Genomic DNA, 64800 nt, shown 5'->3' with positions numbered 1-64800 from the left:
TTGCCTACATGACAGGTCTATGCCTATTGAAATTTTAACAAAATAACATTTTACCCTTAATTTTCAGATACTAGTTGCTTTTTCTCTGCCTATAGTTCTGAAAAATGCAATTCCTGTTATTTGAGTAGAATTTTGAGTTATATCAATGTTTTTTTTTTTTTAATTTAGGAAATGTATTTGCATATCTTTAAAACCTTATAAAATGGAATTGAGCAAAGTTATGAAGCTGAAAACAATTTTGTAGTACTTCATTCAAATAAAAGATCTATCTTGCAAGGTTTCACTTTCATAACACACATATTTTTAAAGGTCGTCAAAGGTCAGGGCCCTCTAGAGGGAGAAGGAGTGGAGGTAGGTACTTCAAAATACCTTCCCGGGACATACTTTAGCCTCTAAACCCATCCCTGAAAGTTTCATTTTCCTAACCTAAGCCCTTTCCAAGATAGCAAGAAGTCAGGATCAAAATTCTACTCAAATAACAGGAATTGCAATTTTAGAACTAAAGGCAGAGAAAATGCAACTAGTAACTGAAAATTAAGGTAAAATGTTGTTTTGTCAAAATTTCAATAGGTATAGCCTAGACCTGTCATGTAGGCAAATTTCAGGGCCTTCTAGAGGGAGAAGGAGTGGATATGGGTACTTTAAAATACCTTCCCGGGACATACTTTAGTCTGCTGATTCATCCCTGAAAGTTTCATTTTCCTAACCTAAACCCTTTCCGAGATAGCAAGAAGTCAATTAACTAGAATTTTACCGACAAAATAATACTATGTTTTGTCTCAGTGCTGTTTTGTGGGTTGTATATACCCTAGAGCAGTGGTTTCCTACCAATTTTGGGTCATGCACCACCTAAGCCTTTCTAAAACACTGATGTTCGGTAATGTTTTTATTCAAAATCCATCTGAAGGAAGCTTTAAAGGTCATAAACTTGGTGATCTTTTTATGGGGGGGGGGGGTAATCCTCTTGGGCAGGCATGTACGCAGCAATTGGTTGGGGGGCAATCCTTCAAAATCTCTTATTCTATGAGAAGTATCAGAAAGTAATGGGAAAACAAAAAAATCATTGGGATTCGGGTGGCCAAGCCTGGAGCCCCCTCCCCCTCCTGCTACTTGACAGCTCTGGGCATATTTTGTACTAATGAAAAATATTGTCAAAATACAAAACATTTTATACAATTTAAAACGTCATTGTAATGCTATCGTGTATCTTTTTTGCTCATTTAATGCATTTGAATGTGACGTCATTCACATAATTTTTTTTTCAAAATTAAGGCTCTAAAGTAAAGTCAGCTGAAGGGTGCAACTCCTGCCCATTACCCACCAAAAATTGCATTGGCCCAGCAGTGGAGCCTGCGCACCACGCTGGGAATCACGACCCTACATAAATAGAGAAAAATTTTAGACAAAACCAAAACTCAAATTTATCAGTGAAAACATTTAGGGATCAAACAGTTCGTGAAAACGAAGCGTAGCAAGGAGCGACCCGGCTCAATAGTAACCGAAACTCTAAAAAATGGCATTTTGATACGAATAGCTACATAAAAAAATTTATTGTAATGCTGATTTTAAATATATAAGTTTCATCAAGATTAGTCTTACGCATCAAAAGTTACGAGCCTGAGAAAATTTGCGTCATTTTAGAAAATACGGGTAAACACCCCCTAAAAGTCATACAATCATAACGAAAATCGCACCGTCAGATTCAGCGTAAGAGAGAACCCTTTTTTAAAAGTTTCAGACTTCTATCTACAAAAATGTGGAATTCCACATTTTTTTCCAGAAGACATCACGGATGCGTGTTTATTTGTTGTTGTTTTTTCCAGGGTTGTTCGCATCGACCCAGCAGTCATAGAATGTTACGAGATGGCTCATTCTAACGGAAATGAAAAGTTCTTGTGCCCTTTTTAAGTGACTAAAAAATTGGGGGGCAACTAGGCCCCTTCCCACGGTCATTTTTCCCCAAAGTCACCGGATCAAAATTCTAAGATAGCCATTTTATTCACCATAGTCGAAAAACCTAATAACTACGTCTTTGAAGATATCATACTCCCCCACAGTTCCCGTGGGAGGGGCTGCAAGTTACAAACTTTTACCTGTGTTTATATATAGTAATGGTTATTGGGGATTTTTCTGGTTTTGGGGGAGGGAGAAGTTGAGTGGGGGTATGTGGAGGATCTTTTCATGGAGAAATTTCTCATGGGAGAAGAGAATTTCGATGAAGGCGGCGCAGGGTTTCCTAGCATTATCTAAAAAAAATGACAAAATAAATATAAAAAGTTTTTTCAACTGAAAGTAAGGATCAGCATTAAAACTTAAATCGAACAGAAATTATTACGCATATGAGGAGTTTACCTGCTCGTAATGCCTCGCTCTTTATGCTAAAGTGTTTTTAGCAATTTCAACTATTTATTCTACGGCCCTTGTGAGTCAGGGGTCATTCTTAAGGGATTGGGACAAAATTTAAGCTTTAGTGTAAAGAGCGAGGTATTGACGACAGGGTGAGCCCCCTCATATACGCAATAAAAACATACGAATATAGAAGTTCGTTATGTAAGTTAATTCGTAAGTTACGTATTTTTTTACTAATGAAAACGTTCGCAAAAAATTAGAACTTTTTAAGTAATCAAAAAGTTGGAGGGCAACTAGGCCTCCTCCCCCGCTCCTTTTTTCTCAAAATATTCCGATTAAAACTATGAGAAAGCCATTCAGCCAAAAAAAATTAATACACGAATTTCGTTTTAATTATTTATGTGCGGAGAGCCAAGATCAAAACATGCATTAATTCTAAACATCCAGAAATTAATTGAAAAAAAGTTTTTTTTAACTGAGAGTAAGGAGTGACATTAAAACTTAAAAAGAACAGAAATTACTCCGTATATGAAAGAGGCTTTTCCTCCTCAATGCCCCGCTCTTCATGCTATAGTACTTACTGCTTTAAAAAGTAGAGTTAAAAGAGTCAAACTTTAGCGTAAAGAACGGGGCGTTGAGGAGGAAAGCCCTTTTATATACGGAGTAATTTCTGTTCGTTTTAAGTTTTAATGTCGCTCCTTACTTTCAGTTAAAAAAGCTTGTTTTTTTTAATTTAATTTTTGATGAAGAGTGAATTAAACACGATGTACATTTGATAATCTTAGTCGCCTACACCTTTTTTTTCTGTAGAAGCTAAGGTAAGGAGATAAGAGCAAAACCATTCGATTCCCAAGTCAACTCTTTTCAAAATATTAATTGGTGCTACCACGACATGTCTCCCCCCTAATGCTTGGCTTTAGTTTTGGTCATAGTAGATAGATAGATATATACAGTAGCATTATTCCCTATCTCAACCATTATACAAAGCCGGACCGAGATGCAAGTACTCCGTAGAACGTTAAAACATAAGCGACATTAGATTTTTTCACGGGTAGACAAGTCAGATTTCTCTTGAACGCGAAACTTGGCTTCACCCTTGTAGTACTAACTTTCAAAGAATTTCTTTTTACAATAATTTATTGCAATACATATACAAAAATCGGTAATTAGAAGTGCAATGTTATTATTCGATTTTTTTAGAAATTACAAGCAGGTTGCAAAGTCTCAAGTTGGTTTCAAAGGTATTTTGAGAAACCTTCGGAGAAAATGTGTTTTTCAGGATAATGGGTAATATACACTAAATTGTTGATGGGCGAGGACGTACGAGGATATGGGCGGAGCTTTTATACCTATTAAATAAAAAAAAAACAAGTTTTTTCAACTGAAAGTAAGGAGCGACATTAAAACTTAAAGCGAACATGAATTACTTCGTATATGAAAGGGGCTGCTTCCTCATTAACGCCCCGCTCTTCACGCTAAAGACTGACTCTGTCTCTCAACTCTTCTTTTTAAAACAGTAAAAAACTTTAGCGTAAAGACCGGGGCGTTGATGAGGAAGCAGCCCCTTTCATATACGAAGTAATTTCTGTTCGTTTTAAGTTTTAATGTCGCTCCTTACTTTCAGTTGAAAGAACTTGTTTTTTTATTTAATTTCTGAACGTTTTTGAATCAATGCATGTTTTGATTTTGGCTCTCCGCTGAGGAATAATTAAAACGAAATTTGCATATTTTTTTTTTGGCTTTCTCATAATTTTGATCGAATGATTTTGAAAAAAAGAGCGGGGGAGGAAGCCTAGTTGCCCTCCAATTTTTTGGTTAATTAAAAAGGCAACTAGAACTTTAAATTTTTTACGAATATTTTTATTAGTAAAAAATATACGTAACTTATAAATTAGCTTACGTAAAGAATTTTTTATTCTCATGTGTTTATTACACGTATGACAGGGTTCGCCCCCTCGTCAGTACCTCGCTCTTTACACTAAATCTTAAATTTTGTCCCAATTCATTAAGAATGACCCCCGAATCACAAAAGCCGTAGAATAAATAGTTGACATTACTAAAAATACTTTAGCGTAAAGAGCGAGGTATTAGGAGGAGGTGAGCCCCTCATATGGGTAATAATCTCTGTTCGTTTTAAGTTTTAATGCTGCTCCTTACTTCCAGCTGAAAAGACTTTTTTCATATTTATTTTTTCATTGTTTTTTTTTTAATAATACTAGTAAATCCTGCGCTCCTTTCATGGAAAATTTCTTCCCCCATGACAAATTCCTCGATGGAAAGTTCCCCCAGTATATCCCCCTCTTCTCGACCCCTCCCCTAACCAAAAAATCTTCCTGAAAACGCCTGTACACTTCCAAATAACCATTACTATATGTAAGTACTGGTCAAAGTTTGTAACTTGTAGCTCCTCCCACAGGGACTTTGGAGGAGCAAGTCGTCTCCAAAGACATAGTTATAAGGTTTTTCGACTACGCTGAATAAAATGGCCATCTCAGAATTTTGATCCATTGACTTTGGGAAAATAATTAGCGTGAGAGGGGGCCTGGGTGCCTTCCAATTTTTTTGGTCACTTAAAAAGGGCACTAGAACATTTCATTTCCGTTAGAATGAGCCCTCTCGCAACATTCTAGGACAACTGGGTCGATACAATCACCCCTGAGGGAAAAACAACAAAAAACAAACAAACAAATAAACACGCATCCGTGATCTGCCTTCAGGCAAAAAAAAACAAAATTCCGCATTTTTGTAGATAGGGACCTAAAACTTCTATAGTACGGCTCTCTGACACGCTGAATCTGATGGTGTAATTTCTGTTAAGACTTTTAGGGAGTGTTTCCCCCTATTTTCTAAAATAACGCCAATTTTCTCAGGCTCGTAACTTTTGATGCGTAAAACTAAACTTGATGAAACTTATAAATTTAAGATCAGCATTAAAATGCGATTCTTTTATTGTAGCTATTGGTATCAAAATTTCATTTTTTAGAGTTTTGGTTTCTATTGAGCCGGGTCGCTCCTTACTACAGTTCGTTACCACGAACTGTTTGATCAAGACTGTCGTAGCCGAATATTCCTGAGTCGTGATTCTACTGGAGTATAGATTTCACAATTATTTAAAAAATTCGTCAATAGTGTAAGCTAACCTGTAAAGTTTAAAGCTCAGCCAAGACAAGATTTCATGCAGTCTAAAATGGGCAACTATGAAATTATACCTTACACTACCACTCTCGGCAGTATTCAGGTCCGTGGGGGGGGGGGGGGTACCGGTTTTAACCCTCCCCCTCTTCCTGCAAGCAAAAAAAATAAATCGTATGACTCATGCAAAAGTAACTAAAATTTATATAAACAAAGTCTCGATGTGATTTGTAAAGTTCTCCCCCCTCGCGAAAAAACTCTGGATTCGCCTTTTCTACCACTAATCAACATTTAAAGTATATAGCTTACCTACTAGGGTACTCTCTGAGTAGTCGAGATGTTTAAGTATTTGTTTTAATTAATATATTATCTTTATTTTTTATTTCATTGATTACTTTGATCAACTATTGTTTTTCTTGATTTTAATTTGACTTGATAAATACATCAATTGATTTATGTATATATGCACATACATATACATATATATAAGTAAGTTAATAGTTATGTATAACTAATTATAATTCTTGTGTACTTTAACTATAATTATTTTATTTATCATAAATTCATTTAATTAATCGATTTGATCAATTAATTAGTTTTATTAATTTTAGGTGAAGCAGTAAGGATGTGAACATGTTTAAGTCAAAACTGCTTTTGATCAGTTGTCTGTTGTTTAATTATCTGCTCTGCGATGAAATAATCAAGATGAAACTCTGCAGAAGGAAAACAATCATTAACAACAAATATTGTTGTTATAACAAACTGAATCAAATTGAATGCGAACATGAATCATATATTGATGAAAGCATTGCTGGTGTCCATGACGAATTAATTGTAATCAACAGTAATTTAACGATTGGTCCTTATTTAATTACAAATGTCAACTTCTTAAAAGTCGTGAATAGTAACATAACTATTGGAAATAGCTTCAATGATGGGTGTTATAACACACAAACAGAAATATTCAGTGTACCACTGAATATTGATCATTTTGAGATAGTAAATTCGACGTTAATCTACAACGGTGAGATTAAACTGCCTAATTTAGTGAATATTACAATTGTTAAATCATCAATCAGTGCCAATTTCCTTGACCTTACATGGACAATGCAGTCAAAAGACATTCGTAGCGTGATGCTTGTTGACTGCATTGTTGTAACAGAGCCTTGTAAAATGAAGTGTGTAAGTAAAGAGCATAAGGAATTTATTCGACCCTTGAATCTTCGCCATGTGAGTCTAAGAGGTAATTTTTAAATCTACTTTGACATAACTTTCTCTACTACTGGAAAGTAGGAGTAACACTATAAAGTTAGGTGTCCTCTGAAGGGAATACGATATAAAATATAAGTAACACAATTAAATTCCTCACAGTATGCTGTTTGCATGTATTAAAGTTGCTGTTTCGACAATCCCCCCCCTCCTAATAGTCCTATATATAGTCCCAATGATATATTTCTTCTCAATGTTTCATATTGTGATGCTTTGTATAATGGAAGTCATACAACACATCATTCTTGGCTTGATGAAGTCCAGTTTTGTCTGAATAATTACAAAAGAACTGTGAATAAAAATATTGTTTGGAATGATTTAAAGATATAGGCTACATTATTAAATTCTTGTCTCTCCAGTTTACTATTCAACTATTCCTGGCTCAATAATTATTCTCAAATAAAACAGTTCGTGGTAACGAACTACAAGTAAGGAGCATAATTGAGCATTGAGAGATGGCTCAATAATAACCAAAACTCTAAAAATATAGAATTTCGATGCTAACAGAAATATCAAACTATTTTGCTCATTATGCTGATTTCAAATATGTAAGTTTCATTAAGTTTAGTCTTACCCACTAAAAGCTACGAGCCTGAAAAAATCCGCCTGATTTTCTGAAAAAGGGAGAACCGCCCAATAAAAGTCATGAAATGCTAATGAAAATCAATCCATCAGATTCAGCGTACCAGAAAAGCCAACTTTGGAGGTTTCAAGCTCCTATCTGCGAAAATATAATTTTTTTGTTAAAAATATGATTTTTATTCATTTGTTTTTTCCCCCAGGGTTGATTATAGCGACCCAATGGTCCTAGAATATCGTGAAAGGGATCATTCAAATGGAAATTAAAAGTTCTAGTGCTCTTCATAAGTGACCAAAAAGATTAGAGGGCAACTAGGCCCTCTCCACCACCCCTTTTACCCCAAATTTGTCTGATCAAAATTTTGATGTAGCCATTTTGTTCATCATAGATGAATGGCTCAATAACTATGCCTTTGGATATAACATGACCCCACCATTCACAGCCGCAAGAGAAGTTATAAAATTTGCCTATTGTTTGCGCTTAGTATTTGTCATTAGTAGCGATGCCGCTATGGATCCCATGAGGCCAATAGGGGTGTACAAATGGATATACCAGCCCTTCAAGACGTTGTTACGCACACCTGGGCTTGAAGCAATAATCTAGTGCACCTGTAACAGCATAATAAGCTACATCATAGGGTTTGGATGTTACATAATAGGCTTTGATTGTTACCTACTAGCCAGTGTTTTTTCTTTAAAAAACCCAAGAGACCCCAACAAATCCTGCTTTCTTTGGTTTTTATGGTTGAATTCCTGCGAGGGTTTGCTAGTGGGGAACCTTCAAGATACCGGACCCTAGCGAACAATTCTGTCGGCTCCTAGCTACCAATTTCACTGGAAGAACCCAGCATCCAAGCTCACTGGGGGCCTAGCAGTCAATTTTAACGGGGGTCCTAGCATCCATTTCCATTTGGGTCCCCTGGAATCCAATCTCAACGGGCCCCTAACCTAACCACCGGGGACCACTAGAATCCAATTTCACTGGGAGGACCCTAGCATACAATTCCAACAAGGGCCCTAGCGAGCAATAAGCGAGCACCGGGGCCTTAACATCCGATTTCACCGAGCCATAGCATCCAATCCCAATAATTGGGGGGGGGGCTGGCAAGCAATTTCAGGGGAGCTAGCAGACAATGCCAACGGAGGTCCTAAAAACCAGTCCCAACGGGAACCTAGCAACCAATGCCAAAGTAACCCTAACAACCAATTCCAACGGGACCGTAGCATCCAATTCCGTTTGGGGCCCTCTTAGCACCCAGTCTCACCGACAAGACGTTTTTCCAGATTTTTAAAGATTCCTTTGGATATTGTGTAAAGAGACTTGTAAGAGTCCTCTAGTCAAGGGTTGAATCCTAGTTGTAACTGAGGGGAACTCACATGTGGGTTCACATAATACTTTCAGAGATTTCATTTTATTTCATAACATTTTTCTCAGGGAACCATTGTAATGAAAAGATTTTTGTCCACATTAAGATTCGAATATAACACCAGCGATTTTCCCAATGACCAGAAATGAGTCTTGACCATAATGACTATGAAAGTCTTTCCAGTATTTTGGTTTTATGAATACTTTCTTCATGATAACCCATTACACGCAATGAGAATCCCCTGTTCCCGCATACTAGAATTATTTAATGGATTGCGTGTCCCAATATTGCTGCAATAGACCTAATTGACCTGCAGGGTGGAAAACCGATCTCTAGGAATCGCTTACATTTGAAGTACACCTGCTTGTTAAGTAATGTTTTAGATGATGTTATCAGATAATATTGGGGGTTGTTCGTAGCATATTTTTTAGTATAAGTCTTTTACTCTGTTGGAACTTGAATATGTTATCGAAAATGAAATAAAAGCGAGAGTATCAATATTGCTAGAATATGGAACATCTATATATGATCAAAAGTCTTTCTTTTTGGTTTTTACTACTCAGGTTTACCAATTTATATTAGAGGCAATCTTGAATGAGCGTATCTATGTACATAGTCAACAAGATGCTTAAATTTAGAAAACGATTACATATTGAAAATTCTTACTAGAACAAGAAAATTTAAAGATACAAATTTTTTGTGCCTATAGTTTTATTAATAAAAACAAGTTTACAAGAATTATTAATACATATAAAAAACAATTAAAACTCAACAAATGGTAACAATGAAACGTAAAAAAAGCTTATAACTGATAAAACATAAGCAAAAAGAACCATGAATTAAAGAAACAGGGGGACCCCCGCAATCAATTCAAGAGGGGAGACGTGTTATTAAAGATAAATTTTAGTCATATTAAGAATTATTTCTGAGAGGTCCTTATGACAATTCCTTATTTCTATTGCTGCATTAAGCAAAGAAAAATACATTTTAGGGTGGGGGTGAATTTTCTGCTGGGGTTTTTTCTATGGGGAGGGTAGTTCCCAGGAGTGAAGTTGTCAGGGGAAATTATGCGCTGGTGGAATTTTCAAGAACTCCTACACAAATTTTTTTTTTATGTCTTGCTTTCTCTTCTCTGTCTTAGTTTTACGCATTGTTAAGGGTAATTGTCTTGAGTGAATTTTCACCGGGATTAAATTGTTTAGAGGATATTTCTGTTGGGAGGGGCATTTTTCCGAGGAGTTAGGACCGGGTTTCCTGCAATTATCAGAGGCAACGCTATAGTAAAGGCCTTTTTTTATTAAAACAATTTCCAGAGGCACTTCGTCTGGGAGGGGTATTCGTGTCAACTTTGTAGGGGCTCATTCGATTGGAAATCGAAAGTTCTAGTGCCCTTTTTAAGAGTCAAAAGTGATCGGAGGGCAACTAGCCCCACCACGCTCTTTTCCCCCAAATGTATCCGAAAAAGATTTTGAGATTGCAATTTTGTTGATAATAGTTCAAAGATCAGACAACAAAAACTCCGGTGTTGACACAACCCTCCAGGGTCCGGAGGTGGGCGTTCGTCTTATGGTGTTATGCTCTGGTGGCACATGTGGTACTTATGGAAGGGATGCTCGTATAAACTGCAGAGAGGGTTGTTTGACTGAAAATTGAAAGTGATAGTTCACGTTTTAAGAATCAAAAGCAATTGGTGGGTAATTAGCCGCCCCAAGCCCTTCCCTTCCCAAAGCACATCCAATAAAAATATTGAGATAGCTATTTTGTTAAAAATAGTTCAAAAAATTAGATAACAAATCTCCGGGGGTGAAACAAACACCCAGAGCCCGGGGTTTTTATGTAACGGTTGGTCGTTTAATCTTCAGAGGTGGTTCATTTGATTAGAAATTGAAATTTCTTGTTGTCTTTTGTGAGTCGAAAGGAATCAGAGGCATATAACCCCCTCCCTCCCACACACACACCTTTGTTTCTACAAATGAATCTGATCAGAATTTTGAGATTTGCAGTTAAAAATAATCCAACAATTAGATGAAAACAAATTCATGGTCAAAATACCCCCCCCCCTCCTCTCAGAGCCCGGGGGAAGGGTATTAACTTATGTATTTGGGGCATATAAACTTTTATGGAAGAAGTGGTCGTAGAAACTCTGGGGATAATACAGCCCCCCAAAAACTGGGGCCAAGCGTTGTAAATTACTACTGCACACCAACAAAAACGTATTTTTTTTCCATCAGTGCTGTAGATGTGTAATTGTAGATGTGCAGTAGAATGTAAAAAGTTATAATTGAGTTATTAATAAAGTATCGTATCATATCTTAGAAACCTCAGGGACTCAAATGATTAGAAATTTAAAGTTCTAATTCTCTTTTTAAGAGGCAAAAGTGATTCGATGGCAACTATCCCCTTCCCCCCAAGCCTTCTTTTACTCAAATGTGTCTGGTCAATTTTTTATATAGCCATTTTGTTCAAAATAGACCAAAGATCATGTAACGAAAATTACAGCGATAATACAGCCCTCCCCCAAAAAAAAAACCTGGGGCCAAGTGTTGTAAATTATACTCTGAGGGCATATACATTTTTTATAGAAGGAATGGACAGGGGATAATTTGATTGTAAATCAGAATTTATAGAGACCTTTTTAAGAGGCAAGAGTGATCAGAGGGCAGCTAGCTCCCCCCTGGCCCTTTATTCCTCAAATGCATCCTATCAAAATTTTGAGATGTTTATTTTGTTCAAAATACAGAAATGAATAATGATCAGATAACAGAAACTAGTCGGGTAAACAATATCTCCTAGTGCCCGGGGGGAAGTGTTGTAATAAACATCGTATAAATATCGGAGATGTCTCGTTTTATTGGAGATTGAAAATTCTACTTACCTTTTCAACAGTCATCGAAAGTAATCGGTGGGCATATTCCCTCTCCCACACTCTCTTTTCCCAAAATGTATTAGATCAAAATTTTGAGATATCCATTTTATTTTAAATAGTCCAGGGATCAGATGACAAAAACTTCAGGGTCTAAATAACCTCTCCGAGACCTGGGGAAGGGTTGTAATTTATGCCCCGGGGCAAATAAAGTTTTTATGGTAGAGGATGTCGTATTAACTTAAAAGTTCTATTTTTAGAACTATACACAGAGGGCAACTATATTTAGAAAGGATAGAGATAAATTGATAGTTCTATTCTTTATAAGAGTCAAAAGCGATCCGATGGCAAATAGCCTCCCCCTACCAATCCTAGCGCCACAAGCCTCCGATCGGAAGGTGCTCATTGGATCGGAAATCAGCAATTGGCCTGTAACTCCTCCCTCCTTTAAAAATATCAATGATTGATAAATCATGGGATCTTGCCCCTGGCCCTACCTCCCTCCCTGCATGGCCCAACACCTCTTCCTCCCAAAAAAACAAACTTATTAACAATATTTTATTCCGAAAATCATGGGAGCTAACCCCTGGCTCTCCCTATATGGCCTGACCCCCTCCTTTCCCCCAAAAATTATTACCTATATTCTATTCCCAAAATACGGGAAATCAGTTTATTAGCTCTTTCCAAAACTGTTCAAGACCCCTATATTTTTCACGACGAACAAGAGTTTGGCTACTGCCCGTTTTTCTAACACTAAAATCATAATGCCTACTGCGTATTTGGCGCTTTACTAAAACGAATGATAGTACAGATATGTTCTTTTGTACTTATTACAGCATTGAAAATAAAAGGAAAATTGCAGTGAAACCAGAATAGGATTTACCAATAGGATAACCAGGCCCTGTGGCTTTCACTATTCCTGAAGTTTTGGGGATTTCCCCAAAAATCTTGCAAAATTAGAGGGGCAAAAACGCTTAGGCCTAGAAGTGTCAAAGCTGTAAATTCGGCCCTGAGTAAAATTTTTTTTAAGCTAGTGAGCTTTCAGCAATAAATGTCGTTATATATCGAAAATTCAGTTTTATTTTATTAGTTCTTTCTAAGACTGCTAATTTATTTTGGCCCAAAAAAATACTTTGAAATAAGGAATTTTGAAAAACTTGAAACTCTGGCCATAAAAAAACGAACAGAAATTAATTAAAAAAACTCCAAAAAAGAAGTTTTTAAAGAAAAGTAAAGGCCAAACTAAACTTAAGATTAGAAGAAATAGAAACCTACAATAAATTAAACTCGAAACCACAAAAATTATTATTAAAGAATTAATGAAAACCAAAACGAACAGAAAATAAATAAACAATCTTAGCAAAAAACATACAACTGGCAGTAATATAAAGCAATATATAAATGTTAAAACAAGTAGATTCTAAATTGAATATACAAATCAAGTTTAAAACCAACAAAAATATTTTGCCATTGAAGTATAAATGAAACCAAACCAAAACGAACAGAAATTATATAAGTAATCATAGCGAACAAAATACAATAGGTACTAATATAAATGAACAAATAATTCTTAAATCCAGTGAAACTTAAATTGAATATTGAAATCAAGCTTGAAACAAACAAAATCACTATAAACAAAAGTTTGGGTTTTGCCTCCTTCTCTCACTGTTAGTCTACAATCTTCTGCATAATCGGCGCCTTACTGAAAACTATATGTGTCTTAAATAGTGTTGGAAAGTACAAATAAAATCAAACTGATTGTTTGATATAATGCTATTAATTATTGAAAGATCATCAGCTCAAGGTTTTTATTTCATTTTAATTTAATTTTAATTTTTAATGCTGAGATAACTGGAAAAGCAAATTACACTACAGTCGGTGATGACTTTTACAGTCAGTTTTACTGTAAAAGTCACTTAAACTTTTTCAGTCAGTGATGGGGGCAGTATCCAACTCTTGTTTGTATTGAAGATATATTTGTCTTGAGCTGTCTCGGGAAGAACTATTAAAATTAAATTGAATTTTTGATATATAATGATATTAATTGCAAAAAGCTCATCAATCCAAAATTTAATTTACTGTAATATTGATGTTTTATTTTCAATGTTGTAATAAATACGAAAGAAAACTATGTAATATAATGCGTTTTATAATTCGTAATATATTTTGCTCCTCCTCAACACCTCGCTCTTTACGTTAGTGTTTTAGTCCTTTTAAAAAAAGTTTTTTGTTTTTCTAATTAAACGAATATAGTGTTTCAGGAGTCTGTCTTAAATAAACAATTCGAACGTCAGCTTAAAAAGCGAGGTGCTGAAGAGGAGGCAACCCCCTTCAAATATGTAATAATTTCTGTTCCTTTTAAGTTTAAATGATGCTCCTTCCTTTCAGTTGAAAAAAAGACTTTTTTTTAATTATAATTCTCTCCTGGAGTCAATCAAGATCATAGTTTTCTGGAATATAGTTAGTTACTTTTCGAGCACTTGTCTATTAAGCGAAACACACCAAGCAAATGAAGTTATGTTAATCCTAGTAAGATTACTAAAACATGATGGTGATATAATACTATAGAATCAAAATTATGGAGACTACGACAAAGAATTATGGAAAGCAGGTTGCGCGGAAACCACTATATTAAATACTTAACATAACCTAAGTTTACCCCTACCCACCTCTACATATTGAATATTTAAAAATATACATACTTCGCAGTTTTTCTCACTCACAAAAAGCAAATCTAAACCGATCCCAGAGAGGCATACCGGTTTCTGTCAGATCTTACTAGCCTACGTAATTCTTGAACCTGTTTCTTGAATCTTGAAACTGTTAAGCACCACCCTTCCTAACAATTAAAGCTTGCTGTCGGCCCATTTTGGCCCCAGACCATCTAACCGGTGTCAAACGAAAAACAGGCTGTCCACATATGGGATCGGAGAGGTCATAAGGAAAGATTTAAAGATTTAAAAATTCAATGGGTGGGATAAAGGCTAAAACTTTGACTCGATTGGGGCAAAGGAGGAGCATGTGGAGCATTGTTGGCTTTAGGCGATTTGGTGCTGCGTTGAGTTGTAAGCAGTAGTAGTTGTTAATAATATAATTAACAAATACACGTTTAAAGGGGAAGATCGCATGGATGTAGGATGGTTGATGCTCTGGGGGAGGGGCGTCGAAACGTTTTTTTTTTTTTTTGGGGGGGGGGGGTAAACACAAAATTACTTCTATTGACCCAAGATTCTCAATTTTTCAAAGCACATTGTTCCGACCAGTCTGAGGAAAATCTAGAGTACAAATACGGGAAGCCAATCCTTCCCCTCAATCTTGCTCGTATAATCTTGAATTCAACTCCTGTTCCTCCTTGTGCCATAGCCATGTGCCATGTGCCCTTCAATCTTGCTCTTATAATCTTGATTTCAACTCCTGTTGCCCTTTGTGCCTAAGCTAGTTTGGCAAACGCTCTATTTTTCTTAAAATCGGCAGTTTACCTTCAAATCAGTTGATTTCGTTTACAGAATTGAAAGAGAAATGTATACATATTTCGTACGATAGACACATCCAACTTTCCTTCTAACATTTCTTAGAGTCAATCTCTAACAGGTGAGGAAACTTTACGCCTTTTTATGACTGAGTTTTCTTGATAGTCGCCAAGTCCCTATGACAATAATACAAACATTCGAGGTCAATAGCCTGATTTTTGGCTGTACTCAAACATGAATTCTTTAAACGAGTTTAAATTCCAGAAACCTTTGGAAATCGATTTCTCCTGTGCTAATGATCTTATAATTTAAAATGCTGATAAAATAAAAATCAATAAAATGGGCTTCACCAACATTTAGATTTTTTTGGAGAATTTAAGCTAAAAATCACAACCACGGTAACTTAAGAACCCGTGTAGAAATGCAATGAAAAATTGATTAAAATATACACGTTTTGTAAATCCTGGTCAAATATTGAAGTTTAAAATAACCCTAGATCCTAGATGACCAGAAATGCGAAGAAAATCATTCACGGGCCTAACTTTGCTGTGGTCGTCAGGTGATATCTATTATTCTGGAGGTTGCAAATTTTCTAATCTGGTAAAATTAGGTTCTTTGTAGTCATCCCCCTCTCCCACCAGGGAAAATTCAGGTTGTTTTCCCAATTGGAATACTGGTTATAGGATTCGGCTTATTCCTCGCGGAGGATTCACCCTGCTTAGAATTTTCCGTGAAAAATTCACCCTGCAAAAAATCCCTCCTCCCCACGGACGATAATTTATCGCCGGAGAATCCCCCCCATTCCTCAACGCAGAAAAATTATCTCTGGGGAAATTCTCCTGCATGCAAAATTAAGCAGCTACAAAGAAAGTGGCCATAATGCAAAAAAAATCGAGTCATCTGCCTATTTTCCAAGCATAGGAAGAATATGCAATAGTAGGCTATCTATTTTTACATTTTTACTTTATTTCTTTTTTAATATTTCTGTAAAACTTATTTTCCCAGGCCAATTTGAAAATAACACTCACATGACCCTCAAAAGCCGTATGTCCTTTGGCTAGGGGCACTAATGTTCAAAAATTATTCAAAGTATTGGTCCCTTTGAAGTGAGTCCTTCCCCTAACAAGTGGGGCTCCAAAAGAGGGCCAATTTTCTTCGACTGGCCTGAAAATTATATGAAACCTTGGGCTAAGGGGACCTCATGCTCAGAGCATGAAGGCAAGTGAGTATTTCTCATTGCAGATAGTGTATAGGAAGTTCGGTAAGTACACACTGTTTTGTATGACGGCTGGGGGATCGATTTTAAATTATAGGGTTTTTTAGGAGAAGTTGTGCGGGGGCTTATAAATTTATGTTAGGGAGAATGCTGGTTCTTACCCCAAAGAATATGCTTCTGAGTTTTTTTATTTAATCGTTTTGAGCCTATTGTCTGACAGGCATACGGCCAGTTTTCTCGTAATTCGTGAAATTCGTGTAAAATTCCAAATTTTATCGGATAAAAATGCCCCAAGTACGAAAGACAAACAAGCCACTACAATAGGGTTTAAGTAAAAACAACATTCTTGAATTCGAAGAAAGACGACTTTGTTTAGGCGAACTGTTAAAATTCGGGCTATTTTAAATCATATCACGCAGGCCGACGAAACTTGATAGCTTTATGGGCAATGTGTTCATAATTGGTATGTCGTAAAAAACGCAAATTGGATACTGTACAGTGGAGACTAATTTATTTTCTTAAATTGTAAGCAGGGTTAATGACCACCATTAAAAAAGAGGAAAAATAGCATTAGCACGAGGGGCTGTTTACTTAGTTGGTAATACTGTTTGAAGGATCAGTTATATGTACAAGGATGTATTTTTAGGGATTCAAGATGCACCAAAACAGTTTTTAAATCAAAAGTGAAGGGTCTCCACTTTCAAAAGTCGTTTACATTCATGCGGTACGCGTGAGGTGTCGCAGACATATGACATCAGGGTTGCCACCCGGTGAAAAAAATAATTAGATGTTAGTAATTTTTTGGTTGATTTATTGATTTTCTTCTGTAATCTAGTGATTTATTTGGAGATTTAGTGTTTTTTGGCAATTTAAAAAATCACTAAAAATAGTGATAAATCACTAGGGGTGACAACCCTGTATGACATGCTTGACGCAATGAATAGTGCTATGGCTTGGGATTAGAGACCTTTGGATTTATTCCATGCGGTGGGTGGGAAACTCCTGTACCATAAGCTCCTTTTACCAACTATGTTTTTGGGTAACAAAAGAGGATAAAGGCCAAACATAACGAAAAAATCAAAGTCTGATAAATATCTTTAGAAATAAACAAGCTTGTTTAAAATGCAGAAGGGTTGTTAACTATCAGAAATCATGTAGGCTTTCATCGGGTAGCACGTGCTACGAGTGGCGAAACTGGGCAGCACGCATGGTGCTCCGGGATTTGCGCAAAATGGCGGACAGTTGACAAACCCTTTATTTAAATAATTGATTAATATTCTTTTTTGTGAGGACAAATTGTTAATCAAACAGTTCGTGGTAACGAACTGTAGTAAGGAGCGACCCGGCTCAATAGTAACCAAAACTCAAAAAAATGGAATTTTGATACCAATAGCTACATCAAAAGAATCGCATTTTAATGCTGGTTTTAAATATATAAGTTTCATCAAGTTTAGTCTTACCCATCAAAAGTTACTAGCCTGAGAAAATTTGCGTTATTTTAGAAAATAGGGGGAAACGCCTCCTAAAAGTTATAGAATCTTAACGAAAATCACACCATCAGATTCAGCGTATCAGAGAACCCTACTGTAGAAGTTTCGAGTTCCTATCTACAAAAATGTGGAATTTTGCATTTTTTGCCAGAAGGCAGATCACGGATGCGTGTTTATTTGTTTTTTTGTTTTTTTTGTTTTTTTGTTGTTTTTTTTCCAGGGGTGATCGTATCGACCCAGTTGTCCTAGAATGTTGCAAGAGGGCTCATTCTAACGGAAATGAAAAGTTCTAGTGCCCTTTTTAAGTGACCAAAAAAATTGGAGGGCACCTAGGCCCCCTCCCACGCTAATTATTTTCCCAAAGTCAACAGATCAAAATTCTGAGATAGCCATTTTATTCAGCTTAGTCGAAAAACCTTATAACTATGTCTTTGGGGACGACTTACTCCCCCACAGTCCCCGTGGGAGGGGCAACAAGTTACAAACTTTGACCTGTGCTTACATATAGTAATGGTTATTGGGAAGTATACAGGCGTTTTCAGGAGGATTTTTTTTGGTTTGGGGGAGGGGTTGAGAAGAGGGGGATATGCTGGGGGAACTTTCCTTCGAGAATTTGTAATGGGAGAAGAAAATTTCCATGAAGGGAGAGCAGGATTTACTAGCATTATTAAAAAAAAAACAATTAAAAAATAAAAGTGAAAAAGCTTTTTCAGCTGGAAGTAAGGAACAGCAATAAAACTTAAAACAAACAGAAATTATTACCCATATGAGGGGCTCACCTCTTTTTAATACCTCGCTCTTTACGCTAAAGTATTTTCGGTAATTTCAACTACTTATTCTACGGCTTTTGTGATTCAGGGGGGGATGAATTGGGATAAAATTTAAGCTTTAGTGTAAAGAGCGAGGTACTGACGATGGGGCGAATCCCCTCATATATGTAATAAAAACATGAGAATACAAAAGTTCTTTACGTAAGCTAATTTATAAGCTACGTAAATCTTTTACAAATAAAAAGATTCGTAAAAAATTAAAAGTTCTAGTTGCCTTTTTAATTAACCAAAAAATCGGGGGGCAACTAGGCTTCGTCCCCCGCTCTTTTTTTCTCAAAATCATTCGATCAAAGTTATGAGAAAGCCATTGAGCCAAAAAAAAAAAAAAAAAAATGCAAATTTCGTTTTTGATTATTCCTCTGCGGAGAGCCAAAATCAAAACATGCATTGATTCAAAAACGTTCAGAAATTAAATAAAAAAACAAGTTTTTTCAACTGAAAGTAAGGAGTGACATCAAAACTTAAAACGCACAGAAATTACTTCGTATATGAAAGAGGCTGCTTCCTCATAAACGCCCCGCTCTTTACGCTAAAGTTTTTTACTGTTTTAAAAGGAAGAATTGAGAGAAAGAGTCAAACTTTAGCGTAAAGAGCGGGGCGTTGATGAGGAAGCAGCCTCTTTCATATACGAAGTAATTTCTGTGCGTTTTAAGTTTTGATGTCACTCCTTACTTTCAGTTGAAAAAACTTGTTTTTTTATTTTATTTAAGTTTACTTAAACGACGGACGGTTAATTCCGAAAAATTAGATAGAATAAGATATTTAAACTTACGAAAGGGTGATCGGATCTTAATGAAATTTAATATTTAGAAGGATATCGTGTCTCAGAGCTATTATTTTAAACTCCGACTGGGTTCGGTGACATGGGGAGGGAGTTGGAGGGGAAAACCTAAAATCTTAGAAAACGCTTAGAGTGGAGGGATCAGAATGAGTCTTGGTGGGAAAAATAACCACAAATCCTAAATACGTCATTGACATAACTGCAACGGATCTGCTCCCATTGGGGAGTAGGGGGAGGGTTAATTCTGAAAATTAGAAAAAATGAGGTATTTTTAACTTACGAAGGAGTGATTGAATCTTAATGAAATTGCATATTTAGAAGGACCTTGTAACTCAAATCTCTTATTTTAATTCTCAACTGGATCCAGTGTCATTGGGGGAGTGGGGGACCGGATATCTTGGAAAACGCTTAGAGTGGAGAGATCAGGATGAAACTTGGTGGGAAGAATAAGCAAAAGTCCAAGATACGTGACTCACCCAACCGGACTGAATCAGCTCTCTTTGGGGGAGTTGGGGAGGGGGGTAATTGAAATTTTTTTTAGAAAATATGAGGCATTTGTAACTTCGAACGGTTGATCAGATCTTAATGAAATTTGATACTTAGAAGGATCTTGTGCTTCAGAGCTCTTGTTTTAAATCACGACCAGATCCGGTGACGTTGGGGGGGGAGACTGGAAATCTTGGAAAACGTGAAAATTGAGGTTTCTTTATCTTATGAATAGGTGATCGGATCTTAATGAAACTTGATATGTAGAAAAATCTTATATGTCAGATGCTCCATTTTCATTTCGAATTGGATCCGGGGACATAGGGGGTTGGAAGGGGGAAACAGAAATCTTGGAAACCGGAAATCTTGGAAAACACTTAGAGTACAGAGATCGGGATGAAACTTGATGGGAAGAATAAATATAAGTTCTAGATATGAGATTGATATAATTGGCTCGGATCTGCTCTCTTTGGGGGAGTTGAGGGGGATGTTAATTCGGAAAAATTAGAAAAGTTGAGGTATTTTTAACGTAAGACCGGGTGACCAGATCTTAATGAAATTTGAAATTTAGAAGGATCGCATGTCTCAGAGCTCTTATTTTAAATCCTGACCAGATATGGTGACTTTGGGGGGGGGGGGGTTATGGGGGAAACCAGAAATCTTGGAAAACGCTTAGAGTGGAGGTATCGGGATGAAACTTGGAGGGTAGGGTAAGCAAATATCGTAGATACGTGATTGACGTAACTGAACTGGATCCGCTCTCTTTAGGGGAGTTAGGGGGTTCCATTGCTTAGGTGAGTTTGGTGCTTCGGGATGTCTAGGACGATGAAAATTGGTAGACGTGTCAGGGACCTGCACAAATTGACTTGACAAAGTTTTTCCCCGATTCGACCATCTGGGAGGGGGGTTGAAAGGAGAGGAAAAAAATGAGTTATTTTTAACTTACGAATGGGTCATCGGATCTTAATGAATTTTGATAATTAGAAGAACCTTGTGTCTCAGAGCTCTTATTTTAAATCCCGAGCTTAATCTTATTTAAATCCCTTATTTAAATCCCATTAAGTCTCTAATTTTCCTTGTAAAACAATTTATTGATTCTTAGAATTTTGCTAGAGCTCATGCCAAATGAGCTCTTGGCTCTTGGCTCTTCCAACCTCGTCACAAGTACCATATGAGCTCTTGGTTCTTGATGAATTAATGCATGTTTTAATTTTGGCTCACCACGCATGAATAAATAAAACCAAAATTGCATATTAATTTTTTTTTTGCTAAATGGCATTATATAGTTGTGTGTTATATACTTTATATATGTTTTTTCATAGTTGTGGTCGGACATAGTGTGTGATAAAAAAAGGGAATAGGCGAGGAAGCCTAGTTGCCTTCAATTTTTGTTTGCTTAAAAATGCAACTAGATTTTTTATTTTTCTTACAAACCTTTTTGTTAGTAATAAACATACGTACCTTACGAATTAACTTACGTAACGAACTTCTATATTTGTGTATTTTTATTACGCATATGAGGGGGATCGGCGCCTCGTCAATACCTCATTCTTTACACTAAAGCTTGAATTTTGTCCCAAATCTTTAAGAATGATCCCTCATTCACAAAGACCGTAGAATAAATAGTTGAAATTACTAAAAATACTTTAGTGTAAAGAGCAAGGTATTGTGGAGGAGACGAACCCCCTTACATACGTAATATTTTATGTTCGTTTTAAGTTATAATACTGCTTACTACTTGAAGTTGAATTTTTTTCTCATTTTTTTATGTAATGCTAGAAAATCCTGCCCCCCCCCTTCATGGATATTCTCTTCCCTCATGAAAAATTTCTCCATGGAAAGATCCTCCCAAGTAACCCCCCCTCTGACTCACCCCAGCCCCAACGCAAAACTGTTCACTATATGTGAACAATGATCGAAGTTTGTAACTTGCAGCCCCTCCCCCGGGGGGTCTGTGGGGTATTAAGTCGTCCCCAAAGACATGTTTATCAGGTTTTTGACTAAGTTGAACAGAATGGTTATATAAAAATTTTGATCCAGTGAACTTGGGAAAAAAACGTGTGGGGGAGGGGTTTTAGGTGCCCTCCAATTTTCGTTCACTTAAAAAGGGCAGTATAACTTTTAATCTCCGTTAGATTGAGCCCTCTCGCGACATTCTAGGACCACAGGGTCAATATGATCACCCCTAGGAAAAAACAACAACAAACAAACAAACAAATAAACACGCATCCGTGATCTGTCTTCTGAGAAAAAATACAAAATTCCACATTTTTGTAGATAGGAGTTTGAAACCTCTACAGTAGGGTTCTCTGATACGCTGAATCTGATGGTGTTAATATCGTTAAGATTCTGTGATTTTTTTTTAAGATTCTACGTTTCCCCCTATTGTCTAAAATAAGGGAAATTTTCCCAGGCTCGCAACTGTTTATGGGTAAAACTAAACTTGATGAAACTTATATACTTAACATCAGCATTAAACTGCGGTTCTTTTGATGTAACTGTTGGTATTAAAATTTTATTTTTTAGTGTTTCGATTGCTATTGAGCCGGGTCACTCCTTACTACAGTTCGTTACCACGAACTATTTGATTGGACATGTCTTGCCAATTCATTATTTGCAAATAGTACTTGTAAAAGTGGTACTTTGCGGCAGCCAAAGTTGGCGGAAGCCACTCTGTCTAAACGAAAACATTTGAACTTGCAACCCACATAGTAAATAACAGCACCCAGACATCCTTCAGGGTATTCTAATTACTTTCCTCTTTGTATATTCGGAGCAAAGCTTTCTCTCCAGCTTTGGTTATCTCCTTTTGGTTGAATCCTGGTGTCATGAAGATCTTGCAAGAATTCTTAAAAATACGATCTTTAAGTGACAAGGAACTACACGGTAAGTAGTGACGCATCACTGGTTTTCATGAAAGTCATAGGCGCTACTCTTTTCTTTCTTTAATGACGAAGAAGTTTAACGGTGATTCCCCTCATGACACAGGTGCACGTTACGTCATAGGGAATGTTTAGTTATGCTTATTTTACGTAATAGAACGTGTTACAGTCGACAAATCAAGCCAGGAAATTTTGTTATGACACTAGACGTTTTGCAAGACGTTTCAAGACATTTCAGGCCATTTTTAAGACGTTTCTCTTCAAGATATTTTTCAAAATGTTTCAAGACATTTTTAAGACATTTTTCTCCAAGACGTTTTTCAAGACATTCCAAGACATTTTTTTAGACGCTTTTCTTCAAGACGTTTCGAGACATTTCAAGACGTTTTTAAGACATTTTTCTTTAAGACGTTTCAAGATGTTTCAAGGCACTTTTTATGACATTTTTCTTAAAGAGTGTTTTCCTTATGATTATTTATTCCTCACGCAATAGGGGAATGTTTACTTGTGTTAAAAATGACGCATTCTTGTATGACTTGTTTCTTCAGGGTCCGTGGGGAATCCTGTCTTGTAACTGAAGTGGACACACGCGTAGGGTGTTACATAATACTTTTAAGATATTTTTTCTTTCAAGGTGTTTTTTTTTCATATAACCTTCATATTTCAAATATTTTATGTCCACATTAGGATTCGCAAGGAAATCCCCCTCAATAGAATGGAGCGCGAAACAGTTGGATTATGAAATCTTTTCTAAAATTTTAGTTCAGATGATGATAAACCATTGCGCGCAAGGAGTATCCCCTGTTCGCGCATACTCGAATGATTAAGTGGATTGCGTGTTCCCATGTGGCTGCAATAATTGACATGCAGAGGGGAAAATCGATTACTAGAAATTGCTTACATTTGGTGAGCACCTGCTTATTGAGTAATGTTTTAGAGTGTTATTAGATAATTCTGCGGGTTTCTCTCAGCGCATTTTTTACTAATAGGGTCTTTTACTCTATTCGAACTTTAATGTCCTATCAGAGATGGAATAAAAGCGAGAGTATCATTATGGCTAAAATATGGTACACCTTCATATAGGTTCGAAAGTCTTTCTTTTCCTCTTCGCTACACAGAATTTAGGGGGTGGGTTGCTATTAGAGTAAAATCCAAGCCATTTTAAGAGTTATTTCTGAGAGGCTTTAATGAAAATATCTCTTGTCAATTGATCTATTGAATGCACCTGCCTGTTACATTCTATAGATTTAAATCTTGATACTAGAAAAATCACGTTTTGAAAATTAGACATGCAAACGAACAAAAAGACATATTTTTGTATTAGGTTATTGCTGAGATAGTTTAATGAGAATGCCACGTTTCTTGAGCCAAGACAATGTATATTAACGCCACCGTGCCAATATGTGGCTAGCCCATCGTAGCAAGCAATTCTAGAGAGGATTTGTTGTTATTAGAGGTTTACGCCATATTAAAACGTATTTCTGAGAAATCCTAAGGAAAATACCTTGTTTCTTTGACTGGGTGTTAGGTGTCACCACCATGCTACGAAAGAGTTCTTAAACACCTCCCACCTTAACTTTAAGGTGTAGAACATGTTAGTCCAAGCAATTCAAAAAAAAGAAAATAAAGTGAGACGTGAATGTCGCAGTGAGTTCCGTCTATTTTTTCGTTTTTTTCCTTGTTTACTAATCGTCAGATGATAATAATATGAACGATGCAGTGATTAACATGGCTTTTAAGAAATTGTCAGCACATATTGACCTTTTAAAGTAAGATTAAATAATAAAAAATAAGTTTTTTTTAAACTGGAAATAAGGATTATTCAATTTCTTAACGTTTTTGAATTAATGTATGTTTTGAAATTGGCTCTCCGCACATGAATAATCTAAACGAAATTTCCATATTAATTTATTTTTTGGCTAAATAGCTTTCTCATAGTTTTGATCAAATGATTTTGCGAAAAAAGGAGCGGGAGAAGGGGAATAGTTACCCTCCAAGTTCTTGGTTACTTAAAAAGGCAACTAGAACTTTTAATTTTTTTCGAACGTTTTTATTAGTAAAAATATATGTAACTTACGAATTAACTTACGTAACAAACTTCTTTATTCGTATGTCTTTACTACGTATATGAGGAGGTTTGCCCCCCTCGTCAATACTTCGCTCTTTACACTAAAGCTTAAATTTTATCCCAATTCCTTAAGAATGACCCCTGAATCACAATGGCCTTGGAAAAAATAGTTGAAATTACTAAAAATATTTTAGCGTAAAGAGCGAAGTATTAGGAGATGAACCCCTCATATACGCAATGATTTATGTTCGTTTTAAGTTTTAATACTGCTCCTTGCTTTCAGTTGAAAAAACTTCTTCATTTTTTTTCATTTTTTTTAAATGCTTGAAAATCCTGCGCCACCTTCATGGAAATTTTCTTCTTTCATGACAAATTCCTCCACGGAATGTTCAACCCACGTAACCCTCTCCCCTCAACCCCTCCCCCCAACCAAAAAAAAAATCACCCTGAAAATGTCTATACACTTCCCAATAACCATTACTATATGTAAACGCTGGTCAAAGTTTGTAACTTGCAGCTCCTCCCAAGGGGACTTTGGGGGCATAAGTCGTCCCCAAAAACATAGTTATAAGGTTTTCCAACTATGCTGAATAAAATGGCTATTTCAAAATTTTGATCCGGTGGCTTTGGGGGAAAAGGAGCGTGGGAGGGGGCCTAGGTGCCCTCTGATTTGTGTGGTCACGTAAAAAAGGCACTAGAACTTTTATGTTCCGTCAGAATGAGCCCTCTCACGACATTCTAGGACCGCTGGTTCGATAGGATGCCCCATGGGTAAAATATAAAAAAAAACATGCATCCGTGATCTTGTAGCAAATAATACAAAATTCCACTTTTTAGTAGATAGGAGCTAGAACCTTCTATTGTATGGCTCTGATACGCTGAATCTGATGGTGCAAATCTGATTTTCGTTAAGATTCTATCACTTTTAAGGAGTGTTTCCCCCTATTTTCTGAAATAATGCAAATTTTCTCAGGCTCGTAACTTTTGGTGGGTAAGTCTAAACTTAATGAAACTTATCAAACAGTTCGTGGTAACGAACTGTAGTAAGGAGCGACCCGGCTCAACAGTAACTGAAACTCTAAAAAATGAAATTTTGATACCAATAGATACATCAAAAGAATCACATTACAATGCTGAGTTTAAATATATAAGTTTCATCAGGATTAGTCTTACCAATCAAAAGTTACGAGCCTGAGAAAATTTGCCTTGTTTTAGAACATAGGGGGAAACACCCCCTAAAAGTCATACGATCTTGACGAAAATCACACCATCAAATTCAGCGTATCAGAGAACCCTACTGTAGAAGTTTCGAGTTCCTATCTACAAAAATGTGGAATTTTGCATTTTTTGCCAGAAGGCAGATCACGGATGCGTGTTTATTTGTTTTTTTGTTTTTTTTTGTTTTTTTGTTGTTTTTTTTCCAGGGGTGATCGTATCGACCCAGTTGTCCTAGAATGTTGCAAGAGGGCTCATTCTAACGGAAATGAAAAGTTCTAGTGCCCTTTTTAAGTGACCAAAAAAATTGGAGGGCACCTAGGCCCCCTCCCACGCTAATTATTTTCCCAAAGTCAACAGATCAAAATTCTGAGATAGCCATTTTATTCAGCTTAGTCGAAAAACCTTATAACTATGTCTTTGGGGACGACTTACTCCCCCACAGTCCCCGTGGGAGGGGCAACAAGTTACAAACTTTGACCTGTGCTTACATATAGTAATGGTTATTGGGAAGTATACAGGCGTTTTCAGGAGGATTTTTTTTGGTTTGGGGGAGGGGTTGAGAAGAGGGGGATATGCTGGGGGAACTTTCCTTCGAGAATTTTTAATGGGAGAAGAAAATTTCCATGAAGGGAGAGCAGGATTTACTAGCATTATTAAAAAAAAAAACAATTAAAAAATAAAAGTGAAAAAGCTTTTTCAGCTGGAAGTAAGGAACAGCAATAAAACTTAAAACAAACAGAAATTATTACCCATATGAGGGGCTCACCTCTTTTTAATACCTCGCTCTTTACGCTAAAGTATTTTCGGTAATTTCAACTACTTATTCTACGGCTTTTGTGATTCAGGGGGGGATGAATTGGGATAAAATTTAAGCTTTAGTGTAAAGAGCGAGGTACTGACGATGGGGCGAATCCCCTCATATATGTAATAAAAACATGAGAATACAAAAGTTCTTTACGTAAGCTAATTTATAAGCTACGTAAATCTTTTACAAATAAAAAGATTCGTAAAAAATTAAAAGTTCTAGTTGCCTTTTTAATTAACCAAAAAATCGGGGGGCAACTAGGCTTCGTCCCCCGCTCTTTTTTTCTCAAAATCATTCGATCAAAGTTATGAGAAAGCCATTGAGCCAAAAAAAAAAAAAAAATGCAAATTTCGTTTTTGATTATTCCTCTGCGGAGAGCCAAAATCAAAACATGCATTGATTCAAAAACGTTCAGAAATTAAATAAAAAAACAAGTTTTTTCAACTGAAAGTAAGGAGTGACATCAAAACTTAAAACGCACAGAAATTACTTCGTATATGAAAGAGGCTGCTTCCTCATAAACGCCCCGCTCTTTACGCTAAAGTTTTTTACTGTTTTAAAAGGAAGAATTGAGAGAAAGAGTCAAACTTTAGCGTAAAGAGCGGGGCGTTGATGAGGAAGCAGCCTCTTTCATATACGAAGTAATTTCTGTGCGTTTTAAGTTTTGATGTCACTCCTTACTTTCAGTTGAAAAAACTTGTTTTTTTATTTTATTTAAGTTTACTTAAACGACGGACGGTTAATTCCGAAAAATTAGATAGAATAAGATATTTAAACTTACGAAAGGGTGATCGGATCTTAATGAAATTTAATATTTAGAAGGATATCGTGTCTCAGAGCTATTATTTTAAACTCCGACTGGGTTCGGTGACATGGGGAGGGAGTTGGAGGGGAAAACCTAAAATCTTAGAAAACGCTTAGAGTGGAGGGATCAGAATGAGTCTTGGTGGGAAAAATAACCACAAATCCTAAATACGTCATTGACATAACTGCAACGGATCTGCTCCCATTGGGGAGTAGGGGGAGGGTTAATTCTGAAAATTAGAAAAAATGAGGTATTTTTAACTTACGAAGGAGTGATTGAATCTTAATGAAATTGCATATTTAGAAGGACCTTGTAACTCAAATCTCTTATTTTAATTCTCAACTGGATCCAGTGTCATTGGGGGAGTGGGGGACCGGATATCTTGGAAAACGCTTAGAGTGGAGAGATCAGGATGAAACTTGGTGGGAAGAATAAGCAAAAGTCCAAGATACGTGACTCACCCAACCGGACTGAATCAGCTCTCTTTGGGGGAGTTGGGGAGGGGGGTAATTGAAATTTTTTTTAGAAAATATGAGGCATTTGTAACTTCGAACGGTTGATCAGATCTTAATGAAATTTGATACTTAGAAGGATCTTGTGCTTCAGAGCTCTTGTTTTAAATCACGACCAGATCCGGTGACGTTGGGGGGGGAGACTGGAAATCTTGGAAAACGTGAAAATTGAGGTTTCTTTATCTTATGAATAGGTGATCGGATCTTAATGAAACTTGATATGTAGAAAAATCTTATATGTCAGATGCTCCATTTTCATTTCGAATTGGATCCGGGGACATAGGGGGTTGGAAGGGGGAAACAGAAATCTTGGAAACCGGAAATCTTGGAAAACACTTAGAGTACAGAGATCGGGATGAAACTTGATGGGAAGAATAAATATAAGTTCTAGATATGAGATTGATATAATTGGCTCGGATCTGCTCTCTTTGGGGGAGTTGAGGGGGATGTTAATTCGGAAAAATTAGAAAAGTTGAGGTATTTTTAACGTAAGACCGGGTGACCAGATCTTAATGAAATTTGAAATTTAGAAGGATCGCATGTCTCAGAGCTCTTATTTTAAATCCTGACCAGATATGGTGACTTTGGGGGGGGGGTTATGGGGGAAACCAGAAATCTTGGAAAACGCTTAGAGTGGAGGTATCGGGATGAAACTTGGAGGGTAGGGTAAGCAAATATCGTAGATACGTGATTGACGTAACTGAACTGGATCCGCTCTCTTTAGGGGAGTTAGGGGGTTCCATTGCTTAGGTGAGTTTGGTGCTTCGGGATGTCTAGGACGATGAAAATTGGTAGACGTGTCAGGGACCTGCACAAATTGACTTGACAAAGTTTTTCCCCGATTCGACCATCTGGGAGGGGGGTTGAAAGGAGAGGAAAAAAATGAGTTATTTTTAACTTACGAATGGGTCATCGGATCTTAATGAATTTTGATAATTAGAAGAACCTTGTGTCTCAGAGCTCTTATTTTAAATCCCGAGCTTAATCTTATTTAAATCCCTTATTTAAATCCCATTAAGTCTCTAATTTTCCTTGTAAAACAATTTATTGATTCTTAGAATTTTGCTAGAGCTCATGCCAAATGAGCTCTTGGCTCTTGGCTCTTCCAACCTCGTCACAAGTACCATATGAGCTCTTGGTTCTTGATGAATTAATGCATGTTTTAATTTTGGCTCACCACGCATGAATAAATAAAACCAAAATTGCATATTAATTTTTTTTTTGCTAAATGGCATTATATAGTTGTGTGTTATATACTTTATATATGTTTTTTCATAGTTGTGGTCGGACATAGTGTGTGATAAAAAAAGGGAATAGGCGAGGAAGCCTAGTTGCCTTCAATTTTTGTTTGCTTAAAAATGCAACTAGATTTTTTATTTTTCTTACAAACCTTTTTGTTAGTAATAAACATACGTACCTTACGAATTAACTTACGTAACGAACTTCTATATTTGTGTATTTTTATTACGCATATGAGGGGGATCGGCGCCTCGTCAATACCTCATTCTTTACACTAAAGCTTGAATTTTGTCCCAAATCTTTAAGAATGATCCCTCATTCACAAAGACCGTAGAATAAATAGTTGAAATTACTAAAAATACTTTAGTGTAAAGAGCAAGGTATTGTGGAGGAGACGAACCCCCTTACATACGTAATATTTTATGTTCGTTTTAAGTTATAATACTGCTTACTACTTGAAGTTGAATTTTTTTCTCATTTTTTTATGTAATGCTAGAAAATCCTGCCCCCCCCCCCTTCATGGATATTCTCTTCCCTCATGAAAAATTTCTCCATGGAAAGATCCTCCCAAGTAACCCCCCCTCTGACTCACCCCAGCCCCAACGCAAAACTGTTCACTATATGTGAACAATGATCGAAGTTTGTAACTTGCAGCCCCTCCCCCGGGGGGTCTGTGGGGTATTAAGTCGTCCCCAAAGACATGTTTATCAGGTTTTTGACTAAGTTGAACAGAATGGTTATATAAAAATTTTGATCCAGTGAACTTGGGAAAAAAACGTGTGGGGGAGGGGTTTTAGGTGCCCTCCAATTTTCGTTCACTTAAAAAGGGCAGTATAACTTTTAATCTCCGTTAGATTGAGCCCTCTCGCGACATTCTAGGACCACAGGGTCAATATGATCACCCCTAGGAAAAAACAACAACAAACAAACAAACAAATAAACACGCATCCGTGATCTGTCTTCTGAGAAAAAATACAAAATTCCACATTTTTGTAGATAGGAGTTTGAAACCTCTACAGTAGGGTTCTCTGATACGCTGAATCTGATGGTGTTAATATCGTTAAGATTCTGTGATTTTTTTTTAAGATTCTACGTTTCCCCCTATTGTCTAAAATAAGGGAAATTTTCCCAGGCTCGCAACTGTTTATGGGTAAAACTAAACTTGATGAAACTTATATACTTAACATCAGCATTAAACTGCGGTTCTTTTGATGTAACTGTTGGTATTAAAATTTTATTTTTTAGTGTTTCGATTGCTATTGAGCCGGGTCACTCCTTACTACAGTTCGTTACCACGAACTATTTGATTGGACATGTCTTGCCAATTCATTATTTGCAAATAGTACTTGTAAAAGTGGTACTTTGCGGCAGCCAAAGTTGGCGGAAGCCACTCTGTCTAAACGAAAACATTTGAACTTGCAACCCACATAGTAAATAACAGCACCCAGACATCCTTCAGGGTATTCTAATTACTTTCCTCTTTGTATATTCGGAGCAAAGCTTTCTCTCCAGCTTTGGTTATCTCCTTTTGGTTGAATCCTGGTGTCATGAAGATCTTGCAAGAATTCTTAAAAATACGATCTTTAAGTGACAAGGAACTACACGGTAAGTAGTGACGCATCACTGGTTTTCATGAAAGTCATAGGCGCTACTCTTTTCTTTCTTTAATGACGAAGAAGTTTAACGGTGATTCCCCTCATGACACAGGTGCACGTTACGTCATAGGGAATGTTTAGTTATGCTTATTTTACGTAATAGAACGTGTTACAGTCGACAAATCAAGCCAGGAAATTTTGTTATGACACTAGACGTTTTGCAAGACGTTTCAAGACATTTCAGGCCATTTTTAAGACGTTTCTCTTCAAGATATTTTTCAAAATGTTTCAAGACATTTTTAAGACATTTTTCTCCAAGACGTTTTTCAAGACATTCCAAGACATTTTTTTAGACGCTTTTCTTCAAGACGTTTCGAGACATTTCAAGACGTTTTTAAGACATTTTTCTTTAAGACGTTTCAAGATGTTTCAAGGCACTTTTTATGACATTTTTCTTAAAGAGTGTTTTCCTTATGATTATTTATTCCTCACGCAATAGGGGAATGTTTACTTGTGTTAAAAATGACGCATTCTTGTATGACTTGTTTCTTCAGGGTCCGTGGGGAATCCTGTCTTGTAACTGAAGTGGACACACGCGTAGGGTGTTACATAATACTTTTAAGATATTTTTTCTTTCAAGGTGTTTTTTTTTCATATAACCTTCATATTTCAAATATTTTATGTCCACATTAGGATTCGCAAGGAAATCCCCCTCAATAGAATGGAGCGCGAAACAGTTGGATTATGAAATCTTTTCTAAAATTTTAGTTCAGATGATGATAAACCATTGCGCGCAAGGAGTATCCCCTGTTCGCGCATACTCGAATGATTAAGTGGATTGCGTGTTCCCATGTGGCTGCAATAATTGACATGCAGAGGGGAAAATCGATTACTAGAAATTGCTTACATTTGGTGAGCACCTGCTTATTGAGTAATGTTTTAGAGTGTTATTAGATAATTCTGCGGGTTTCTCTCAGCGCATTTTTTACTAATAGGGTCTTTTACTCTATTCGAACTTTAATGTCCTATCAGAGATGGAATAAAAGCGAGAGTATCATTATGGCTAAAATATGGTACACCTTCATATAGGTTCGAAAGTCTTTCTTTTCCTCTTCGCTACACAGAATTTAGGGGGTGGGTTGCTATTAGAGTAAAATCCAAGCCATTTTAAGAGTTATTTCTGAGAGGCTTTAATGAAAATATCTCTTGTCAATTGATCTATTGAATGCACCTGCCTGTTACATTCTATAGATTTAAATCTTGATACTAGAAAAATCACGTTTTGAAAATTAGACATGCAAACGAACAAAAAGACATATTTTTGTATTAGGTTATTGCTGAGATAGTTTAATGAGAATGCCACGTTTCTTGAGCCAAGACAATGTATATTAACGCCACCGTGCCAATATGTGGCTAGCCCATCGTAGCAAGCAATTCTAGAGAGGATTTGTTGTTATTAGAGGTTTACGCCATATTAAAACGTATTTCTGACAAATCCTAAGGAAAATACCTTGTTTCTTTGACTGGGTGTTAGGTGTCACCACCATGCTACGAAAGAGTTCTTAAACACCTCCCACCTTAACTTTAAGGTGTAGAACATGTTAGTCCAAGCAATTCAAAAAAAAAGAAAATAAAGTGAGACGTGAATGTCGCAGTGAGTTCCGTCTATTTTTTCGTTTTTTTCCTTGTTTACTAATCGTCAGATGATAATAATATGAACGATGCAGTGATTAACATGGCTTTTAAGAAATTGTCAGCACATATTGACCTTTTAAAGTAAGATTAAATAATAAAAAATAAGTTTTTTTTAAACTGGAAATAAGGATTATTCAATTTCTTAACGTTTTTGAATTAATGTATGTTTTGAAATTGGCTCTCCGCACATGAATAATCTAAACGAAATTTCCATATTAATTTATTTTTTGGCTAAATAGCTTTCTCATAGTTTTGATCAAATGATTTTGCGAAAAAAGGAGCGGGAGAAGGGGAATAGTTACCCTCCAAGTTCTTGGTTACTTAAAAAGGCAACTAGAACTTTTAATTTTTTTCGAACGTTTTTATTAGTAAAAATATATGTAACTTACGAATTAACTTACGTAACAAACTTCTTTATTCGTATGTCTTTACTACGTATATGAGGAGGTTTGCCCCCCTCGTCAATACTTCGCTCTTTACACTAAAGCTTAAATTTTATCCCAATTCCTTAAGAATGACCCCTGAATCACAATGGCCTTGGAAAAAATAGTTGAAATTACTAAAAATATTTTAGCGTAAAGAGCGAAGTATTAGGAGATGAACCCCTCATATACGCAATGATTTATGTTCGTTTTAAGTTTTAATACTGCTCCTTGCTTTCAGTTGAAAAAACTTCTTCATTTTTTTTCATTTTTTTTAAATGCTTGAAAATCCTGCGCCACCTTCATGGAAATTTTCTTCTTTCATGACAAATTCCTCCACGGAATATTCAACCCACGTAACCCTCTCCCCTCAACCCCTCCCCCCAACCAAAAAAAAAATCACCCTGAAAATGTCTATACACTTCCCAATAACCATTACTATATGTAAACGCTGGTCAAAGTTTGTAACTTGCAGCTCCTCCCAAGGGGACTTTGGGGGCATAAGTCGTCCCCAAAAACATAGTTATAAGGTTTTCCAACTATGCTGAATAAAATGGCTATTTCAAAATTTTGATCCGGTGGCTTTGGGGGAAAAGGAGCGTGGGAGGGGGCCTAGGTGCCCTCTGATTTGTGTGGTCACGTAAAAAAGGCACTAGAACTTTTATGTTCCGTCAGAATGAGCCCTCTCACGACATTCTAGGACCGCTGGTTCGATAGGATGCCCCATGGGTAAAATATAAAAAAAAACATGCATCCGTGATCTTGTAGCAAATAATACAAAATTCCACTTTTTAGTAGATAGGAGCTAGAACCTTCTATTGTATGGCTCTGATACGCTGAATCTGATGGTGCAAATCTGATTTTCGTTAAGATTCTATCACTTTTAAGGAGTGTTTCCCCCTATTTTCTGAAATAATGCAAATTTTCTCAGGCTCGTAACTTTTGGTGGGTAAGTCTAAACTTAATGAAACTTATCAAACAGTTCGTGGTAACGAACTGTAGTAAGGAGCGACCCGGCTCAACAGTAACTGAAACTCTAAAAAATGAAATTTTGATACCAATAGTTACATCAAAAGAATCACATTACAATGCTGAGTTTAAATATATAAGTTTCATCAGGATTAGTCTTACCAATCAAAAGTTACGAGCCTGAGAAAATTTGCCTTGTTTTAGAACATAGGGGGAAACACCCCCTAAAAGTCATACGATCTTGACGAAAATCACACCATCAAATTCAGCGTATCAGAGAACCCTACTGTAGAAGTTTCGAGTTCCTATCTACAAAAATGTGGAATTTTGCATTTTTTGCCAGAAGGCAGATCACGGATGCGTGTTTATTTGTTTTTTTGTTTTTTTTTGTTTTTTTGTTGTTTTTTTTCCAGGGGTGATCGTATCGACCCAGTTGTCCTAGAATGTTGCAAGAGGGCTCATTCTAACGGAAATGAAAAGTTCTAGTGCCCTTTTTAAGTGACCAAAAAAATTGGAGGGCACCTAGGCCCCCTCCCACGCTAATTATTTTCCCAAAGTCAACAGATCAAAATTCTGAGATAGCCATTTTATTCAGCTTAGTCGAAAAACCTTATAACTATGTCTTTGGGGACGACTTACTCCCCCACAGTCCCCGTGGGAGGGGCAACAAGTTACAAACTTTGACCTGTGCTTACATATAGTAATGGTTATTGGGAAGTATACAGGCGTTTTCAGGAGGATTTTTTTTGGTTTGGGGGAGGGGTTGAGAAGAGGGGGATATGCTGGGGGAACTTTCCTTCGAGAATTTGTAATGGGAGAAGAAAATTTCCATGAAGGGAGAGCAGGATTTACTAGCATTATTAAAAAAAAAAACAATTAAAAAATAAAAGTGAAAAAGCTTTTTCAGCTGGAAGTAAGGAACAGCAATAAAACTTAAAACAAACAGAAATTATTACCCATATGAGGGGCTCACCTCTTTTTAATACCTCGCTCTTTACGCTAAAGTATTTTCGGTAATTTCAACTACTTATTCTACGGCTTTTGTGATTCAGGGGGGGATGAATTGGGATAAAATTTAAGCTTTAGTGTAAAGAGCGAGGTACTGACGATGGGGCGAATCCCCTCATATATGTAATAAAAACATGAGAATACAAAAGTTCTTTACGTAAGCTAATTTATAAGCTACGTAAATCTTTTACAAATAAAAAGATTCGTAAAAAATTAAAAGTTCTAGTTGCCTTTTTAATTAACCAAAAAATCGGGGGGCAACTAGGCTTCGTCCCCCGCTCTTTTTTTCTCAAAATCATTCGATCAAAGTTATGAGAAAGCCATTGAGCCAAAAAAAAAAAAAAATGCAAATTTCGTTTTTGATTATTCCTCTGCGGAGAGCCAAAATCAAAACATGCATTGATTCAAAAACGTTCAGAAATTAAATAAAAAAACAAGTTTTTTCAACTGAAAGTAAGGAGTGACATCAAAACTTAAAACGCACAGAAATTACTTCGTATATGAAAGAGGCTGCTTCCTCATAAACGCCCCGCTCTTTACGCTAAAGTTTTTTACTGTTTTAAAAGGAAGAATTGAGAGAAAGAGTCAAACTTTAGCGTAAAGAGCGGGGCGTTGATGAGGAAGCAGCCTCTTTCATATACGAAGTAATTTCTGTGCGTTTTAAGTTTTGATGTCACTCCTTACTTTCAGTTGAAAAAACTTGTTTTTTTATTTTATTTAAGTTTACTTAAACGACGGACGGTTAATTCCGAAAAATTAGATAGAATAAGATATTTAAACTTACGAAAGGGTGATCGGATCTTAATGAAATTTAATATTTAGAAGGATATCGTGTCTCAGAGCTATTATTTTAAACTCCGACTGGGTTCGGTGACATGGGGAGGGAGTTGGAGGGGAAAACCTAAAATCTTAGAAAACGCTTAGAGTGGAGGGATCAGAATGAGTCTTGGTGGGAAAAATAACCACAAATCCTAAATACGTCATTGACATAACTGCAACGGATCTGCTCCCATTGGGGAGTAGGGGGAGGGTTAATTCTGAAAATTAGAAAAAATGAGGTATTTTTAACTTACGAAGGAGTGATTGAATCTTAATGAAATTGCATATTTAGAAGGACCTTGTAACTCAAATCTCTTATTTTAATTCTCAACTGGATCCAGTGTCATTGGGGGAGTGGGGGACCGGATATCTTGGAAAACGCTTAGAGTGGAGAGATCAGGATGAAACTTGGTGGGAAGAATAAGCAAAAGTCCAAGATACGTGACTCACCCAACCGGACTGAATCAGCTCTCTTTGGGGGAGTTGGGGAGGGGGGTAATTGAAATTTTTTTTAGAAAATATGAGGCATTTGTAACTTCGAACGGTTGATCAGATCTTAATGAAATTTGATACTTAGAAGGATCTTGTGCTTCAGAGCTCTTGTTTTAAATCACGACCAGATCCGGTGACGTTGGGGGGGGAGACTGGAAATCTTGGAAAACGTGAAAATTGAGGTTTCTTTATCTTATGAATAGGTGATCGGATCTTAATGAAACTTGATATGTAGAAAAATCTTATATGTCAGATGCTCCATTTTCATTTCGAATTGGATCCGGGGACATAGGGGGTTGGAAGGGGGAAACAGAAATCTTGGAAACCGGAAATCTTGGAAAACACTTAGAGTACAGAGATCGGGATGAAACTTGATGGGAAGAATAAATATAAGTTCTAGATATGAGATTGATATAATTGGCTCGGATCTGCTCTCTTTGGGGGAGTTGAGGGGGATGTTAATTCGGAAAAATTAGAAAAGTTGAGGTATTTTTAACGTAAGACCGGGTGACCAGATCTTAATGAAATTTGAAATTTAGAAGGATCGCATGTCTCAGAGCTCTTATTTTAAATCCTGACCAGATATGGTGACTTTGGGGGGGGGGTTATGGGGGAAACCAGAAATCTTGGAAAACGCTTAGAGTGGAGGTATCGGGATGAAACTTGGAGGGTAGGGTAAGCAAATATCGTAGATACGTGATTGACGTAACTGAACTGGATCCGCTCTCTTTAGGGGAGTTAGGGGGTTCCATTGCTTAGGTGAGTTTGGTGCTTCGGGATGTCTAGGACGATGAAAATTGGTAGACGTGTCAGGGACCTGCACAAATTGACTTGACAAAGTTTTTCCCCGATTCGACCATCTGGGAGGGGGGTTGAAAGGAGAGGAAAAAAATGAGTTATTTTTAACTTACGAATGGGTCATCGGATCTTAATGAATTTTGATAATTAGAAGAACCTTGTGTCTCAGAGCTCTTATTTTAAATCCCGAGCTTAATCTTATTTAAATCCCTTATTTAAATCCCATTAAGTCTCTAATTTTCCTTGTAAAACAATTTATTGATTCTTAGAATTTTGCTAGAGCTCATGCCAAATGAGCTCTTGGCTCTTGGCTCTTCCAACCTCGTCACAAGTACCATATGAGCTCTTGGTTCTTGATGAATTAATGCATGTTTTAATTTTGGCTCACCACGCATGAATAAATAAAACCAAAATTGCATATTAATTTTTTTTTTGCTAAATGGCATTATATAGTTGTGTGTTATATACTTTATATATGTTTTTTCATAGTTGTGGTCGGACATAGTGTGTGATAAAAAAAGGGAATAGGCGAGGAAGCCTAGTTGCCTTCAATTTTTGTTTGCTTAAAAATGCAACTAGATTTTTTATTTTTCTTACAAACCTTTTTGTTAGTAATAAACATACGTACCTTACGAATTAACTTACGTAACGAACTTCTATATTTGTGTATTTTTATTACGCATATGAGGGGGATCGGCGCCTCGTCAATACCTCATTCTTTACACTAAAGCTTGAATTTTGTCCCAAATCTTTAAGAATGATCCCTCATTCACAAAGACCGTAGAATAAATAGTTGAAATTACTAAAAATACTTTAGTGTAAAGAGCAAGGTATTGTGGAGGAGACGAACCCCCTTACATACGTAATATTTTATGTTCGTTTTAAGTTATAATACTGCTTACTACTTGAAGTTGAATTTTTTTCTCATTTTTTTATGTAATGCTAGAAAATCCTGCCCCCCCCCCCTTCATGGATATTCTCTTCCCTCATGAAAAATTTCTCCATGGAAAGATCCTCCCAAGTAACCCCCCCTCTGACTCACCCCAGCCCCAACGCAAAACTGTTCACTATATGTGAACAATGATCGAAGTTTGTAACTTGCAGCCCCTCCCCCGGGGGGTCTGTGGGGTATTAAGTCGTCCCCAAAGACATGTTTATCAGGTTTTTGACTAAGTTGAACAGAATGGTTATATAAAAATTTTGATCCAGTGAACTTGGGAAAAAAACGTGTGGGGGAGGGGTTTTAGGTGCCCTCCAATTTTCGTTCACTTAAAAAGGGCAGTATAACTTTTAATCTCCGTTAGATTGAGCCCTCTCGCGACATTCTAGGACCACAGGGTCAATATGATCACCCCTAGGAAAAAACAACAACAAACAAACAAACAAATAAACACGCATCCGTGATCTGTCTTCTGAGAAAAAATACAAAATTCCACATTTTTGTAGATAGGAGTTTGAAACCTCTACAGTAGGGTTCTCTGATACGCTGAATCTGATGGTGTTAATATCGTTAAGATTCTGTGATTTTTTTTTAAGATTCTACGTTTCCCCCTATTGTCTAAAATAAGGGAAATTTTCCCAGGCTCGCAACTGTTTATGGGTAAAACTAAACTTGATGAAACTTATATACTTAACATCAGCATTAAACTGCGGTTCTTTTGATGTAACTGTTGGTATTAAAATTTTATTTTTTAGTGTTTCGATTGCTATTGAGCCGGGTCACTCCTTACTACAGTTCGTTACCACGAACTATTTGATTGGACATGTCTTGCCAATTCATTATTTGCAAATAGTACTTGTAAAAGTGGTACTTTGCGGCAGCCAAAGTTGGCGGAAGCCACTCTGTCTAAACGAAAACATTTGAACTTGCAACCCACATAGTAAATAACAGCACCCAGACATCCTTCAGGGTATTCTAATTACTTTCCTCTTTGTATATTCGGAGCAAAGCTTTCTCTCCAGCTTTGGTTATCTCCTTTTGGTTGAATCCTGGTGTCATGAAGATCTTGCAAGAATTCTTAAAAATACGATCTTTAAGTGACAAGGAACTACACGGTAAGTAGTGACGCATCACTGGTTTTCATGAAAGTCATAGGCGCTACTCTTTTCTTTCTTTAATGACGAAGAAGTTTAACGGTGATTCCCCTCATGACACAGGTGCACGTTACGTCATAGGGAATGTTTAGTTATGCTTATTTTACGTAATAGAACGTGTTACAGTCGACAAATCAAGCCAGGAAATTTTGTTATGACACTAGACGTTTTGCAAGACGTTTCAAGACATTTCAGGCCATTTTTAAGACGTTTCTCTTCAAGATATTTTTCAAAATGTTTCAAGACATTTTTAAGACATTTTTCTCCAAGACGTTTTTCAAGACATTCCAAGACATTTTTTTAGACGCTTTTCTTCAAGACGTTTCGAGACATTTCAAGACGTTTTTAAGACATTTTTCTTTAAGACGTTTCAAGATGTTTCAAGGCACTTTTTATGACATTTTTCTTAAAGAGTGTTTTCCTTATGATTATTTATTCCTCACGCAATAGGGGAATGTTTACTTGTGTTAAAAATGACGCATTCTTGTATGACTTGTTTCTTCAGGGTCCGTGGGGAATCCTGTCTTGTAACTGAAGTGGACACACGCGTAGGGTGTTACATAATACTTTTAAGATATTTTTTCTTTCAAGGTGTTTTTTTTTCATATAACCTTCATATTTCAAATATTTTATGTCCACATTAGGATTCGCAAGGAAATCCCCCTCAATAGAATGGAGCGCGAAACAGTTGGATTATGAAATCTTTTCTAAAATTTTAGTTCAGATGATGATAAACCATTGCGCGCAAGGAGTATCCCCTGTTCGCGCATACTCGAATGATTAAGTGGATTGCGTGTTCCCATGTGGCTGCAATAATTGACATGCAGAGGGGAAAATCGATTACTAGAAATTGCTTACATTTGGTGAGCACCTGCTTATTGAGTAATGTTTTAGAGTGTTATTAGATAATTCTGCGGGTTTCTCTCAGCGCATTTTTTACTAATAGGGTCTTTTACTCTATTCGAACTTTAATGTCCTATCAGAGATGGAATAAAAGCGAGAGTATCATTATGGCTAAAATATGGTACACCTTCATATAGGTTCGAAAGTCTTTCTTTTCCTCTTCGCTACACAGAATTTAGGGGGTGGGTTGCTATTAGAGTAAAATCCAAGCCATTTTAAGAGTTATTTCTGAGAGGCTTTAATGAAAATATCTCTTGTCAATTGATCTATTGAATGCACCTGCCTGTTACATTCTATAGATTTAAATCTTGATACTAGAAAAATCACGTTTTGAAAATTAGACATGCAAACGAACAAAAAGACATATTTTTGTATTAGGTTATTGCTGAGATAGTTTAATGAGAATGCCACGTTTCTTGAGCCAAGACAATGTATATTAACGCCACCGTGCCAATATGTGGCTAGCCCATCGTAGCAAGCAATTCTAGAGAGGATTTGTTGTTATTAGAGGTTTACGCCATATTAAAACGTATTTCTGAGAAATCCTAAGGAAAATACCTTGTTTCTTTGACTGGGTGTTAGGTGTCACCACCATGCTACGAAAGAGTTCTTAAACACCTCCCACCTTAACTTTAAGGTGTAGAACATGTTAGTCCAAGCAATTCAAAAAAAAAGAAAATAAAGTGAGACGTGAATGTCGCAGTGAGTTCCGTCTATTTTTTCGTTTTTTTCCTTGTTTACTAATCGTCAGATGATAATAATATGAACGATGCAGTGATTAACATGGCTTTTAAGAAATTGTCAGCACATATTGACCTTTTAAAGTAAGATTAAATAATAAAAAATAAGTTTTTTTTAAACTGGAAATAAGGATTATTCAATTTCTTAACGTTTTTGAATTAATGTATGTTTTGAAATTGGCTCTCCGCACATGAATAATCTAAACGAAATTTCCATATTAATTTATTTTTTGGCTAAATAGCTTTCTCATAGTTTTGATCAAATGATTTTGCGAAAAAAGGAGCGGGAGAAGGGGAATAGTTACCCTCCAAGTTCTTGGTTACTTAAAAAGGCAACTAGAACTTTTAATTTTTTTCGAACGTTTTTATTAGTAAAAATATATGTAACTTACGAATTAACTTACGTAACAAACTTCTTTATTCGTATGTCTTTACTACGTATATGAGGAGGTTTGCCCCCCTCGTCAATACTTCGCTCTTTACACTAAAGCTTAAATTTTATCCCAATTCCTTAAGAATGACCCCTGAATCACAATGGCCTTGGAAAAAATAGTTGAAATTACTAAAAATATTTTAGCGTAAAGAGCGAAGTATTAGGAGATGAACCCCTCATATACGCAATGATTTATGTTCGTTTTAAGTTTTAATACTGCTCCTTGCTTTCAGTTGAAAAAACTTCTTCATTTTTTTTCATTTTTTTTAAATGCTTGAAAATCCTGCGCCACCTTCATGGAAATTTTCTTCTTTCATGACAAATTCCTCCACGGAATATTCAACCCACGTAACCCTCTCCCCTCAACCCCTCCCCCCAACCAAAAAAAAAATCACCCTGAAAATGTCTATACACTTCCCAATAACCATTACTATATGTAAACGCTGGTCAAAGTTTGTAACTTGCAGCTCCTCCCAAGGGGACTTTGGGGGCATAAGTCGTCCCCAAAAACATAGTTATAAGGTTTTCCAACTATGCTGAATAAAATGGCTATTTCAAAATTTTGATCCGGTGGCTTTGGGGGAAAAGGAGCGTGGGAGGGGGCCTAGGTGCCCTCTGATTTGTGTGGTCACGTAAAAAAGGCACTAGAACTTTTATGTTCCGTCAGAATGAGCCCTCTCACGACATTCTAGGACCGCTGGTTCGATAGGATGCCCCATGGGTAAAATATAAAAAAAAACATGCATCCGTGATCTTGTAGCAAATAATACAAAATTCCACTTTTTAGTAGATAGGAGCTAGAACCTTCTATTGTATGGCTCTGATACGCTGAATCTGATGGTGCAAATCTGATTTTCGTTAAGATTCTATCACTTTTAAGGAGTGTTTCCCCCTATTTTCTGAAATAATGCAAATTTTCTCAGGCTCGTAACTTTTGGTGGGTAAGTCTAAACTTAATGAAACTTATCAAACAGTTCGTGGTAACGAACTGTAGTAAGGAGCGACCCGGCTCAACAGTAACTGAAACTCTAAAAAATGAAATTTTGATACCAATAGTTACATCAAAAGAATCACATTACAATGCTGAGTTTAAATATATAAGTTTCATCAGGATTAGTCTTACCAATCAAAAGTTACGAGCCTGAGAAAATTTGCCTTGTTTTAGAACATAGGGGGAAACACCCCCTAAAAGTCATACGATCTTGACGAAAATCACACCATCAAATTCAGCGTATCAGAGAACCCTACTGTAGAAGTTTCGAGTTCCTATCTACAAAAATGTGGAATTTTGCATTTTTTGCCAGAAGGCAGATCACGGATGCGTGTTTATTTGTTTTTTTGTTTTTTTTTGTTTTTTTGTTGTTTTTTTTCCAGGGGTGATCGTATCGACCCAGTTGTCCTAGAATGTTGCAAGAGGGCTCATTCTAACGGAAATGAAAAGTTCTAGTGCCCTTTTTAAGTGACCAAAAAAATTGGAGGGCACCTAGGCCCCCTCCCACGCTAATTATTTTCCCAAAGTCAACAGATCAAAATTCTGAGATAGCCATTTTATTCAGCTTAGTCGAAAAACCTTATAACTATGTCTTTGGGGACGACTTACTCCCCCACAGTCCCCGTGGGAGGGGCAACAAGTTACAAACTTTGACCTGTGCTTACATATAGTAATGGTTATTGGGAAGTATACAGGCGTTTTCAGGAGGATTTTTTTTGGTTTGGGGGAGGGGTTGAGAAGAGGGGGATATGCTGGGGGAACTTTCCTTCGAGAATTTGTAATGGGAGAAGAAAATTTCCATGAAGGGAGAGCAGGATTTACTAGCATTATTAAAAAAAAAAACAATTAAAAAATAAAAGTGAAAAAGCTTTTTCAGCTGGAAGTAAGGAACAGCAATAAAACTTAAAACAAACAGAAATTATTACCCATATGAGGGGCTCACCTCTTTTTAATACCTCGCTCTTTACGCTAAAGTATTTTCGGTAATTTCAACTACTTATTCTACGGCTTTTGTGATTCAGGGGGGGATGAATTGGGATAAAATTTAAGCTTTAGTGTAAAGAGCGAGGTACTGACGATGGGGCGAATCCCCTCATATATGTAATAAAAACATGAGAATACAAAAGTTCTTTACGTAAGCTAATTTATAAGCTACGTAAATCTTTTACAAATAAAAAGATTCGTAAAAAATTAAAAGTTCTAGTTGCCTTTTTAATTAACCAAAAAATCGGGGGGCAACTAGGCTTCGTCCCCCGCTCTTTTTTTCTCAAAATCATTCGATCAAAGTTATGAGAAAGCCATTGAGCCAAAAAAAAAAAAAAATGCAAATTTCGTTTTTGATTATTCCTCTGCGGAGAGCCAAAATCAAAACATGCATTGATTCAAAAACGTTCAGAAATTAAATAAAAAAACAAGTTTTTTCAACTGAAAGTAAGGAGTGACATCAAAACTTAAAACGCACAGAAATTACTTCGTATATGAAAGAGGCTGCTTCCTCATAAACGCCCCGCTCTTTACGCTAAAGTTTTTTACTGTTTTAAAAGGAAGAATTGAGAGAAAGAGTCAAACTTTAGCGTAAAGAGCGGGGCGTTGATGAGGAAGCAGCCTCTTTCATATACGAAGTAATTTCTGTGCGTTTTAAGTTTTGATGTCACTCCTTACTTTCAGTTGAAAAAACTTGTTTTTTTATTTTATTTAAGTTTACTTAAACGACGGACGGTTAATTCCGAAAAATTAGATAGAATAAGATATTTAAACTTACGAAAGGGTGATCGGATCTTAATGAAATTTGATATTTAGAAGGATATCGTGTCTCAGAGCTATTATTTTAAACTCCGACTGGGTTCGGTGACATGGGGAGGGAGTTGGAGGGGAAAACCTAAAATCTTAGAAAACGCTTAGAGTGGAGGGATCAGAATGAGTCTTGGTGGGAAAAATAACCACAAATCCTAAATACGTCATTGACATAACTGCAACGGATCTGCTCCCATTGGGGAGTAGGGGGAGGGTTAATTCTGAAAATTAGAAAAAATGAGGTATTTTTAACTTACGAAGGAGTGATTGAATCTTAATGAAATTGCATATTTAGAAGGACCTTGTAACTCAAATCTCTTATTTTAATTCTCAACTGGATCCAGTGTCATTGGGGGAGTGGGGGACCGGATATCTTGGAAAACGCTTAGAGTGGAGAGATCAGGATGAAACTTGGTGGGAAGAATAAGCAAAAGTCCAAGATACGTGACTCACCCAACCGGACTGAATCAGCTCTCTTTGGGGGAGTTGGGGAGGGGGGTAATTGAAATTTTTTTTAGAAAATATGAGGCATTTGTAACTTCGAACGGTTGATCAGATCTTAATGAAATTTGATACTTAGAAGGATCTTGTGCTTCAGAGCTCTTGTTTTAAATCACGACCAGATCCGGTGACGTTGGGGGGGGAGACTGGAAATCTTGGAAAACGTGAAAATTGAGGTTTCTTTATCTTATGAATAGGTGATCGGATCTTAATGAAACTTGATATGTAGAAAAATCTTATATGTCAGATGCTCCATTTTCATTTCGAATTGGATCCGGGGACATAGGGGGTTGGAAGGGGGAAACAGAAATCTTGGAAACCGGAAATCTTGGAAAACACTTAGAGTACAGAAATCGGGATGAAACTTGATGGGAAGAATAAATATAAGTTCTAGATATGAGATTGATATAATTGGCTCGGATCTGCTCTCTTTGGGGGAGTTGAGGGGGATGTTAATTCGGAAAAATTAGAAAAGTTGAGGTATTTTTAACGTAAGACCGGGTGACCAGATCTTAATGAAATTTGAAATTTAGAAGGATCGCATGTCTCAGAGCTCTTATTTTAAATCCTGACCAGATATGGTGACTTTGGGGGGGGGGTTATGGGGGAAACCAGAAATCTTGGAAAACGCTTAGAGTGGAGGTATCGGGATGAAACTTGGAGGGTAGGGTAAGCAAATATCGTAGATACGTGATTGACGTAACTGAACTGGATCCGCTCTCTTTAGGGGAGTTAGGGGGTTCCATTGCTTAGGTGAGTTTGGTGCTTCGGGATGTCTAGGACGATGAAAATTGGTAGACGTGTCAGGGACCTGCACAAATTGACTTGACAAAGTTTTTCCCCGATTCGACCATCTGGGAGGGGGGTTGAAAGGAGAGGAAAAAAATGAGTTATTTTTAACTTACGAATGGGTCATCGGATCTTAATGAATTTTGATAATTAGAAGAACCTTGTGTCTCAGAGCTCTTATTTTAAATCCCGAGCTTAATCTTATTTAAATCCCTTATTTAAATCCCATTAAGTCTCTAATTTTCCTTGTAAAACAATTTATTGATTCTTAGAATTTTGCTAGAGCTCATGCCAAATGAGCTCTTGGCTCTTGGCTCTTCCAACCTCGTCACAAGTACCATATGAGCTCTTGGTTCTTGATGAATTAATGCATGTTTTAATTTTGGCTCACCACGCATGAATAAATAAAACCAAAATTGCATATTAATTTTTTTTTTGCTAAATGGCATTATATAGTTGTGTGTTATATACTTTATATATGTTTTTTCATAGTTGTGGTCGGACATAGTGTGTGATAAAAAAAGGGAATAGGCGAGGAAGCCTAGTTGCCTTCAATTTTTGTTTGCTTAAAAATGCAACTAGATTTTTTATTTTTCTTACAAACCTTTTTGTTAGTAATAAACATACGTACCTTACGAATTAACTTACGTAACGAACTTCTATATTTGTGTATTTTTATTACGCATATGAGGGGGATCGGCGCCTCGTCAATACCTCATTCTTTACACTAAAGCTTGAATTTTGTCCCAAATCTTTAAGAATGATCCCTCATTCACAAAGACCGTAGAATAAATAGTTGAAATTACTAAAAATACTTTAGTGTAAAGAGCAAGGTATTGTGGAGGAGACGAACCCCCTTACATACGTAATATTTTATGTTCGTTTTAAGTTATAATACTGCTTACTACTTGAAGTTGAATTTTTTTCTCATTTTTTTATGTAATGCTAGAAAATCCTGCCCCCCCCCTTCATGGATATTCTCTTCCCTCATGAAAAATTTCTCCATGGAAAGATCCTCCCAAGTAACCCCCCCTCTGACTCACCCCAGCCCCAACGCAAAACTGTTCACTATATGTGAACAATGATCGAAGTTTGTAACTTGCAGCCCCTCCCCCGGGGGGTCTGTGGGGTATTAAGTCGTCCCCAAAGACATGTTTATCAGGTTTTTGACTAAGTTGAACAGAATGGTTATATAAAAATTTTGATCCAGTGAACTTGGGAAAAAAACGTGTGGGGGAGGGGTTTTAGGTGCCCTCCAATTTTCGTTCACTTAAAAAGGGCAGTATAACTTTTAATCTCCGTTAGATTGAGCCCTCTCGCGACATTCTAGGACCACAGGGTCAATATGATCACCCCTAGGAAAAAACAACAACAAACAAACAAACAAATAAACACGCATCCGTGATCTGTCTTCTGAGAAAAAATACAAAATTCCACATTTTTGTAGATAGGAGTTTGAAACCTCTACAGTAGGGTTCTCTGATACGCTGAATCTGATGGTGTTAATATCGTTAAGATTCTGTGATTTTTTTTTAAGATTCTACGTTTCCCCCTATTGTCTAAAATAAGGGAAATTTTCCCAGGCTCGCAACTGTTTATGGGTAAAACTAAACTTGATGAAACTTATATACTTAACATCAGCATTAAACTGCGGTTCTTTTGATGTAACTGTTGGTATTAAAATTTTATTTTTTAGTGTTTCGATTGCTATTGAGCCGGGTCACTCCTTACTACAGTTCGTTACCACGAACTATTTGATTGGACATGTCTTGCCAATTCATTATTTGCAAATAGTACTTGTAAAAGTGGTACTTTGCGGCAGCCAAAGTTGGCGGAAGCCACTCTGTCTAAACGAAAACATTTGAACTTGCAACCCACATAGTAAATAACAGCACCCAGACATCCTTCAGGGTATTCTAATTACTTTCCTCTTTGTATATTCGGAGCAAAGCTTTCTCTCCAGCTTTGGTTATCTCCTTTTGGTTGAATCCTGGTGTCATGAAGATCTTGCAAGAATTCTTAAAAATACGATCTTTAAGTGACAAGGAACTACACGGTAAGTAGTGACGCATCACTGGTTTTCATGAAAGTCATAGGCGCTACTCTTTTCTTTCTTTAATGACGAAGAAGTTTAACGGTGATTCCCCTCATGACACAGGTGCACGTTACGTCATAGGGAATGTTTAGTTATGCTTATTTTACGTAATAGAACGTGTTACAGTCGACAAATCAAGCCAGGAAATTTTGTTATGACACTAGACGTTTTGCAAGACGTTTCAAGACATTTCAGGCCATTTTTAAGACGTTTCTCTTCAAGATATTTTTCAAAATGTTTCAAGACATTTTTAAGACATTTTTCTCCAAGACGTTTTTCAAGACATTCCAAGACATTTTTTTAGACGCTTTTCTTCAAGACGTTTCGAGACATTTCAAGACGTTTTTAAGACATTTTTCTTTAAGACGTTTCAAGATGTTTCAAGGCACTTTTTATGACATTTTTCTTAAAGAGTGTTTTCCTTATGATTATTTATTCCTCACGCAATAGGGGAATGTTTACTTGTGTTAAAAATGACGCATTCTTGTATGACTTGTTTCTTCAGGGTCCGTGGGGAATCCTGTCTTGTAACTGAAGTGGACACACGCGTAGGGTGTTACATAATACTTTTAAGATATTTTTTCTTTCAAGGTGTTTTTTTTTCATATAACCTTCATATTTCAAATATTTTATGTCCACATTAGGATTCGCAAGGAAATCCCCCTCAATAGAATGGAGCGCGAAACAGTTGGATTATGAAATCTTTTCTAAAATTTTAGTTCAGATGATGATAAACCATTGCGCGCAAGGAGTATCCCCTGTTCGCGCATACTCGAATGATTAAGTGGATTGCGTGTTCCCATGTGGCTGCAATAATTGACATGCAGAGGGGAAAATCGATTACTAGAAATTGCTTACATTTGGTGAGCACCTGCTTATTGAGTAATGTTTTAGAGTGTTATTAGATAATTCTGCGGGTTTCTCTCAGCGCATTTTTTACTAATAGGGTCTTTTACTCTATTCGAACTTTAATGTCCTATCAGAGATGGAATAAAAGCGAGAGTATCATTATGGCTAAAATATGGTACACCTTCATATAGGTTCGAAAGTCTTTCTTTTCCTCTTCGCTACACAGAATTTAGGGGGTGGGTTGCTATTAGAGTAAAATCCAAGCCATTTTAAGAGTTATTTCTGAGAGGCTTTAATGAAAATATCTCTTGTCAATTGATCTATTGAATGCACCTGCCTGTTACATTCTATAGATTTAAATCTTGATACTAGAAAAATCACGTTTTGAAAATTAGACATGCAAACGAACAAAAAGACATATTTTTGTATTAGGTTATTGCTGAGATAGTTTAATGAGAATGCCACGTTTCTTGAGCCAAGACAATGTATATTAACGCCACCGTGCCAATATGTGGCTAGCCCATCGTAGCAAGCAATTCTAGAGAGGATTTGTTGTTATTAGAGGTTTACGCCATATTAAAACGTATTTCTGAGAAATCCTAAGGAAAATACCTTGTTTCTTTGACTGGGTGTTAGGTGTCACCACCATGCTACGAAAGAGTTCTTAAACACCTCCCACCTTAACTTTAAGGTGTAGAACATGTTAGTCCAAGCAATTCAAAAAAAAGAAAATAAAGTGAGACGTGAATGTCGCAGTGAGTTCCGTCTATTTTTTCGTTTTTTTCCTTGTTTACTAATCGTCAGATGATAATAATATGAACGATGCAGTGATTAACATGGCTTTTAAGAAATTGTCAGCACATATTGACCTTTTAAAGTAAGATTAAATAATAAAAAATAAGTTTTTTTTAAACTGGAAATAAGGATTATTCAATTTCTTAACGTTTTTGAATTAATGTATGTTTTGAAATTGGCTCTCCGCACATGAATAATCTAAACGAAATTTCCATATTAATTTATTTTTTGGCTAAATAGCTTTCTCATAGTTTTGATCAAATGATTTTGCGAAAAAAGGAGCGGGAGAAGGGGAATAGTTACCCTCCAAGTTCTTGGTTACTTAAAAAGGCAACTAGAACTTTTAATTTTTTTCGAACGTTTTTATTAGTAAAAATATATGTAACTTACGAATTAACTTACGTAACAAACTTCTTTATTCGTATGTCTTTACTACGTATATGAGGAGGTTTGCCCCCCTCGTCAATACTTCGCTCTTTACACTAAAGCTTAAATTTTATCCCAATTCCTTAAGAATGACCCCTGAATCACAATGGCCTTGGAAAAAATAGTTGAAATTACTAAAAATATTTTAGCGTAAAGAGCGAAGTATTAGGAGATGAACCCCTCATATACGCAATGATTTATGTTCGTTTTAAGTTTTAATACTGCTCCTTGCTTTCAGTTGAAAAAACTTCTTCATTTTTTTTCATTTTTTTTAAATGCTTGAAAATCCTGCGCCACCTTCATGGAAATTTTCTTCTTTCATGACAAATTCCTCCACGGAATGTTCAACCCACGTAACCCTCTCCCCTCAACCCCTCCCCCCAACCAAAAAAAAAATCACCCTGAAAATGTCTATACACTTCCCAATAACCATTACTATATGTAAACGCTGGTCAAAGTTTGTAACTTGCAGCTCCTCCCAAGGGGACTTTGGGGGCATAAGTCGTCCCCAAAAACATAGTTATAAGGTTTTCCAACTATGCTGAATAAAATGGCTATTTCAAAATTTTGATCCGGTGGCTTTGGGGGAAAAGGAGCGTGGGAGGGGGCCTAGGTGCCCTCTGATTTGTGTGGTCACGTAAAAAAGGCACTAGAACTTTTATGTTCCGTCAGAATGAGCCCTCTCACGACATTCTAGGACCGCTGGTTCGATAGGATGCCCCATGGGTAAAATATAAAAAAAAAACATGCATCCGTGATCTTGTAGCAAATAATACAAAATTCCACTTTTTAGTAGATAGGAGCTAGAACCTTCTATTGTATGGCTCTGATACGCTGAATCTGATGGTGCAAATCTGATTTTCGTTAAGATTCTATCACTTTTAAGGAGTGTTTCCCCCTATTTTCTGAAATAATGCAAATTTTCTCAGGCTCGTAACTTTTGGTGGGTAAGTCTAAACTTAATGAAACTTATCAAACAGTTCGTGGTAACGAACTGTAGTAAGGAGCGACCCGGCTCAACAGTAACTGAAACTCTAAAAAATGAAATTTTGATACCAATAGTTACATCAAAAGAATCACATTACAATGCTGAGTTTAAATATATAAGTTTCATCAGGATTAGTCTTACCAATCAAAAGTTACGAGCCTGAGAAAATTTGCCTTGTTTTAGAACATAGGGGGAAACACCCCCTAAAAGTCATACGATCTTGACGAAAATCACACCATCAAATTCAGCGTATCATAGAACCTTATTGTAGAAGTTTCAAGGCCCTATCTAGAAAAATGTGGAATTTCGCATTTTTTGCCAGAAGACAAATCACAGATGCGTGTTTATTTGTTTGTTTGTTTTTTTTTCCCAAGGGTGATCGTAGCGACTTAGTGGTCCTAGAATGTTGCGAAAGGGCTCATTCTAACGGGAATTAAAAGTTCTTGTGCCCTTTTTAAGTGACCAAGAATACCACGCTCATTTTTTCTCAAAAGTCACTGGATCAAAATTCTGAGATAGCCATTTTATTTATCATAGTCGAAAGACCTAATAACTATGTCTTTGGGGACGACTTACTCCCCTGCAGGCCCCGAGGGAGGGGCTGCAAGTTACAAACTTTGACCTGTGTTTACATATAGTAAGGGTTACTGGGAAGTGTACAGACATTTTCAGGGGTATTTTTGGTTTGGGGGGGAGTTGAGGATGGAGTTACGTGGGATGATCTTTCCATGGAGGAACTGCTCATGGGGGAAGAGACTTTCAATGGAGGGGGCGCAGGATTTTCAATCATTATTTAAAGAAAAACAATGAAAAAATAAATATGAAAAGTTTTTTCTACTGAAAGTGAGAAGCACCATTAAAACTTAAAACGAACAAAAATCATTACACATATGAGGGGTTTACCTTCTCGTAATCCTTCGCTCTTTACGCTAAAGTGTTTTTAGTAATTTCAACTATTTATTCTATGGTCTTTGTGATTCAGGAGTCAATCTTAAGGAATTGGGACAAAATTTAATTATTAATGTAAAGAGCGAGGTATCGAAGAGGGGTGAGCCCCCTCATATACGCAATAAAAACATACGAATATAGAAGTTCACTACGTAATTTAATTTGTAAGTTACGTATATTTTTTATTTATGAAAACGTTCGTAAAAAATTCTAAGTTATAGTTGCCTTTTTAAGTAATCAAACACTGGAGGGCAACTAGGCCTCCTCCCTAGCTCCTTTTTTCTCAAAATCTTCCGATTAAAACTATGAAAAAGCCATTTAGCCCAAAAAAATTAATATGCAAGTTTCGTTTTAATTATTTATGTGCGGAGAGCCGAGATCAAAACATGCATTAATTCAAAAACGTCCAGAAATTAAACAAAAAAACAAGTTTTTTTAAAATGAAAGTGAGGAGCGACATTTATACTTAAAACAAACAGAAATTACTTTGTATATGAAAGGGGCTTTTCTTCCTCAACGCCTCGCTCTTTACGCTAAAGTTTTTTACTGTTTTAAAATGTAGAGTTAAGAGAAAGAGTCAAACTTTAGCGTAAAGAGCGGGGTGTTGAGGAGGAAAAGCCCCTTTCATATACGGAGTAATTTCTGTTCTTTTACTGTTTTTTACTGTTTTAAAATGTAGAGTTAAGAGAAAGAGTCAAACTTTAGCGTAAAGAGCGGGGCGTTGAGGAAGAAAAGCCCCTCTCATATACGGAGTAATTTCTGTTCTTTTACTGTTTTTTACTGTTTTAAAATGTAGAGTTAAGAGAAAGAGTCAAACTTTAGCGGAAAGAGCGGGGCGCTGAGGACGAAAAGCCCCTTTCATATACGGAGTAATTTCTGTTCGTTTTAAGTTTAAATGTTGCTCCTTACTTTCATTTAATTTTTTTTTTAATATATTTAAAATCAGCAGTAAAATGCAATTCTTTTTATGTAACTATTGATATCAAAATTCCGTTTTTTATAGTTTTGGTTACTATTGAGCCAGGTCGCTCCTTACTACAGTTCGTTACCATGATCTGTTTGAATTAGAGATCGTGCCACAACAAAGTTCTGTTTTCTGTCACTTTGTGCCTTAGAACATCAGTTTCTGCCCAAAAAGGATAAAAATACCGAGAACTGTAAATTTTAAGATAGTTAACCAGTTTTTGAGCTCTAAATTACTGCAGAGTGTTTTCAGTTTCTGTAATCGCAGCAAAGTGGCATTTTCTGCTATTGTGTACCACAAAACATTTTTGCCCAAAGAGGGTCAAAATGCCAATTCATGCAAATTCTAATTAATTCAAATGATTTTTTAGGGTCTAAAACACTAAACGGGAGGTTAAACCCCCTCCCATCATCTAAGATGGTTCTAAAGTATGATATGAATGCCGCAGTGAGTTCCGTGTTTATTTGTAAATCATCAGCGGATAATGACATGAATGCTGCAGTGATTTCTAAGGTTTTTTTATAATTCGTGTTTAATTAGCCAAAGAGATCATGCCACAGTAAACTAGCCTTTTCTACCCTTTTGTGCTACAAAACACCAGTTTCACCCAAAGAGGGTCAAAATCACTATTATAAAACACTTAAATTAAGGGCTTGCACCCCTCAATCTTGAAAACTGGTTAGCATACATTATTTGTTTTAAAATTTCTTTCTGTCATGCTAGCAGGTTGCTACAAAATCTCTGAAAGATGTGAAATGGCTCAACTAATTGCTGCCGACTCTCTACGTCTCTTTTAAAATAAATAAAAAAACTAGTTTTTTTTTAAAAGAAAGTAAGGAGCGACATTAAAACTTAAAGCGAACAGAAATTACTCCGTATATGAAATGGGTTGTCCCCTCCGCAATCCCTCGCTCTTTACGCTAAAGTTTGACTCTTTGCCACAAATCTACTTTTTAAAACAATTAAAAACTTTAGCGTAAAGAGCGAGGGATTGCGGAGGGGACAACCCATTTCATATACGGAGTAATTTCTGTTCGCTTTAAGTTTTAATGTCGCTCCTTACTTTCTTTTAAAAAAACTAGTTTTTTTATTTAATTTCTGAACGTTTTTGAATTACTGCATGTTTGATTTTGGCTCTCCGTGCATAAATTATTAAAATGAATTTTGCATAATAATTCTTTTTTTTGGCTAAATGGCTTTCTTTTAGTTTTGGTCAGACGATTTTGAGAAATAAGGGGTTGGGAAGGAGGCCTAGTTGCCCTCCAATTTTTCGGCTACTTAAAAAGGCAACTAGAACTTTTAATTATTAACGAACGTTTTTATTAGTAGAAATTATAAGTAACTTAAGAATTAACTTACGTAACAAACTTTTATATTCTTATATTTTGATTATATATATGAGGGGGTTAGTCCCCTCGTTAATACCTAGCTCTTCACACTAAATCTTAAGTTTTGTCCCAATTCTTTAAGAATGACTCCTGAATCATTAAGGCCGTAGAATAATTAGTTGAAATTGCTAAAAATACTTTAGCATAAAGAGCGAAGTATTTATCTCCTCATAAATATTTCGCTCTTTATGCTAAAGTATTTTTAGAACCCCTCTTTTGCGTAATAATCTCTGTTTGTTTTAAGTTTTAATGCTACTCCTTACTTTCAATTGAAAAAACTTTTTCATGTTTATATTTTCATTGTTTTTTTTTAATAGTAATGCTAGAAAATCCTGCGCCCTTTTCATTGAATTTCTATCCCCCAATGAAATATTCCTCCAAGGAAAGATCCTCCCACATAGCCCCTTCCCCTCAACCCCGCACCCAAACCAAAAAAATCCCCCAGAAAACGTCGGTACACTTCCCAATAACCATTACTGTATGTAAATATTGGTCAAAGTTTGTAACTTGTAGCCCCTCCCCCAGGGACTGTGGGGGAGTAAGTCATCCCCAAAATACGTAGTTATTATGGTTTTCGACTATGTGGAACAAAATGGCTATTTCAAAATTTTGATCTGTTGAATTTGGGAAAAAATGAGCGTGGGAGGGGGCCTAGGTGCCCTCCAATTTTTGGTCACTTAAAAAGGGCACTAGAACTTTTCATTTCCGTTAGAATGAGCCTTCTTGCAACACTCTAGGACCGCTTGGTTGATACGATGACCCCTGGAAAAAAAAAAACAAAAACAAAAACAAACAAATAAACACGCACCCGTGATCTGTCTTCTGGTAAAAAATACGAAATTCCACGTTTTTGTAGATTGGACCTTGAAATTTTTTTATAGGGTTCTCTGATACGCTGAATGCGATGGTGTGATGTTCGTTAAGATTCTATGACTTTTTGGGGATGTTTCTCCCTATTTTCCAAAATAAGGCAAATTTTCTCAGGCTCGTAACTTTTGATGACAAAGACTAAATTTGATGAAACTTATACATTTAAACTCAGCATAAAAATCAGATTCTTTTTATATATCTTTTAGCATCTAAGTTCCGTTTTTTAGAGTTTCGTTTACTATTGAACCGGGTCGCTCCTTACTACAGTTCGTTACCACGGACTGTTTGATTCTTCCTAATGTTTGCATCATAAAGCGCTATTTTGCATTTTCTGGGATGGAAAGGCTCGGAAGTATAATGAATGGGGAAGCGTTTTCTCCATATCCTTAATAAACAAGAACATTATTTGACAAAAAACAGCATAATTGAAACATTTTATTTATTTATTTTCGTTGTCATTTAAATGGTTGGATTTCTTTATTGAGAAATTCTCAAAGACACTGGTGACACCACACACCTCGGACTCTTTAGTTATGTGAATACGTTGCACTTTTCTTATAGGAAAGCTTAAGGAAGATAGGATGTAATGTTCAGTGTCTTATTTTAGCAGAAAAATCATACTGACTTCTTCAGTTTCTTTAATAAATTCAAAAACTTTTTGCAAGCTCTATTTTGAATGTTAAAAAAAAAAAAAAAAAAAACATAGTAGAAAAAAGGTTTTCCGTACAGAAGTAAAGAAGAGAGTTGAAACTTAAACCGAACCAGATTTATTGCTTCGCAGTTAAAGCAATATGTTTCTACAAAACTACCAAACTATGTGGCATGTGATACTTTTCAATATCTTTAGAATTCTAAGAACTTGTACTGAAAACTGAGCTTGCAAGAGTTCTTTAGACAATCATAAGTGTATTTTTGTTCTAACTTAGCACTCCATACTTAAAATCTCAATGTCAGGGGGTGTGAGTCCTGATGTCGCTAGTTATTTCATTTGTAACGGGGGTCAAAAGTGTAACTCTGTAAGCATAGTCAGAGTCGATCCAGCTTTAATTCCTTTTAATTTCGTAAGAATGTTCCTATTTAACAAAATTACTTTAGCTCAAGCCTAATCAATCTGAAATGTTGACGCAAACACAGGAAGATGGTTTCATAAAAGTAACCATTACATAAGGTGAGGTATTTAAATAAAAGGAAATTGTCTTCACAAGTCACGGAAGACCAAAGTCGAATTTGGGGTTTAGAACAAAAATAGGACAAGAACATCAAAAAGTTTAAAAACCAGGATAAAAATGTCATTTTATAAAATACATCGAAAAAAAAAAACACATAGGCTATATAGGTGAAAATATCAAAAAGGTTAAAAAGAAGTAAAACTTATAAAATATGAAAAAAATAATTAAAGAGGCTATAAAGAAATCAAAAGGATGAAAAACGAGCCAACATATACAAAACACAAGCAACAAATAATAAAAGGTGAATAACTAGTGGGATATTTTGTTATTTATTTTGAGCAAGGCCATAGCCAGGGGGGATAGGGGATTTGAACCCCTCCGAAATGTTTTCTGATTTTAAAAAATGTAATAACAATGAATATATAGAAAATGCTGATGTGTTTTTCACACCCCCTCCCCCCTTCTCCGAAACAAATAGGGAATATGTGTTTGATTGTAAGTATATTTTCGAGTCTTGAAATAAACGAAATAGGCTGTTACTTCTTCTTTTTTTTATTTTAAATAGTGCAACCCCTCCGCCTCCTTGTGACATTTTGGTGGAGGGGTGTAGATTTGAACAAAAAATCATAGAAAAAGCAAACGATGTATAAAATATGATAAATTGTACGAAAACTCGTAATATTTTGGACTCAATGGTCCTCGAAATGTATTAGCCTCCAAAACTCTTTGGTCAGCAGTTTTTTTTTTCAAAATGAATTTTGTTTTTTCTAGGAACAGAATTCCGTTGTTCTTACATAGCTACAGCAGCAACGCAATGGTTTTTGGGTTTGTCTAAAGATATTATAGATGAGCCGGAGAAAAATTGCACTGGGGAGTTAGCTCAATTTGGTACCAGTACTTATCTAGAAATATCAAAGGTTTCACAGGCTTTCAATGTGAGTATCTTAGTCAATGCATTTTAGAATAAATGCTCTATTGTTTATTTCAGAGTCTTTTCAACTGAAAAACTTAGGCTTTTGTTTTGGCCAGGTTTTTCTAAGTAATAAAACCTGAGATACTTCAACTGAAGAATTACTCCTGTAGTGACTAGAGTTGTTAAAGTACGTAACCTGAAAACCCTCAGCTGAAAAACTTTGAATCTTGCTCTGGTCAGATTTGTCTAAATAATAAACTTGATAACCTTAACTGGAAAGCTCAGACTGTTGCTTTGGAATCCAGTAAACTGGGGACAGGGGTCGGGAAAGCCCCTAGATTTTTTGCCCCCTCACTAGATTTCGAAAATACCTTGCTTTTTATATTTTCCTTGAAAAATGTTTTTTGTTAGTTTTGTTTTAGGGAGAGGGGCTGGAAAAGTTCTATGAAACCCATAAGATAGAAGTAAGTCTTTATATAATAATTCCCTATGTTCGTAAACTTCAACTCTGCCCCAATCATGTGACGTCTTGTGTCGGAAACGCCAAGCTTCGGGACTCTTTTTCGTCTTATTAGGCTATAGAGTTGATTCCATTTAAAGTACGGCGAGGAGATCACATGGCTAGACAATTAAGCTGAAGCTTTCCATGAAAGTTTGTTGGGAGAAGGGGACAAGGATGGTGTCAATTTTTGTGTCGGCAGAAGATGTTGATTTTTTTTTTTTTTTTTTTTTATCTTTGTGAAGAGTAACGCTACGAGACGTCAAATCTGGGTTTTCATGGCACTTTTGTCTTCTGCCTGTCGTCTGACAGCCTTTACTGCTAATATCTTAAAAGCATATGACAAGGTCTATATATAAAAGTCAATAGAAGCAACAGAATATAATTTGTATAAAAATTAATTTTGTTAAATAAATAAACTTTGAAAATATACATCAGTAAACTTTTCACAGTGGATAAAATGTAGACAGTAACACCTACGTCTTTAAGAATGTCCTGAAGAAACTCAGCCAAACATCCCATAGCTTTAAAAAACAAGAGCTAAGAGCTCATATGGCACTTGTAACGAGGTCGGAAGAGCCAAGAGCTCATATGGAATGAGCTCTAGCAAAATTCTAAGAATCAATAGATTGCTTTAAAAGGAAAGTAAGAGGCTTGATGCCGGTCGGGATTTAAAATAAGAGCTCTGAGTCACGAGTCCTTCAAAATATTAAAATTCATTAAGATCCGATCACCCACTCGTAAGTTAGAAATACCTCAATTTTTCTAATTTTTCCTCTCCCTTCAGCCCACCAGATGGTCGAATCGGGGAAAAGTACTTTATCAAGTCAATTTGTGCAGCTCACTGACACGCCTACCAATTTTCATCTTCCTAGCACGTCCAGAAGCACCAAACTCGCCAAAGCACTGAATCCCACCACCTAACTCCCCCGAAGAGAGCGGATCCAGTCCGGTTAGGTCAATCATGTATCTGCGACATTTATAAGCGTCTTCCAAGATTTCCCGTTTCCCCCTCCAACTCCCCCCAATGTCAAAATATCTGGTCGAGATTTGAAATTAGAGCACTGAGACATGAGTTCCTTTTAAATATCAAATTTCATTAAGGTCCAGTCACCCGTACTTAAGCTAAAAAATACCTCAATTTTTCTGATTTTTCCAAATTAACAACCCCCAGCTCCCTCAGAGAGAAAAGATCCGTACCAATTATGTCAATCTCGTATCTATAACTTGTGCTTATTCTTCCCATCAAGTTTCATCCCGATCTCTCCACTTTAAGGGTTTTCCGAGATTTCCGGTTTCCAAGATTTCTGTTTCCTCCCTCCAACCCTCTATGTCCCCGTATCCGATTCGAATTTAAAATGGAGCATCTGAAACATAAGATTCTTCTATATATCAAGTTTTATTAAGATCCGATCACCTATTCGTAAGATACCTCGATTTTCACGTTTTCGAAGAATTCCAGTTTCCCCTCCAACTCCTTTCAATGTCACCGGATCTGGTGGAGATTTAAAATGAGAGTTCTAAAGCACAATATCGGAAAGAAAGCAGATCTGGTCCGGTTATGTCAGTCACCTATCTTGGACTTGTACTTATTCTTTCCACCAAGTTTCATCCTGATCTCTCCGCTTTGAGTGTTTTCCAAGATTTCCGGTCCCCCCCCCCCTAATGACACTGGATCCAGTCAGAATTTAAAATAAGAGATCTGAGTTTCGAAGTCCTTCTAAATATGAAATTTCATTAAAATACAATCACTCTTTCGTAAGTCAAAAATACATCATTTTTTCTAATTTCTTAGAATTAACCCTCCCCCACCAACTCCCCCAAAGAGAGCTGATCCGTTCTGGTTGTGTCTGGGTATGCCAGGGGGGCTCACCCCCCCCCCCAACCTCCCCTTTATCGGATCCGGTCGGGATTTAAAATAAGAGCTCTGAGACACGACATCCTTCTGAACATCAAAATTCATTAAGATCCGATCACTCCTTCGTAAGTTACGAATACCTCATTTTACTTAATTTTTCAGAATTAACCCTCCTTCCCCAACTCCCCCAAAGAGAGCGAATCCGTTCTGGTTATTTCAATCACGTGTCTAGGACTGATGATTATTTTTACCACTAAGTTTCATCCCGATCCCTCAACTCTAAGCGTTTTCCGAGATTTTAGGTTCCCCCCACAAACTCTGTCGATCGGTCGGTCTGTCTGTCTGTCTTTCTGTCTATCCCGGCTTTGCTACTTTAGGCACTTTCAGGAAAGCTAGGCCGATTAAATTTGGCAGGCGTATCAGGAACCAAACCAAATTAAATTAGGAATTAGCGTTTCCCCGATTCGACCATCTGGGGGGGGGGAGAAAGAAAAATGAGGTATTTTTAATTTACGAAGTAGTTATCGGATCTTAATGAAATTTTATGTTTGGAAGGATATCGTGTCTCAGAGCTTTTACTTTAAATCCCGACTGGGTCCGGTGACATTGCGGGGAGTTGGGGGGGGGACCTAAAATCTTGGAAAACGCTTAGAGTGGAGGGATCGGGATTATACTTGGTGGTAAAAATAATCACAAGTCCTAGATACGTGATTGACATAACCGGAATGGATCCGCTCTCTTTAGGAGAGTTGGGGGGAGAGGGTTAATTCTGAAAAAATTAGAAAAAATGAGATATTTTTAACTTACGAAGGAGTGATCGGATCTTAATGAAATTTGATGTTGGGAAGGATATCGGGTCCCAGAGATTTATTTTAAATTCCGACTGGATCCGGTGACATTGCGGGGAGTTTGGGGGGACTAAAATCTTGGAAAACGCTTAGAGTGAAGGGATCGGGATGAAACTCGGTGTTAAAATAATTTAAAAAATGCTCTCTTTGGGGGAGTTGTGGGGGGAGAGGGATAATTCTGAAAATTAGAAAAAATGAGGTATTTTAACTTCCGAAGGAGTGATCGGATATTAATGAAATTTGATGTTAGGAAGAATATCGTGTCTTAGAAATATTATTTTAAATCCCGACCGAATCAGGTGACGTTAGGGGAAGTTTGGGGGACCTAAAATCTTGGAAAACGCTTAGAGTGGAGGCATCGGGATGAAACTTTGTGGTAAAAATAAGTGCAAGTCCTAGATATGTGATTAAAATAACCGGAAAGGATCCGCTCTCTTTGGGGGTGTTGGGGGGGGTTGATTCTAAAAAAATAGAAAAATGAGGTTTTTTAACTTACGAAGGAGTGATCGGATCTTAATCAAATTTCATATTTAGAAGGATCTAGTAACTCAGATTTCTTGTTTTAAATCCCGACCGGATCAAGTGTCATTGGGGGGGGGGCGGAAATCTTGGAAAACACTTAAAGCGGAGAGATCAGGATGAAACTTGGTGGGAAGAATAAGCACAAGTCCAATGTATGTGACGGAAATAGCCAGACCGGATCTGCTCTCTTCGGTGAAGTTTGGGGGGAGGGGTGATTCGGAAAAATAAAAAAATAGGTATTTGTAACTTGCGAACGGGTGATGAGATCTTAATGAAATTTGATCTTTAGAAGGATCCTGTGCTTTAGAACTCTCATTGTAAATCATGACCAGATCCGGTGACATTGTAGGAGCTGGGGGGGGGGGACCGAAAATCTCGGAAATCGGAAATCTTGAGCGGAGAGATCGGGATGAAATAAGCACAAGTTATCTGATTGACATAATTGTAACGGATCCGTTCTCTTTAGGGGAGCTGGGGGTTGTTAATTTGGAAAAATTAGAAAAATTGAGATATTTTAACTTAAGAACGGTTGACCAGATCTTAATGAAATTTGATATTTAAAAGGAACTCGTGTCTCAGAGCTCTTATTTCAAATTCCAATCAGATCTGTTGACATTGGAGGGAGTTGGAGGGGAAAACTGAAAATCTCGAAAAACGCTTATAAATGTCGCAGATACATGATTGACGTAACCGGACGGGATCCGCTCTCTTTGGGAGAGTTAGGGGGTGGGGTTCAGTACTTTGGCAAGTTTGGTGCTTCTGGGCGTGCTAGGACGATGATATTTGGTAGGCATGTCAGGGAGCTGCAAAAATTGACTTGATAAAGTCGTTTTTCCAGGTTCGATCATCTGGAGGGCTGAAGGGAGAGGAAAAATTAGAAAAATTGAGGTATTTTTAACTTACGAGTGGGTGATTGGATTTTAATGACTTTTGATATTTAGAAGGACCTCGTGACTCAGAGCTCTTATTTTAAATCCCGACCGGCATTAAGCCTCTGATTTTTCTTTTAAAGAAATTGATTGATTCCTAGAATTTTGCCAGAGCTCATACCATATGAGCTCTTGGCTCTTCCAACCTCGTCACAAGTGCCATGTGAGCTGTTAGCTCTGGTTGAATAGTCTACATGAGAAGATTTTAATGATTTTACACGAAGAATATGTTGGTTTTTTGAATTCTTATGTTAGCCTAGCGTAAAAAGACTAGTTCTATTGGGAATGTTACATTTAATGTAACACAACTATACCACTTAGCATAGAAAACTATGTGTGTAGTGCGAAGTCACTTTAATTCGGCAACTCAATCCTTGGTTTCCTTCTGGATTAGAATTTCATAGAGTTTTATGGTATAGAGCGCTTTTATCTTGAGAGCGGTTTTACCTTATTTTATATCTATTAATAAATTTGTATTAATTAATAACTAACATATTTTGGATTTAATCCATAACTATTTTTTATTTTCATTTGGGTTCTTTGGGTTCTATTTATTTCATTTGCGTTCATATTATTTGGATTCTTCAGCCAGCTTTCTTGGTGCATACGCCATATTACACCATGTATACCATAGGCTATGCTACATTGCTTTAAAGAATATCTTCTGCAACATCACACTATGTGGAAATATTTCAAGAGTGCCATGAAACCCCTTGTAAATTTCATACGCTATTTCCAAAATTTCTTTAGTCTTTCAAGTCTTTCCCTCTGTTATTTGAATTCATTAAACCGCAATATTGCACCGCATTACACCATCAGTGCTTCACATTACCATACTGTTTTTTATACTATATTTAAGCTACCACATATTACACAATTTTATTGTACAATATTACACCTCTACCATTACATCATATTATGCTGTTTTTTATCACAATTATACAATCATACCTTATTATTGCCATATAATAAACTGTCACTACTATATCATCTTTGAAGCCAATAAGCAGGCTAAGTTCATATAGTTTATGTTTTATATTTATGTTTTAGCTTAAGATTATCGTAATTTGTCTTTTCACTTTAATAACATATTTTTTGTCTTCTCTGGTGCTCTAGTCTTTACATCTGCTATGTCAAAACCTAATGCATCATATTTTATACCGTGCCACACCATATTATTCTACCATATTACACTATCGCCATTACCCGATTTTATAGGCCTTTTTCATATAATGCACAACACCAAACTGCACCATTACTTTTATGTCATATTACTGTTATCGTTACGCCATATTATATACATTGCCATCTATTTTTTTAGAGTATGACAAGAGACTGCCCAACTGAATGCTGCTGTTGGTATAGCCAGATGACTTATAGCAAGGAAAAGGAAGATTTCATTTACCGCGTCGAAGTTAATTGCTCTCACAAGAATCTCACGGCAATCCCCATTCAGAAATTCCCGAATTACGTATCTGTACTTGACATATCTCATAACAATGTAAGTAAAAATACAAGATCTTCTATGACCTTTAAGTCCAATTCACACGCAGCCTATCTTGAAACTGATCTTCAGCCAAAATCATTACATACCAATAATTATTTGCCTTCTCATTTTTAAGCAGCTGTGATTGGTCAAGAGAGATGATGGCTAAAAATTTAAGTATAGATAAAGACATGTGTGAACTGGGCTTTAGTTCATTAAATAAAAAATAAACAAGTTTTTTTAAACTGAAAGTAAGGAGCACCATTAAAACTCGAAACTAACATAAATCATTCCGTATATGAAGGGGTTGCCCCCTTCATAACACCGTTTTCTTCACGTAATAGTTCTTAGCACTTTTAAAAAAGCTTTCTGTTCTAATTAAACGGCCCTTGTGTTTCAGGTGTCGTTCTTCAAAAAGGGAGACAAACATTCAAACTTTAGAGTAAAGAGCAAGATATTGCGGTTGTGGCGATCCCTTCATATATGGATTAACTTCTGTTCCTTTTGATTTTTAATGTTGTTTTTTCCTGATTTTCTGATTGTTTTCCAAATAATGCCAATAAATTTGGCTCATCTCTATAAAAAATTTCCTCCTCTCATGGGAAACTCCTCTGTAGAAAGTTTCTTCCATGATAAATACATCCCTTTAAAATTTCTTCCGAATATTTCCATCGTTGCTGAAAATCCCCCCCCCCTGCCGTGTAAAATATCCTTCACATGATCCGGCCTGAAAAATTATCTTTAGCATACTTTCATTTGAAAAAAGCCTTTAAGCTCTAATCATTTTTCCGATTATTACAGAAATCTCCTTCCATGGAATTTTTTACCTGGAAATCAAAACACGCTTAAAGCTTACCCCAGACAATTCCCCCGGAAATCTCTTCATGCATAATTGAGTTGGCAAAGAAAAAGTAAGAAATAAAAAAAAGTTTGTATTGGAATTCGGTCAAATCCCCCAGTATAAAATTTCCCCTTAATCATTCGCCCTTGGAAGTCCCTCTCCCCCCCCGCGGAAAATTATCCCCATGGAAACTCTACCCAAGCACAAAATCCCCCCCTGAAAAACGTCTCTATGCTTCCCAATAACAAATACTACACGTAAATAATGGGCAAACTTTTATAACTTAAAGACCTATCCTGAGGGGATGTGGGGGTAACTGTTATATTCAAAGACAAAGTTTTGAAATCTGTCAACTATGCTGAACAACATGGCTATCTCCAAATTTTGAGAAAAATTTCCTAAATTTTTGGTAAAAGGGAAGTGGGAGGGGGCAAGTTGTATTCTAATCTTTTTGTCACTTAAAAGGGACGTTGGAACTATTAACTTCCATTCAAATGAGCCCTCTTTCGATGTTATAGGCCCATTTATTTGATACGATCATCCCTTGGAAAAATATAAATACGGATCCGTGATCCTTCTTCTGGCAAAAAAATAGAAAATTCCACAATTTGTCAGATTTGAGCTTGAAACCTCTACGGGGGGGGGGGGGGCTTCTGATACCCTGAATGTGTTGATGTGATATTCATTTGAATTTTTTGACTTTAGGGGGTAATTCCCCCCTTTTTGGGAATCAGGGAAATTTGTCTAGCTCGTAGCCATTTTTAGGTAGCACTAAGCTTAATAAATAGATATTGTACATTTGGAATCAGAATAATAATTCGATTCTATATTAAAGTTATGTTTTTTTTTTGAAGTTCCGGTTACTATTAAGCTGTGTCACTCCTTACTTACAGTTCGTCACCACGAACTGTTTGATAATTTTCCCAGTTCAGCAAAAGCAGAAAAAATCAGGATCATTGGTAGATTAATCAGAATCTACTAATCATTATTTGCCTTCTCATTTATAAG

The 64800-nt window shown here is 36.5% G+C and overlaps 1 protein-coding gene across 1 annotated transcript; it reads left to right on the top strand.

Annotated features, from left to right (window-relative positions):
• The first annotated feature begins 6065 nt into the window (after positions 1-6065).
• LOC136042625 (uncharacterized) lies at positions 6066-63101 on the top strand. Its single transcript, XM_065727591.1, has 3 exons — positions 6066-6724; positions 56668-56831; positions 62787-63101. Exons 1-3 carry the CDS (start codon positions 6115-6117, stop codon positions 63084-63086), a joined length of 1074 nt encoding a protein of 357 aa, XP_065583663.1. The 5' UTR covers positions 6066-6114; the 3' UTR covers positions 63087-63101.
• The last annotated feature ends 1699 nt before the right edge of the window (positions 63102-64800 follow it).

The sequence above is a fragment of the Artemia franciscana genome, unplaced genomic scaffold (genome assembly GCF_032884065.1).
Source record: "Artemia franciscana unplaced genomic scaffold, ASM3288406v1 Scaffold_1618, whole genome shotgun sequence".
In the NCBI taxonomy this organism is placed as follows: Eukaryota; Metazoa; Arthropoda; class Branchiopoda; order Anostraca; family Artemiidae; genus Artemia; species Artemia franciscana.
This window is presented reverse-complemented; position numbering and strand designations above follow the sequence as displayed.

Excerpts from the sequence above, each read along its gene's own strand:
- LOC136042625 (XM_065727591.1), top strand. The coding sequence starts at position 6,115 with ATGTTTAAGTCAAAACTGCTTTTGATCAGTTGTCTGTTGTTTAATTAT. Across the intron at positions 6,725-56,667 it reads TCGCCATGTGAGTCTAAGAG|GAACAGAATTCCGTTGTTCT; the intron begins GTAATTTTTAAA and ends TGTTTTTTCTAG. Across the intron at positions 56,832-62,786 it reads AGGTTTCACAGGCTTTCAAT|AGTATGACAAGAGACTGCCC; the intron begins GTGAGTATCTTA and ends CTATTTTTTTAG.